This window comes from Rhinolophus sinicus, chromosome 17, assembly GCF_057876585.1.
Source record: "Rhinolophus sinicus isolate RSI-liver-muscle chromosome 17, RSI-T2T, whole genome shotgun sequence".
Classification (NCBI taxonomy): Eukaryota; Metazoa; Chordata; class Mammalia; order Chiroptera; family Rhinolophidae; genus Rhinolophus; species Rhinolophus sinicus.
Genome location: NC_142517.1, coordinates 152,988,415 through 153,049,362, shown reverse-complemented (window position 1 = coordinate 153,049,362; position 60,948 = coordinate 152,988,415). Strand labels below are relative to the sequence as shown.

At 35.3% G+C, this 60,948-nt stretch overlaps 1 protein-coding gene across 1 annotated transcript; it reads left to right on the top strand.

Annotated features, from left to right (window-relative positions):
* The first annotated feature begins 7,050 nt into the window (after window positions 1-7,050).
* Window positions 7,051-58,783, top strand: IFIH1 (interferon induced with helicase C domain 1). Its single transcript, XM_019727302.3, has 16 exons — window positions 7,051-7,929; window positions 14,071-14,239; window positions 18,868-19,014; window positions 31,329-31,433; window positions 36,717-36,937; window positions 43,610-43,820; window positions 44,837-45,054; window positions 46,540-46,656; window positions 48,375-48,498; window positions 49,027-49,302; window positions 49,677-49,936; window positions 52,547-52,696; window positions 54,201-54,362; window positions 57,563-57,753; window positions 58,271-58,364; window positions 58,473-58,783. The coding sequence occupies exons 1-16, from the start codon at window positions 7,477-7,479 to the stop codon at window positions 58,650-58,652; spliced, it is 3,078 nt and encodes a 1,025-aa protein (XP_019582861.2). The 5' UTR covers window positions 7,051-7,476; the 3' UTR covers window positions 58,653-58,783.
* The last annotated feature ends 2,165 nt before the right edge of the window (window positions 58,784-60,948 follow it).

Here is a 60,948-nt window from a genome sequence, read left to right as displayed (position 1 = left end):
TTGCTGCCACAGCAAGGAACCGAATGGCTGCTTTGGTACATCCCATTGGGGATGCTCTTCAGGGCAATGAGTGTGCTCAGATAGAAAAACAACTGGAAAACAAGTTTTCTAGCCTTGCCTCAGTCACCTTTATATTTTAATATCGAAATAAAATGGCTTGAGCTCCTGTGACAATGCCTAACTATTAGAAATGAGATTTTTAAATTGTTTTGAGAAGATAGCACTTTACTTTAGGGGAGGTGGGCACAACCCATTTCGAGACAATAAAATATATGAGAAATTCTGCTAGAGGACTCCTGCAACATTTCCCCCCCTCACTGCTGAGAAGAGGTAAATGGGAGAAAAGCTAAGCTCTCGCCCCCGACAATCAACTTTTAACTGACGTTGGAGGAAGAAATGATGTTTGGAGCTGTGGTAGCCATTTTGCAACCATGGGAGAAAAACCAAGAAAATTACAGGACACGTTCCAGAATTCTGACCTCAATGAATCACTGGCTCTCCATGGTAAGTGAGAAAAATCAGTCCCTCTGGCTGGGCCACATTTAGCCAGACATTCTTTGCCTTGCAGCTGAAAGCAGGCCTACTGTGAGGGCCCTTTCCATCCCACAGAGCATGGTAAGCTTGACACGGTTCCTAAGATGTTTGAGGATTCTCAGAGGGCTTATGCTCTCATTGTCTCCCCAGTTCTCAATCCATGCCCCCAGTTTCCCTTTCTACAGATACACTTTCTTTCTGAGCGGTTCTGCTTCTCCACATGGGACCACTGCCTCTCTTTTATTAGCCAAAGCATGACAACACAAGGCTGTTATACTGGCAGACTTTTATGAAAGATCTGTAACTAAGAAAGGTCAGTATAGCAAGTGCAACAACAGTAATAAACTTGCTATTCAATATTAGGCATTACTACCCAAATACCCTGGCCATCCCTGCCATGAGGAGTCTCTCACAGGTTCTTTCTTGGCTTGACTTGTTTACATGATCCCCCTACGGAGAACTCTTCCTTGAAGATCTCCTGCTCAGAGTTGAGACCATCTCAGTTCACTCTATGTTGAACAAATATTGAATGTGTGTATGCATGCACAAACATGGATATACACATATATTCACACAGTAAAATATTGATAGGAAATATACTTAAAATATTAAAACTGCCTATCTGGGTGATGGGATTATAAGTAACTCATAAATCTTCTTCAATATTAAATGATTTCCTCTCTGAAATTTCTACAGTGAACATAAACTATTTTTAAAATAAAAAATAAGTTTTATTCAAATATTTGATTTAAGAAAAAAAATCTTCTGGACAACGTGTCTGACAATAGGACAGGAAATATATTCAGGTTCCAAGTGTTAACTTAGTATACTGACATTTGTCATAAAGCAATAATACGTAATACCTGTAACTTGACATGTTCTAGGGCTTCTGAGATCTAAATGCTGAATTGGCCTTCTCTTTCTAGAGTTTTCTCTCCTTTTACGTACACGTCTTTCTCTTCCATTCTTATTAGTCTTGCTCTTCAAAGTCATCACAATCTCTAGCCTTTGGAAGGCTCTCTAGAGCTGTGGGCTTCCAGTACTTTGTTCTTGATTCCTAGAAGTAAAAATATTTGAACATGAACCTCAATAACTATATACCTATTTATTTAGAAAATATTTACATGTACAACTATTGTAACATCATATAATACAATAAAAATTAAAAAGACACCAGATGAAGACTAAAAAAGATTTTAAAATGTAATTTATATAATCTAGTGAATTAATAATAAAAATATTTTGTAATAGACAATGCTTTATTATTTTTTGGCAATTCAAACATTTAGTTCAATTTATCTCAATATTTGATTTCAATCACTCTTTCTACAGCACTCCTACTTTAAAACTTTGTCAGTTATAACATGAGCAGAGGTGAAATAAAAATATTTAACTAATTGTATGGGGTTGGTGTTAAGCAATTAGAACAGTTACCACTCAGTCAGAATGGACATAGGCTGAGACAGCTAACTCTAAAGTGTCACTCAGTTTAATTTCAACCACGATTTCAACAAAAAGACAATCACACTCTAATTGCATTTGACCTTGGTTGCTCTTAAGCATTCATTTTAAAATAAAATAAAAGAAGCACAGCCAGTCAATGCTTCTGAGGCAAAGGTACTGTTTTAACAAAAGCATGTGCATGTAACTGTTTTAGAAAGGACTTAAGCTATGGTGGAAGCATTTTGAAAAATGGATATTTGGAAAATTTTCCACTGACACCAGATTTTTTATTTTCTTTTTGCCAAAATTGTTTATGTAGAAAATGCTTTTCAATGGTCATATGTAAAACCAGAAATTTATAACTGAATTGGTGGAAGTAATTAAGAAATGAGTATCATGATCTAGTAAACTTAGCCAGAATTTCCTTTTCTATTTTGTACCTACTTATGTTTTTGAGATATAAAGCTATAACAGTATCCTTTTAATAAACTTTTCTGCTAAATCAGCATATTGACGTCTGTTTCTTGCAAAAGGAGATCCTGTGTAAAACCTCAGTTACATGGCTGGTTACTATATAGTGTTTATGTATACAACTAACTTATTTCCTCTCTAAAGTGTGCATTCTTTGAGAGCTAGCACCATCTCTTATTCATTGTTTGCTAAGAATGCTGGTAGATACTTATAGGGCAAATATAATACGCCAGGCCTGGTGCTAAGTGTTTTACTGTCCATCCTTCAAACAACCTTATGACGTGATACTGCTATCATTCTCATTTTACACCTGAGAAATCTGACATGGTTTCCCCAGGATCACACAGAATTGATAGGCAGTGCTGACATGTGAATCCGCCATCCTGAGCTCAGAGTCTCTGTGCTTAACCACAGCTCTAACTGCTAGGTTAGGGGGCATCTAACTTTCAATTACACAAAGTAGGCTCTTTATTGACACAATTAGAAAAGAAATTAAGAAACAACAATAATTCTAGAATGATTTCCTCACTAAACTAAGTTTATTGTCATTTTCTTTGGAAAAGGCATTACTGCAATGTGTGGCCATTAAATTGTAGTTCTGGTTTAACAAAGCAGTGGCAGCTATGATTATTACTACTTCTTAATTGTAGAAAACTCAGATGACAAGTTGGATAACAGTGGGAATCTGTTATCTAATATATCCCTGTCTTACTAGTTAAAGAAGAAAATGCTAAACGGTGGCTTTTGAAACTGATAGAGACTGAAATATTTCTTTTGGTTTAAAAAGACTAGGCAGGTCTAGAAAGAAGGCAAAGGGCAGCAAGATTTCCTAACTCAAAGGAGAAAGGAAACAGAAAGTTATGTTTAGAAAACAATGAGAAGGATGAAAATGAAAGCTATTAGGAGAAACTTAACAGAGGAAAATGTCTATTCAAACAAAAAGCAGAAAATAAACTAAATTACAAGGGAAAATATAGACAAAGAAAAAAGGATACATTTTAAGAGATGGTGGCTTGGCTTTTGTTTCCTCCACCTCCTTTCTCCAGAAGTGGTCATATCAAGAATATGGCAGATTCCTAAAAAGAGGTTTGTTTCTGTTTTCCCTCATTTATTCCCACCTATGCTTAGTCCTCATCACTGAACCTCATCCAGCCGTGATTTCCACATGAGAGTAAATATGAATTGTGGTTGATGGATATTATGTGATGGTAATTGTGAGGGTTAGGAAAGGGCATCTATTTGGAAAGTCAACCAGTAAAAGTATAATGTGCATTATTATCTGGATCTCACAATTCCTATTTAACATAGTTCTAAACTCCTCGCCAGAGCAGTGAGGCAAGAGAAAGGAGAGAGGTGAGAGAGGTGAGAGAGGAGAGAGAGAGAGAGAGAGAGAGAGAGAGAGAGAGAGAGAGAGAGAGAGAGAGAGAGAGAAAGGAATCAGCATTAGTAAGGGAGAAGTAAAGCGGTCTCTATTTGCAGATGACATGATTTTATATGTAGAAAATCATAAAGACTCCACACACACACACACACACACACACACACAAATGTTAGATCTAACCAACAATAAAGTTTCAGGATACAAAATCAACATACAAAAATCAGTAGTGTTTCTATACACTAACAGCCAATTACCTGAAAGTAAAATAAAGAAAATGATCCCTTTTACAATAGCATCAAAAATAATAAAATACTTAGGAATAGATCTTACCATTATTCTCATAGTATTTATCTTCACCTGGTAACTGTATTTTTCTAATTATTATTTATTATCTGTCTCCCCATTCACATTAGAATGTGAGCTGCATAAAAGTAGAAACTTTGTTCTAGTTTACTAACTGTACCTAGAGCAGTGCTGGTGACATAGTAGTTATTTAGTAAATATTTTTATTAGTTCCAGGTGTACCAAGCAAGGTAACAGTTAGACATTTACATCCCTCATAAAGTGATAACCACCACCCCTGCCTACTACCCCTCTAACATCCTATATAGCTGTTACAGTACCATTGACTATCTTCCCTGTGCTGTACTCCACATCCGGTGGCTATATATACATATACCAGTGGTGCCAAAAAAAAGGTGTAAAAAAGTGTATATACATGACTTGTATCCATCTTTTGTTATCGGTATATGTTGAATATTACAATTTTAGTACAGTTTTTTTCCTTTTCTAAACTGTGTATACTTTTTTTGGCTATATATATATATATATATATATATATATATATATATTTTTTTTTTTTTTTTTTTTTTTTTTTTTTTTTTAATTATAGTTGACAGTCAATATTATGTATTCTACTTCAGCTTCAGATGTATAGCATATTGGTCAGGCATCTACACAGTCCAGTTAATAAATATTTTTAAATGACTGAATGAATAAATGATCTGAATACAAATATGTAATCTTCTACTTTTGATACTCTCATCAGGGCAGCAATTTCGTGGTGTTAAGAAGATGACATTACTTTCCCATATTTAATCAGCAATCCCTTCTTATCCCCCAGTGTTTGAAAGTGAAGGACAAAAAGATGGGTACAGAATGTCTTTTGTTTGTTTGTTTGTTAGTCTTTGGTTTAACATACTGAATGATGCCTGCGGGCACATGGGGAAGGAAGGGGACTTTCTTGTAATAGCCCCAAAACATATTTTTGTAGAATCAATAACTAAAATCAATAATTTGACTACTTCTGTAGTAATATCTAACGTGACTATATTCTCCCTAGGTACAAGGTCAAATCCCAAAATTAAGTAAAGATATATTAATGCTTTATGAAGAAACAGAAAAGAACAGTATAAATCAGGCCCACCTGTAAGGCCAAGGTTTTAACTCATTTCAGCAGATTTCACTTTGCATTTTAGGTTAAGCCAGCTGCTAGATGCAAGGCAACTAAAACTACCATTCAAGTGGGAAATCATCAAGAGTCTACTGTTTGTACTGTAGTGGTTACTGTGTAAATATTTTCTTCCTTCAAGAAATTTACAGTCCTTTAAGGAAGAGAAAGGCTTAGCTATATCATATAGAGAATAAACTTGCTATCAAGTGCTCACTTGGATATTTTGTATACTTCTGGTAAACACAAAGACTGACTGTATTTCTTTTATACCATCCAAAGCACGGCCAGATTTCCTGGCCTCTCCAAAAATCATTGCATGTGTGTTGCTAACAAATTACTTTTCTTAAACATATCTTTTTGATAGCCTAAATGACCCCTCCATCCTCAGCATAATTCTGGACCATGAGGTTCTCCTTATGAAGCATATATACTACCATGCATAGTCACCCAGCGCTGCAGAATGCCTGAGCAGCAACATGAAGGACTCATGTTTATGTGGCTTCTGTACTAAAATGAAGCTGCCATTTTGCAGTGTGGGTGTCTTTTTTTCCTTCATGACATAGACAAATGTTGATGTTTACTACAAGTTGGTACATTAGTTGCTAATTAAGTTCCTAGCTGCTTCAGCCAAAACTCGCTGTATTGAATCCAAGAAAAGAATGGCAGCTATGTCAAAAATAAGTTGTTGGGGATTTTGTTTTGTTTTATTAAAGGAAAGTTGTATATTAAAAAATACGGGAAATTAACATGCTGGGAGATAGGAAACCTTCCATGTTGGCTTCCTCCTAAACCGAGTTGGTGGTTCAAGTCCCTCTGCATCTGTCACCAGGCTCTGGTCAAAGCCAAATCAATACTACAATCTACATAGGAGGCATAAAAGTTCACTGTTTATCATGACTCTTTTTCATAACCACCCAGATATTCCCCAAGGAAAGCTTTATTTCTTGGGGACCCACAGGAGGTCAGGTTTGCACCTAGAAAGGGTGCAGAGATGTCATGCAGCATCTCTGGTTCCGCTCCCCGCATAAGAACGCAGGATATGGTGAGGCCAAAAAGGAACACCAATGGAGCCACAGATAGGAGAGTCATACTACCATATTCTTGCTGGCGGCTGAGTTGGAGACACTGGAAGCAAGAGCCTCAATCTTCCATCCGCTTCTCTAACAACCAACCAACCCCTTGCTAACTGCAATCAGTGCTTGCTTCCTCAGCTATGGCGGTTATATCAGTGGCCAATGGCTAACTGGTTACAGCTGATGGCCATCTACTACCCAAGACAGCGCCTTTCCACGTGAGGCTGAGAGCCTGGAAACTGCATTCTGGGACTCTGTCCCCACAAGAGGTCACTTCATCCTGGGGTTGTGTAGTTACACCTCTATAGAAATGTCTCTTTAGTTTCATCTCTGCACCTGTCCCTTGCAATCTTACACCCTGGCGGTGCCAGGACCTGCCTGCATTCACCAGCCAAGGGGTGGTGGCATCTGTTTCTCTTCACCTCCCTGCGGGGAAGTCCTGAATTACTTGTTTTCACACTGTCCCCATTTTAGCTGACAAGAGTTGATGCAAAACAGCTGCGCAAAAGAAGTCTGATTTTTGAGGCAGAACTCTGCAAGGAGGACAACATGCCCGCAGGAGGCGCATTGCTGGAGCATCGGTGTCTTATTTGGCGGGGGAGAGATTTCGCTTTCCGTTTCTATTTCCCACTTGCCAGCACCGAGCACAGGGTGGCTGGCTCCTCCTCGCGGAAAGAGCCACGCCCCCGCCCGGCGGCTTACGTTTGGAAAGTCCTGAAGAGGAGAATCGAAACAGAAAACAGTCAGGAAAACTATAAAAACTGACTGGGGGAAAACTGGACTCAAAGTTCCCACCGGAGTGCGCAGCGGCGGCTCCTTGGTGCCAGCCCCGGAGAGCACTGCAGAGAGTCGCCTGGCCGCGCCGTCCGCAGGCGACTGCCTGCCTCGGAGTCCCTTGTCCGGAGCGCCCTGCCCACCTGCCCACCTGCCAGGGGCGATCGCACGGCTGAGTGAGCCGGCCTGGGGGTCCTGAAGGCAACCCCGTTGCTGTCAGGTACATCCCCGCAGACCCTACTACCCCCAAGGCAGCAGACAGGGGTATATGCATCGCACCTGGTCAGCAGAGAACAGCAACCTGACCATCTACTTGGGAGAACCTCTCCCTTTTCTGAGAAGGAAAGATGTCGAACGGGCATTCCTCAGACAAGAGTTTCCGATATCTCATCTCATGCTTTCGGGCCAGAGTGAAAATGTACATCCAGGTGGGGCCTGTGCTGGACTACCTGGACTTTCTGCCTGCAGATGAGAAGGAGAAGATTGAGAGAACAGCCTTCACCCACGGGGAAATCCACGGAGCTGACTTGCTCCTCAGCACCTTGGAGAAGGGGGTCTGGCCCCTGGGCTGGACGAGGGTATTTGTGGAGGCCCTCCAGCGAACGGGAAGCCCTTTAGCCGCCCGCTACATGAATCCTGAGCTCACAGACTTGCCCTCTCCATCCTTTGAGAACACGCATGATGAGTGTCTCCAACTGCTGAACCTTTTACAGCCCACCCTGGTGGACAAGCTTCTAGTTAGAGATGTCTTGGATAAATGTGTGGCGGTGGACCTGTTGACAGTTGAAGACCGAAATCGGGTAGGTGTCAGTTCAGATGGAACTTGGCTTTTAGTTAGATTTTTGCACCTAGGGCCTGGTCGCTCATTTGCCCCATTCCAAACGTTCTTTGATGTCTTTGAGTAAATCTGGTTCCCTCCTTCTTTGAGAAGATAATATAATATCTAGTCATCTAAAACATAATTTTGAAAATTTAAACACAAAAAAATCTATTTTTCTAATCCTTTCACCGCGTTAATTGATTTCGTGTTTTTTTCCAAAATGTGTCAAATCCACAAAAAACAAAAACGTTGATATTTTTACTATTTTATGCATTGAATAATAACAATTTGAGCTGCTTTGTATATAAATGACATTTTTATGTATAAAAATTTCAGGTATATTCATTTGGATATATCTGACCATCATGACAAAAGAGGAGTGGCAAACTGAAGTAAACTAAAGAGGAGTTAATTCTAGATAATAAATATATGCCAATAGATAACATTTATTGAACACTCACAATGTGCACTTAGTATCATTTGCAAAATGTATCAACAATTCATGCTGGAAATACTCCATTGAGGTGGTTAATGTCATTAACTCCATTTTACAGATGAGAAAACTGAGGCAGGTTGAATAACTTCCCCAGGGCCTCCTAGGAAGACAGTGGCAGAGATATGGAGTTAGGTCTAATGGTGTGCAATTTTATGTCTTACTTAATACACTTCCATAGAACAGGGACCAGCAAACAATGACCCATGGACTAAATCCAGCCTGCTGCTGGTTATTGCAGGCTCAAAAGCTAAAGAGAGTTTTTAGATTAAAAAAGTTTCAGTGTTCATAAAGTTTTATTGGAACACAGCCATGCTCATTCATTTACATATTAGGACTGCTTTTGTACTTCAAGAGTAGTTGGACAGATACTACACTGCCCACAAAACCTAAAATATTTATTATCTGGCCTTTAGAGAAAAAAATTGCCAATCGCCAACCTATATTATACATTATGCCATTTAATCTTGGTCTAAATAGGGAAATTACATATAACATGTTATTTTCTCTCAAGTTTTTCAACATTCTCTGCAAGTCAAAAGTTGGAGATAATTCATTGGAAGGTATGTCTACTAGTTGCAGATTTTCTTATTAGTGATCAAGTAGTGGATTTTTTAGGTGGCATTTTGACAGGGTGAATTTTACAGGTAACTTTGCACTTAATGTAATGTTTTATTGCTATTGTTTTTCAATGATTGGGGACATACTGTGAAGTATAAAAATGGTGACTTATTTGAATCTGACTTATTCCAGTTTGTAAGCCTAATATCTTAGCATGAAAGGCATGTAGGCAAATAAACCCATGACTAAAAGTCAAAGGCTTTGGCTAACATGCAAAGATTTTGACATTTTCTTTCTTTCGAATCGTTGGTATCCTCACTACAAATGATTCTAGATCTAGTTTTGTGTTCAGTGATCACCCAAAGAAACCTGTTTAATTTATTTGTTTATTCATTATTGGGTTTAAATTACAAAGTTTTGGGCCTTGAACTCATATCAACCTATGATGTGACTTAGTCTTTAGTGACTAAAGTTAATTCTCCTTTGTAGATTTGACAGCCATAGGCTTGTCCAAAGACCTGGGCATGCACCTGATTTTGATGGCTGGTTTTCCCAACAAGTAGATTACTTTACACTGTTGTCTGTAGCGTTTATGTAGTTTTGTGTATTGAGAACCAGCTAGAACGCATTATAGTAGTCCAGCTGGATATGACAAATGTGTACATCACTGTGGCAGAATCTTAATTTGGAAGACAGTATGCAGCCTTCAAGCCAGCTGGAGATGGAAGATGGCATTTCCAGCCACAGTAGCTGTTAGGAAGTCCAGAAGCAACAGAGTCCAGTAACACCACAAAGCTGTTTATGTTTGGTGGGTATGCTGTCCCGATTGCCAGCAAAACAGCACTTCTCCTTATTTACTCTAAATACTTCTGCCTATCAGCATCACTTTTGTCTTGCCTGGATTGAATTTCCGCCAGCTAGATTTTATCCAAGTTCTTGATTCTGGCAAGCTTGGAGGCAGCTAGCAGTAATGCAAAGGAGTTGACACACAGAATATTTCGAGTAAAGGGACATTTGTGTACTGGTAGCAGTTAAGGCCGGTGCAACCCAAAGTATCCCCCAGATTCATATTTCAAAGAAGGCTCTGAAAGATGGAAGAGCTATGTGTCTGAGGCTCTATAAAGAGGAATAGTGTCTGTGAGATTCTGGAATGATTTTCGTACCTAGACAGTACTGGTGATACATATCATTTTACATATATCATCAGTCTCAAAAATAAGCTATGACAAACAATGGAAAATATGCACTAGGTTTAGAAGAAACTATATTGATATGAATGTCATTGATGAATGTTTATCTTAAATGCCAAAGTGCAGTGCGAGAAGCATGGGAATTTGGAATGGGAAAACCTGAACTTAAGATCTTTGTTTCTTACTGTATCTGTTACTGTGGGCCAAGTTATTTAAGTTCCTTGATCTGAAGTTTACTCATAAGAATGAACATAATAATAATTTCTCCTCGCATAGTATTTTAGTGAACACGAAATTATGTTTATAAAAGCTTTATAAATAGTAAAGAGCTATTTGGATATGATGAGGAAGGATGATGATGAGTTTTATTATCATACATTTGATTATAGTTCCTTGTGAATTTAGTTTCAGGGATTTAGGTAAATCTTCCACGTTGAATTTGAGATCTGCTTCTTAAAGTCCCTAGATTAAACTGTGATTTGAAGGAGAAACAATCTTTTTTAAGCTCCCAGAACCTATCTAAAACTAGGTATAGAGTTGGTGCTTAATAAATGTTTATTAATTAACATTTAGGTGATTGGTTAAATTTATTTCCAAAGAGTTGTCTGGAATAAGAGATGCAAACACATGATATAATGAATTATGTTGTCAAGCATTGGGAAATGGATAGATGGATGGTGAACATAAGAGTTCAAAATTTGCTTTTTGGACACCAATAGTTAAAGAATGTCTAGTGTATGCTAGACACTGCTGTAAATACTGCTGCCTCAACAATAAGTACAAGATTCACTTTATGGACTCATAATATAATGATCCCTATGGTAGGGAGTGCCCCTCTACTGATTTGCTTCTGTTTTAGGATGTTTATTGGATATCTTGGCCCATTCATTGACGTAGACAGCCACGAACTCTGGAAAAGATGTGATCACATGCACATTTCCGTAGTCTTAACATCAATCTGAACAGTAGAAGAGAGGTGCCTGTTTCAGCCCTCGCCAGTTCAAAGCAAGGGCTGGAAGATGCCATACAACTTTTATTTGCATAGGAGAAACAGAAAGGCTATGACCAGTCCAGCTGGAAACCAAGCCCAATTATCTGTACATGAAATTGAATACCTGAGTCATTCTCTACCAGTTCATTGTAAAATATTACTAAATTAGGATAGATAAGAATTTTATTAGCCAGAAAAAATACTACTAGGAAACTAGTTATGTTAACATGACAATACATATTCATTTGGTAAGACATTAACTTTTCTGTTAATCAACTAGTTCTTTAAAATTCTTTGTTTTTAACATGAGTTTTAGTTCCTGATTTATTGGTACTGAGAGTTGAGTTCTGTTGTATTTAAAATAAAATCATTGTTTTATTTAAATAGCTGTCTAAGGTTGTTATGAGGGAGAGAAAGCATTTTTATTGAACCATACTATCATGTTGGCAAACCAGTGCTTGTTGGAAATATCATTCATTTCTCCACTGATTTCTGTTGGAAAGAAAAAAAAACCATAAATCAAAGAATTTAGAATATAAAACATTGAATTGTATTACCCACAAATTCATATTTATTTTATATTCCATAAATTAGCTAACAGTGTATCCATAGACCTTTGAAATTTCATATTCAGTGAACAGTTCAGTGCAGGAGGAACATGAGTGGGAATCGTATGTCCTGTTGCAGCCTCAAGTCTAAATACTTCCCGAGAATTTCAGTAGTTAAGTTTATGTATTGGAATTTAATATCTTCACTATGTTTCAGGAGAGCAGATTTAAGTAAAAAACAATTATGTGGTTGCTTCAAAGGGAATTGATGTAGTTTCTAGCACCCAAACTGGGAAAATTCCTTAAAAATTTCAGAATCTTGATGAAGCTGACAAAATTGCACAGGTAGTATATGTAGTTCCACATTCAAATAATAAAAATACTTATAGGAAATAATAACATAACAATCCTTACATACCTGAATTCGATAAGGACAAATCAAGCTCAACACATTTAATTTTACAGTCTAGTTAACTGATTAATAGGTGAGGAAAATTTAGTGGGTATAGTATGCTTGGGTTTTTAATAAGAGTTTTTATTATAGTGCCTCACTTGTTATTTTTAGACAAATTAGTTCTGATTAAATTAGCAGATAATAATAAGGATGTTACAAACACTAGACAAGACAAATAATCTTCCTTAGAAGATTAATGAAGTTAGAGAAAAGGTAGGAAATGAGCAAGAATTTGCTTAGAAAATGCTGTGGGGGAGATGGACTGAAATCACCTAAAATTTATTAAGTTCAAGTTGTCATTTTAACCCTTCTTGCCTGAACATGAATGTAAAATTAGACAAAAATTATTAGCAATACTTAGAGTATAGGAAAGTAGCACTGAAACCAATTACCAGGGATCAAGTTCTACCTTGGCCATTTACCAGCTTTGTGTCCTTGGGGAGGTACTTCTCTGTGCCTTGGATTTCTGATTGCAAAATGGGCTAATATTGGTACCTTCTTCAGGGTTGCTGGGTTAATATACGCAAAGCCTTTATAATAGTATTATTAACTATTAGCTAATAAAACTAAAATATCCTTTGGGTAGAAATCATGCTGTACACCTTTGTACTAAGTAGTTTTTGCTGGTGACATGTTTGTAAAGGTAGATGCTTTTCCTAGTCATCCATAAAAATAGTATAGCCACCACTGACTTTGTGCCAGACATTGTTGCAAAAATGCAAACAAAGTCCTGACTTTAAAAGCTTTGGCGTTTATTTATAGGGACTAGAAAACACATACATTTTGCAGGAAATAAAACAATCTAGCGGACATATATTTTGCAGGAAAAAAACCAATCTAGCGAAGCAATCCAAATTATACATGGAGAAGATGAGCAAATGTTGAAAAGGACCTTTGAAGTCAGTATTTTGTATCTGAGCTGCTGATTAGAATCATTAGATGCTTTTTAAGAAAACTTTCTAGGTTTCCAGCATAGACAAATCACAATGTTTGGGAGTAGATCCCAGACATCTGTATTCTTTAAAGCTCCCCAGGTGATTCTACTGTGCAGCAAGGAAGGAGAATGCCTGAAATGTCTTTTCAGTTGCCTCCTTTTAGACTCAGAGAGACTGACACCCAGAGAGGTAAAGTGGCTTGCCTGATGGCACAAGAAGCTGATAATGTCTTGTCTGGTTGTTTTTCTGGTCTAAATGTGGCCTGTATTAGTCTTTCCTCCAAATGTTTGTTGCTCTATGAAGAATTGGGGAGATGCAATGTGATAATTTAAACAATTGATCCGCATTTAGAAAGATTTGCCAGATTAATTTAAAAGGGAAATTAAATGAGGGCTAAAGATTGTAATTAATAGATATAGAAATAATTCTGCCCCTAACTTTAAAAAAGGAAGAGATATAGAAATAAAGTTGTCTCATAATATTAAATAAACACAAATTTAAGAAAAATATTAGAGTAATGATAAATATTTCAAATATTGCATATGCAAGAATATAAATCTGTGGTAGTAATTACTTTGTAATGTTAATAGTGAAGAAAGTTGAGTTGGATAAGAAATATTCCACTTCCCATTTACAGATTCCACGATTGAAAGGCAAAATCAGGCCCTAGGTATACGGAAAGAAATTGATGCAAATAGACATAATGTGGCTGGAGATTAAAGGCCCTTTCTTTTGTACCCCTTATTCAGAATGGATATGGCTGAGGTACTACAAGTGCACTGCTGTCTTTAGTGTTTGAAATAAGTCTTCATACTTATGCTTAATTGCTCAAGTTTTCTAAAGGCTAGTTCCTTTTTAAATTTATTCAGAAGATGTTAGATCTTCGTTTTTTTTTTTCTTTTATCTCTGATGTTAGATCTTCTTTAATGCTACTTTCCTCTTAAAACAGATTTCTGCTGCAGAAAATAATGGAAATGAAGCAGGTGTAAGAGAGCTACTGAGAAGGATCGTGCAGAAAGAAAACTGGTTTTCTACATTTGTGACTGTTCTGAGGCAAACGGAAAACAATGCACTTGCCCAAGAGTTAACAGGCACCAGTGCCTCTGAAAGCAATGCAGGTATTTCTAATTCTACGAAGGGAGAGTTTGTGCATTTTGCCTAGCTATGGAGAGCTTAAGGAAGCTTGTGAACACAATGCCAAACACTGAGACATTTAGAATCAAAATTTCAAAACTGAAAGGGTTTTAAGGGATCCTGTCTTTTATCCTGTTTACAAATGAGGAAACTTCTGCCTGGGAAAAGAGTAACTTACCGAAAACTGCAACATTCAGCAAACTGAATTTTGAGAAATTGGCAGCTGACTCTCAGTCCAACACTCTCTCCACTACCCATTTTATTTTGGAAGCAAGATGATTGCCTAAAATTTTTATCAAGACATTTTTAACACTGAACAGACACAATTAAAGTGGAAGAAAATATTTTAATGGTTATTATTATAACTCTGCTGCACAGTCTCCTGGAAATTTATATACATTTAAAGGAATTTAGTAAATATTTGATAAAAGGTCCATAATAGCCAAAATATTTCAATATCATTTCATGTGAGTATTTAAATTTATTCAGTTATAATAATAAAATAACATTTTCTAGCTGTTTCACATATATTATTTGTAAAGCTAATTTAAACTGCTATCTTATTTTTCTTTTTAGAGTACGTATCATATTTTTTTTCAAAAATATCATGTGTAAGACAAATTGAAAGTTAATTGGTAATAAATGATTAAAATTAATTAAAATCATTTCAAGCTTACATCACTATTATTCATTCAGTTACTCAACTAACATTGAATGAATGCTAAAGATGCACCAGACCCTGGTCTAGGTGCTGGGGATATCGTCTTAAAGGAAATATACAAAACCCTACCACACTTTCTAATGGAATAAAGCACACAGTAAACAATTTTCTAAGTTAAGTTATTCAAAATAAAAACAGATAGTTATTAAATTATTGATAGCATGTTATGTTTTATGTTACTTATAAAATAACTTTATTTTGCCCAGTAATTTGAAATACACACACACACACACAAACACACACACCAAATACACATATGTACACATATACTTGTAGAGAAAGAGAGAGAGAGAGAAAGAGAGAGAGAGAGAAAGAGGGAGAGAGAGAGAGAGAGGCAAATATTTTTACTGCGAGGTATAAGAAGCTCTAAAGATGTTTGGGCGGGGTCTTTCTTTTTCACCCCAAGACCAATTCTGTGCAGTGTCATATGTTCTAGACTGCCACAAAGTGAAATCTCAAGAGGCATTGCAGCTATCCCTTCTCTCCGGAATTATTTAAGCATTACATGTGTGTGTCTGTGTGTGTATGTGTGGTGCTTATTCAGTCAAATTTGGCCAATCCAACTTTCAAAATCTAGACAGGAATTCCACGATCTGTCTACAAGCATTCCAGGGTTTCTACTGTCATTGCTTCTATTTCCACAGCAAAGCTTTACTGTATCTAAAGTCCTCCTCAGTCAGAAGCATCTTTATTTTGCTTCAGTTCTCTGGAGGGGCCCCAGTGGTTGCATCAAGATTATGGTTTTGTGCAGTTATACATTGTAGCCCAGTCATTGTTTCCACAGCATAACTCTAAGGCCAGTTTGCTAAACCTGAAGGTACTTCCAGCTGCAGCTACATACAATGATGGGACCTTTAGATGTTTCCTACACACATCAAGGATGAGCTGGACCCCAGTCCAGACCACCCCTCTCATGAGGAGTTCCTTTACAAGACTTCCTGGGAACACTTGGATTTATAACAAGCATTCTAGGACATGAACTTCAAAAGGGAATCACTATAGAATTTTTTTGTTCCTTGGGAAATTTTGGTCTTAGTGTATCAAAGGGCAGCCTTTCAAATCACAAAAGACCTTCTTATAGCCCCATTCCCCAAATTAGAGGATACCTACCTTGTTTCCCTGAAAATAAGACCTAGCTAGACAATCAGCTCTAATGCATCTTTTGGAGCAAAAATTAATATAAGACCTGGTATATATTATATTATATTTATTATATTATATTATATTATATTATATTATATTATATTATATTATATTATATTATATTATATTATATTATATTATATTATAAAGACTTCATCTTATGTTATAGTAAAATAAGACCGGGTCTTATATTGATTTTTGCTCCAAAAGACGCATTAGAGCTTATTGTCCAGCTAGGTCTTATTTTGCGGGAAACACAGTGTCCATGTTACAGTTGTGTACAGTGGCGTAGTTATTTAGGAAAGGGTCTAGAAGATGTGCTTCAAAGTGACATCTAGATTCTCCTGCCATAGACAACATGTCCGGCAATATTTCTTGCTTTTAATTTCTATAGAAGGTGCCTTGTTAGAAGTTTAACATGATTTTTTCAAATTGTAATTCTTGAAACAATAGCAACCTATGGAGAGTATATATAGTAAATCTCATGTAATATCTGTGTTATAATACATCTCATTGTGTACACCTAGTATTTACATACCTTCTTTCCTTTCCTTATTATGTGCTATAGCTTTGTATTATGATTAGGTCTTTATGTGTCTGTTGCCGAGTGGCTTAGGGACTAGTTTGTCCAGATTCTCTCAGCCCACGCACATATCATGGCTGGCCAAGGCCAACCACTTTATAAAAGTGGGAAGGGCTTTGTGAAAAGAAAAATATTGGCACTAGTTCTCCATCTCCCCTTTCTCCCTCCCTGTCCTGTGGCAGGGTCCTCTCACAGCGGGGGTTTCTCCCTCTTTTGACCAAAGTGGGTGATGATGGATGTTGACTCAGTTATGTGGCTCTTACTAGGGCAAGGAGCAGAAGAGAACTGGATCTCTAAATGTCTTTTGAAAGTCGGATGGCAAATGCTAATCTCTCTCTGGGTCTCAGGATGCTTCTACTCCCCACACCCCACCCCTACCTGCAGTTAAGTTGCTCCTGAACAACTCATTCCAAATAAGTAGGGCTTACTTTTCATTTCCTCAGAAAATTCAACCAGAGGAGTCAGGGATTTAAATATCGTTTACTGAACTGTACATCTTATTATGGGAATCGAATCATTTTTCTGGCAGGCCTTGACCAGAAAGTTAGCTGTGATTATTCTTCTGGTAAGAGCTGCTATGGATTGTGTCACCCCAAAATCTATATGCTAAAGCTCTAAGCCCCAATGTGTCTGAATCTAGATATAGGATCTTGAGTAGATAATTAAGGTTAAATGAGGTCAGGAGTGCAGCCTTATCAGAAAAGGAAGAGATTCTCTCTCTCTCTCCCTCTCTGCCTCTCTCTCTCTCTCCCCCTCCGTTTTTCCCTCCCTGTACCATGAGGACACAGTGAGAATGTAGCCTTCCACAACCTAAGGAAAGAGCTCTTACCAGACATCAACCCTGCTGGCACATTGATCTTGGACTTCCAGTCCCCAGACTGTGAGGAAATAAAATTCTGTTGCTCAAGCCACTCAATCTCTGGCATTTTGTTACCGTGTCCCCACCTGACAGATATGGGAGCCTAGACTCAGGATCCTCATGCTTATTGAATCTTTGCTCCTTCACTTCCCTGGATGTGTGACTTTGGCCAGGTACTTGCCCTCTCTGTACCTCAGTTTACTTCTCTGTTAAATGGGGATAATAATAGTACTTATTTATACGGTTTATTTTGAGGATTAAATAATTTAACATATGTGAAATGCTTATATGGTAAGCACAAAACAAGTTGACCATTATGATTTGAAACTCCAACCATGTTTAATATGTAGCTGCAAACACTGTCAAGTTGTCTGGCTAAAGCAAACTCCAAAATCACAACAACTTTCTTCAGGAAATTCTTCATACACACGATACATTTTCCTCTTATTATATAAAATGGGCTAATCCAAAATGATACTTTAAATTTTTTTCTTTATGGCATGAGTCTTTTCTTATAGATTTTAGCTTCAGAAGAACAGAGATTCTTGCTTTACTTTGTAACCACATTGTCCCTTAAGAAAACACTCAATATGTTTGTTGAAGGAAGAAAGGCCAGACAGAAGAAATGGAGGAAAGAAGAAAGGAAGGATATAGAATATTTCATTGAATATTTAAAAAAAAACTCCAGAAATTCAGAATACATGAATTTATGCTGACATTAAAGCATATGTACATCTCGTGTAAAAACGCACAGCGCGGGAACAAAATGGCAACAGCACAAGCTAAAGAAAAACTACCACCAAATTTGCATTTTCATTAATTCAGCCTTAAATGTGACTTTGTATCACTGAATAAGTGGCTTACTTCCTAAAGGTAATGGTCAGATAGGAAATCATCGCACTTCTCTTGTGATTAGCATAATATTTATTATATTGTCTTTTTATAAAATTTAATCATTACAAAGAATTACTATGTCCATATTAAAAGTAAAAATACTGTGTCGGAACAAAAAAACACGTTCTAAGCCTTTCAAAATGTCAACGTATTGAAGTACTTTTGGGCAAATCTCTACTAGGGATTCCCCACTTGGCATTCAAAGTAACAATAACAGCTATTTACAGTTTGTGAAAGCTTCATTGCAATATAATTTACATTATATTTAGAATTTCAACGTATTGAAGTATATTCAGGTAAATCTCCATTAGGTGTCCCCATTTCATTTTCAAAATAACAATAATAGTTATGTATACTGTATAAAAACTTGCATTGCACTATTGTTTTAACGTCCTCATACTTTTATTCATAGAAACTGAGAATTTATCCCAAGAAGATGGTCCTGAAGTTAAAGAGCCACTTCCTTTAGCCACAGATCAGGCAAGTCCAGAGAAACAGGGCTTGGACATGGAGAATAATTCCCTGGAATCATCTTTTGTGGATTCTTCTATAGTTTCAGGTACTTGGAACACCTATATACTTTACATACACTACTACTTCCCAAAAAAACAGTTGGTACATGGGTGACATCAAGGTCTGTTAAGCAGGGGGAGAAAATTTGGGCTTTGGGGTTTTGTAAGCATTTGTATTAAAATAATACTTCTTTAGAAGAGATTACGTTTAAATAATTTCTCTTGGTGGCTAAAAATAATTTCAAAACTAATGCACTCTTAATAGGTTATGAATGTTAACACATTTGGTTCTAATTTTACTTTATAAGACATCTGTAGTCTTTGTAATTCAATAAATATCATAAGCATGCCCTACATTTCATGGCTTCCAAAGCACTTTCAAATACATTGCAGTCGTGCAGTGCATTAGGGACGTTTCAGTCGATGACAGACCTCTCATATGATGGTGGTCCCATAATATTATAAAGGAGCTGACAAATTCCTATCGCCTCGTGATACCATAGCTGTTGTAAGGTGGTAATGCAATGCATGACTCGTGTTTGTGGTGATACTGGTGTAAACAAAGGGCTGCCAGTCCTATAAAAGTATACTACATACAGTTATGGACAGTGCATACTATTTTATAATGATAATAAACAACTATACTATACTTTTTTATCATTATTTTAGAGTATATACTTGTACTTATAAAAAAAAAATGTTTACTGTAAAACAGTATGTTGTGTTACCTGGCAGCAGCCACATATATCTAGTGTTTACTGCATCTCTTGATTGCGTTATTTTCTCTTGTGCTTGATTTAATTTCATGTTGTTTTGTATAGTAACATGCTGTATAGGTTTGTAGCCTAGAAGCAATAGGCTGCACCACCTAGCCTAGGTGTGTGGTAGGCTACACCATCTAGGTTTGTGTAAGTGCGCTCTATGATGTCACACAACATAATCACCTAAGGACGCATTTCTCAGAATGTCTCCCAGTTGTTAAGTGGTGCACGATCAGCCATTAGCTTGTTTGTAATTGGCTCTGATAATTAAGTAAAGCCAGTACCTTTTCCCCTGTTTTACATACTGGGATGTCTGGATTGTAGAGACTAAGACCAAGGCAAAGCACTAAAAACCTTGTGGAAAGGAAGACCAACAGGTACTCAGCTAGTGTTGACTTGAATTGCAGTAACTACTTCACGTGAGGACGAGATACCACCATGTCCACTTTTTTTATATGAAACAGCCCTGGAGGAATCGAACTAATTTAATTATGTTTCTCTCCCTAATTTGCTTATAATATAATCCTCTCTCCTCCCCTCTTTTCCCGAAAGGGCCACATTCTATTTTCTCAAAAAATACTAAAGTTTGTGGTGTGCTGACAAATGCTTAACAAGTGGCTCTCTGGAAAAGAAAAAGGCACTGATTTGTAACATATACCAATCTCCCTGGTGTAAATGCTTCCACGAAGGCTGACATCAAGCCTCCAACACAATGTTGCTGGACACAAAGTTGGGAAGGGATGTACATTAGCACAACATTATAATCATTTTCACCATACAGGGGCAATGGACATAAATAACCTCAACTTCATAGATAATAAAATCTAGCAAAATGATCAGGAAATGATGGGTGTTAAATATCCATTACCTTTGTTTTAATATAATTTATGTAACTCTAAGTTTATGGAATTTCTTTTTTTTTTTAAATGTCTGTGCTTAACATATGGCTCGGAAAAGTCCTGAACATTTAACAATTGGCTCTTGAGCCAGTATAAGCTGATTCCAGCATACCACTGCAAAGCTTACTATTTTCTACTCAGAAAAATAATATGGCTGTATTGTAGCAATTTGAAAACATAGAAACATAAAGAAAAAGTCACCCATACTACTACAGTATATTACTCTCAACAATTGGGTGTGTATCCTTTCCGTCTCTTTACACACCTGGATGTCTAGACATTGTGACATTTCTCTTGTGTTTATTAGATGTTCTACAGAATGGTTTTTAAAGATTGAATAATAGTTCCATCCACTGGATGTATTGTAATTGATTAACCAATTGTTGAACATCTAGGATGTTTCCAAGTTTCTTCAACACGAATAATGCCACAATAACTCTGTATTTATGTCTCAGTTTAAGTCTTATAAACATATTACATAATTGGAATTTCTGGATCAAATGATTTCTATAATCTTAAGACACTTGATAAGTAACGTCAAGTTTCACTCCAAGAACTTGTACTAATTTACATGTCTTCCAAAAATATAGAGTGCCTATTGTCCTGAAGTGGTTTCTACAAGAGTGGGTAATATTTTCAAACTTTCCAACTGGGTATTTTATTATTTCAACTTGAATTTCTTGAATCCCATTGAAAAACATTTTTACTAGTTAATTCCTTTTCGTTGTTGTTTTTGTTAATTACCTATCTTTTTCTATTAAGTTATTTTTAATCTTGCTCACTTAATATGAACTATCTAAAACAATCCTTTATCTTGACTAGCACCAATATTTTTTATAGCTTGCCTGCTGTTTAGGTTTGTTTATGGCCTTTGTTTTTTCATGCAATGCTTCTGAGGCTTTAATGAATCAGTTGGAGGAGAGAGTCTTATTGAAATGCACTTTCTGATTCAGTGTGTCCTGGGTGGGGCCTGAGATTCTGCCTTTCTCACATGCTCCCAGGCAATGCTGCTCATGACGGTCCTGGACCTCAATTTAAGTAGCTAGTTTTAATTTGTAGAATAACAATGCTTTTAACTCTGAATTCTAGAAGAATTGATTTTTTTTTTTTTTAATTTGAGCAAATGCGCTTTCTTTCAGAAATCGTGATTCTATAGGAATGCCAAAATCCACTGTCTGACTGTGGGGTTTTCACCTTTTAATAGATTTCCTTGGTAGACTATGACATCTCTGTGGGTTACCGGTTATTTTCTAAATCCATACTGGAAAAAAACTGGACAGGATAGAGGCTGGAAATGGTCCTGCATCTCAAATAGGGGTTTTTCATCCAAGATTGCCAGACTAATGGATCTTATCAGACTGCATTTTATCTATCTATGGAGGATTCTGAGTCTCAAAGTGGACAACATTAAAAGCAAAACTTTTTAAAAAGTCTATTTTCTTACTATTTAATATAAAACTTAAAGCTGGATCTTGTGAAAAAAATCCGGATCTTAATGATGGCCTTAAGGAACAGAAAGTGTTGTTGTTTTTCCTCTTGGGGAGTTCCCTTCCTCCCTCTCTTCCCTTCACTTCTTTCAATTTAACAAATATTTATCATGTACCAGGCATGTAATTACAGTGGGAGGATAACAGCAATGGCTTCTGACCCCCTGGTGCTTTCAGCTGATGGGTATGTCAGCCAAAGAGTAGTCACGGCATAGCTGCATAGTAAGTGCTATGCACTAGTAATGCATTCAGTGCTACGAAGAAAAGTACAGACTGTTAAGATACATAAAAGTCTGAGAACATGTGAGAGTACAGTAAGCTCTGCAGTAATCTGAGGACTCCATTCCATACACAGACTTTGACAATCTTCTAGTCTGTAAGATACTTGCGATGTGAATTTGGGAGCAAATTAGTCCAATCCATTCTGGCTCTTTCCAGAGCAGTCACAAAGGGTAACTTATTTATGAAAATGTAGTGCCTTTGCGTTAGGGCATAGACGCTGCTGCTGATGTGAGTATACAGAACGAAAAAAATTGACTTGAATTATTTCCAATTTCAAATGAATACTTCTCTACTTTTTATTTCTAAGCCAGTTTCTAAAATATTTTTTCAGTGTATAGTTGTCTTGATGCCTACAAATGTCAATTATTTAAATTCTTAATGCAAAGATTCTTCATATATTGTTTTTTAGCCTCTTTTAGCCCATAATACACCTGGTGGGTGAGGCAGACTGCCATTAATAACTGTGACCCACCCTGAAACCTGTTTTAATCACATCTCTCCTTCATCCTAGTGGTGATATATCAGAATTCCCCAGTGGATAGTTCTGGAGGGTGATTTCATCATATCTCCACATCAGGGGGTTGGCATTTCTCCCTCCTTCCAACTGTTTCCCACTAAGAAAGTAGTTGATAGTTAAGATATACCAACAAGTTTTTTTTATTTTGTCTTTTTCTAAATTAAATAATTTCTGAAGGATACTTGAATAGTTCTCAGACTATTAATACTGTGTGTTATAATTCTGCTTTCTGAAGTCGCTGGTCATCTTATAACAAGAAAATATTGGAAAACTGCAGTGTTTCTCTTGACCACAATTCCCTAAAAAACATTAGAGGGACACAAAGCCCACATTCATCTTATTCTATTAAAAATATTTTAATTATAGAAAATACATAATTATCTGGATTATTTTAATTCTATAAGTTTATAGTAAAATTGGTTGTACAATCAATTTTAGTTGTCTGCTACTGCTGCTTTGTCACAGGTGAGTATTTTATATCGACATTTTTATTATATTATTGTAAGAATTAATGCTCTATAATAGAACAAAAGTAAAGTAAATGAGATTCAGAACTAAATTAAATTTATTTTGTTTGGAATCAACTTACTTTAATGCAGAGTTCCGCAGAAAAATCCCTCAAATTTACTATCCTATGTTGTATTTCCCTGTTGTCAAACTAGAAAATCGAAATACCTCATATTGGCCAGCAGAGGGCGCTTTTACATTTATGAAGAGAGAAATTTCACTGTTCCTGTATAATGTAACAGTGTAGTGTGTGCTGTGTATGAATATACAATGCGCATGACTATGAATGCATGTGTATATTTTGATTTATATATTCGTTCACGTGAAGATTTTAAAATTCCACCCCAGCTAATGAGCTTACCAACCTGCTTGTTTTCAGACTTTAATACCTTCTTTTTCATATTCTCCCATATGTTCTACTCCTTAGGTTTATCCGGTGACATTATGCTTTGGAATATATTGTGGATATATTTTGCATAGATCATGTTCTGTAGGAGGGGTTTAAAAATTGACCTTTATAAAACAGCCTCCTTCTCCCTGGCCCAATCTGTTATAGCACTTTTTTTGTTGTTGTTTTGTTTTGCCTTTTATAGACCAAAGTCCAATCTTAGATTTGGTCTATACTATTTTCTGTTAAAATGCCATAAAATTTATCCTTGCACTTGAGGACCAGAATAATGTTCTATAGCACTAACCTCTAGAAATTTAGAAATTTTTAGACTCTCTAGAAATAAATACCATATAGCACTTGAGATCTTGGTGGAACAGATAAATGATAGAAAGGGTACAATAATATTATGTCAAAATCACCTATACTATTACAGGATTGGTTTGAATTAAGATAGCTCTCTTTTACTGCTATATTTTTTTTTTCTAAATTTACTTACATTAATTATTGGGAACTAGAAGTTACACTGAGGTAATCCAAAAGGCAGATATGAACTTGAGCTGAGAGAGACAGAGATGCTGCTAATGCTGACATTGGTGTTTGTGAAAGATTAAGAAAGGTTACATTTTATTTGAAACCTACCATGAGCCATCTAGGTCAGTTATATGACTTACAATAGTTCTAGGAGGATTCACCCGTCATCTCTCAGGAATGAAGACAGATATTTTGACAGAAAGAACTCTCGCTTGTGTGCAGCTTATACATGCTGGATTTATTTTTCTAACATCCCTTTTATGGCTACAATCTTAAAGGTTTCCTTTTGTGGTCTTTCGCAAATTTTACCACAGAGGATGATTTTAAATTTAGTTTGATTGTTAGACCTCACCTTCCCTGTTTTGGTGTGTGAACGAGGACTAGAAGCTAGCTAGAGTCGTGGCGATAAGGAGCAGGCTGTTCAGGAATCACGCACTGAGGCATTCTCCTCGCCCTCACTGGTTATAATCCAGTGCACGAAAGCAAGTTATACCCCCAAAGTGAAGCAGTCATCTATCTATAGCAAAAGAGAAAGTATTACAGGATGAGGAGAGAATACTTGTGAGAAAAAGGAAAAGAGAGAAAGCTTACCAGTAGGGGAATATGAGACATTTCGTCTGAGGCTTCAAAGTCCTGTGTTCAATTTGTAAACAGAAGTGGCAGGAAGCATGTCAGGTTGCACACACATCATGAGCAAAAGCACAGATCTAGGCAAGTTCAAAATGTGTTTAGGGGGGAGGATGCGAATAATGGGGGAGGCAGGAAGTATGTGGGTAATCTCTGCACCTCCCACTCAATTTTGCTCTGAAAATCAAACTGCTATAAAAAATAAAGTCTACAAAAATCAATCCAGGTATGTAATGTGATATTTATTATCGAGGATAAACATATCAAAATCCAGCTGTAATAAACACAGCAAAATTCTATAAACATGTCTGTAGGAGAACAGGTGATTAGAGGGGAGCATTTATGGAGGAGGGTGGTGGCGGCTAAGACTTCGAAGATCGTTGAGAATTAATGGATTTCGCTAGGATTTTTACAAATGCTTTTCCTAATGCCAAAAGTACTCTTAAAAGTTTATCATTCAGCATTTGGACAATTACAAAATAGTAGCATGATGCACATGTTATCATCTCAAATGATGTTTGTAGGAAAGCCCTTGATTAGAGGAATGTATTCTTAGGGTGCGAGAACTGGCTCACACTGGCTTGCAGGAACTCAAGGTGCACGGCTTCCTAACTCCACACAGTGGCACCACACTGGTGGCTTGAAATCAGCCATGGTGGGAATATTTACATCATGGAGATGAGCACATACTTTTAAATTGTGGCTTTTTCCCCCCAAAGAGCTGAGTTTTGAACATTTACCAGGATTCTCTAAAATGTATCTCTCAACGTACTTTCCTCATGTCTGCTAAAGTCCACTTGATTTCTACAGCTCTTCCCGAAGGGTGCTTACCAAAGAAGTTTCCAATTTATCTTCTTCTATCTTGCCACCCCTAAACCTTGTTACTGCCAAGACTGACTTCATGTGGGGTCTTCTGGCTTACCAGTCAAAACTGAGTCTGCTCTAGAAATTTTTGCCTCTATTACTGACTGACAGCAAATAAATCGGTCATTCTAGTGGGTATGGTTATCCCTACAGCCCTGTACTTTAATAACCATCTTTCTATTTGTGACCCAACTCTGAAGGCTAAAGAGCACAGAGATACAATTTAAGCCAACATCCTTACACGCAATTCAAATTTAATTCCGACTGAAACATTTCAGCAATATAAATTCTATAAACCGGAGCAAGGAGCTCCATGGACAGCCAGTTATGTGGGCCTGTGGTTCTAGGAGAGGTTTTTTTTTTTTCTCTCTCTCTCTCTTTGGGAAACTCATTTCCTAGAAGCTTGGATCCAGGAGAGAATATGCAAGGTGGGTGGAGGTGGCTTCTCTCCATTCTGTGGGAACACATGTTCCCTGGCACGGAGAGAAAAATCTGACAGACCAAAATGTGAGCGTGTGTGCGTGCGCACGCACACATCCATATACATGGAGCTGAAAATAAAAGTCATCTATTTCCTCTCAAAAGAAGGTTATTTCAAAAGAAAAGGAAATTGTATTATTAATAGTAAGAAAGCAGGTACCCTTAAGAAGCCCATGCCATGTTTGAGTGTGTGTCCTTATGCGCACATGTGTTGGAAGTTTTAAGGGTCGTCTTTAACATTCTAGGCTGTGGGGATTATGCAACTAGAGAGAAGGTAGGAATCACGAAAGAGGTAACTAAACTGTATCACGAAGTCAGAACTAGAATAAACTTATGGTAACCATGACAAATGAAATTAGACTATTTGCGGACCACATAAGCGCTGCCTCTCAGGAGAAGCAGTTCTGTGGGTGCCCTTCTTCCTCAATACATGCAGGGGCCCCTGGCCTGCTTTCTGCTGTACTACAAGGAAAATGTATGGCAGCCCGAGTCAAGGGGTAAAAAAGGAGAAACAGTCTGTGGGCTAAGAAATGGATCGAGGCTAAAGATAGGAGGGACACTACCTACAGGAATAGAAGTAAGAGCTCATTTGTGTCTTCCCTAATGAAGTTTAGCTCTTAGGTTGAAAAACAATGCACTGATCAACTAATTGTTATAATAGCATTTTCCAGCAGAGGGCATACTTTACATTGAAATAGATTTAAAAAGGCCTTTTCAACCAAGAGGTTTTCATTTTAATTTTTTTAACTTCAATGTTTTTGGTTTCTAAATGGTTTAAAAATATTTTAAAGTATTTAAGATCCGGAGGATGTTAAAAATGAAATTTCTCAGATTCTAATTAATATTTCTGCCTTAGTAAAATATTCAAGTTGTGATTGTAAAAATGAGGCAGTTTTTTTCCAAGGCTTATGGACTGGTCTTAGGTACTTACTATCATTGAAAGCAAAGCTGTTCTTTTTTGTGTTGTTTACAAAATTATTACAGAAAATCCTGTCTTTTAACGGGATGAGTATCATTTTCCTTCATTCCAATAGAGTTTGATATGAATAACTGCTTTTTTTTTTTTTTTAAAACAGAAATAACCAGCATTTTCTAATTTGTTTAATAGCTAGTTTTGATGTTTTCTCTGGAGGAAATAACACCTATATAAAAGTTAACTAAACATATTATTTAATAAAACTCTAATATTCAACGCCTCTTTAAGCAGCAACTTCATGAAAATTTACGATTTGTTTCTCCTCAAGTTTCTTTTCCTTGATCTAACAGAATCATTTTCATAATAAATGATAAAGTAGAAATTACTGTCTATATTAATTTTTTAAAAAAAGGTTAAATCACTTGTTAACAGTGGCTGAGCATAGACCTTGAGACCGATCTGTCTGACTCCTTAGCCCATGTTTCTTTCATGGCGAAACCCAGTCTCCAATTGACTCTGTTTCAGTTGATCTGTTTTAAAATTATAGACACATGACTTTATTCATTAGGACATAAGTTAAGATTGACATACTGTGAAAAGTATGAAGAGTGAAACAAGATATTCCTATATAATCAATTGCAGGAATTCTTGGCTTATAAACTCAATAGGTTAATTTAATATTGGCATCACAAAAGCACTTTCTTGATCTGGCATTTTGAGGTGTGTGTAACATGATTTTTAAAAATGAATGCAGGAAGAAAATCTCTGTGGAAAACATTCTCAATGTTATGGGAGATACAACATATTTTCTTTTATTATTAAAGTTGTTTCCTATAGTACTTCTATTTCTGTGAAATAAATATACATACATATGATATATATATAATTATATATATATATAATATATATATATAATGCATAAGAATTTGCTGCCTAGGAAACAAAATTATTTTTGTGTTGAGAAACTCAAGACTTATATATGCTTAAAATGACAAAGAAACAGACCTGTATATATTCACTTTCTTTTTTGTAATAATCTCTAGCAGAATTATTACAATTAATTTTGTCCAACAAGGATAGAGTGTTCCTTTTTTATTTGTGTACAGAAAAAAAAGTTTCAACATAATATGGATATTTAAATGTAAAGTACATGAAAGTCTGTGGATGAAATCAGAAATATTAGCAACATAAAACAATCTTGCAAACTTTTTTTTCTTGCAAAAATAAGTAGTTTCAACACTGATAGAAAATTTGAGATTATAATGAAAATGTGTAGATGCTTTAAACAAACAATTTTATTTCACTTAAACGTATAGACACAGGATTGTTTGCTTCTTTACAAAGCTTCGCACAGATCATCAGCCATGCATGGTGTTGGGTAAAAGGCACTGGGATACTGGAAATGGATTCAGAAAATAGGGACTCCCAGCTGTGTCCCATTCTGGCTGTGTGATCTGGATAATGATTTAACCACTCTGAGCTGTAGTTTCTCACCTATAAAATTGAGGTAATAATGGATATCTACCACATAGGATGTTGAGAGTTTAAAATGTAGTTTATATTACATTTGTGAAAGCACCAAGCTCAGGGTCTCCCTAACACATTACAGATTTATTTGTTAGAAATAATCCAAATAATGAACTTAATTAATAATACCCTACTTTTGGTAGCAACTTTCGGTAATATTCATTAATTATTTGTGTACATTGAATTAAATAGCTCCCCCAAATCGTATGTATGTTAGAACAAAGTGTGGGGAAAATCTTGACTTTACATATACATGAAGCCGGTTTAGTATTATGGTTTAAATACTAGTGATTAGAAAATAAAATGGAAATTAAATGTATTTGCCATTTGTATTACACTTAGTTGGAAACCTAGAGATATAGTGTTAGATTGTAGATAACATTTGTTAGTATTTCTCAGTATTTTTGATATTTTATTCAATTCTCAGTACCACATTTGCAACAAGAAATGAAAAGCATGTCAAAATTTACTTTTTTTTTTGCCTCAAAAATCTTGGTCTCTATTTCTACATCCGGAATTATCCTTGCAATGACATTTTCCTGATCTCATTTTACACCTTGCCTTTTTCTGACAAATCATATTCTCTTTTCATCAGTACATCTGCCCAAAACATTCTTCTACTTGACAGTTCTATCCCACACTCGCCTCTGAGCTTCTAACAAGGCATACCTCTGGGAATTGCAAAGTGCCATATTTAAAATCTCTCAGTGAGATGTATAGGTTTTCCCGTGTGATCATAAGGGATTCCTCAAATCTGAGTTTTAGAGCTAATCTACATCAACTGATAAGCACAGTATTTTCACATTAGTGTATTTATGTTGTGCTAATGTACTTAAACAGTGTGTGTGTCCATTGAGAATTTTTCTACAAATTTCTTATTAGCTTTCTTTTAACTTTTAAGAAAGATATCTTACATATTTGACTGTCATTGGCTATAATTCCATTTTTCCTAAGCTAAATAGGCTTATTCAGATTGAAAGGAAGATGTCATAGATAGATGTCATAAATCCATTTATATGACATTCTGGAAAAGACAAAAGTATAGGGACATATACCCAGTCAGTAGCTGCCAGGGGATAGCAGGAAGAAACTGACTACAAAGGGGTTTGAGGGGACTTTTGAGGCGATGGGAAAATCTTGATTGTGATGGTAGTGACAAAACTATATGTGTTTGTCAAACTCATAAACCTATAGACCTAAAAAGAGTCATTTTTACAATGTATAAATTACACTTCAATATACCTGACTTTAAAAATATAACTGGTTAAAGAAAGAGAAGATACCTGTAGTTTTAAGGAGTTGTACACTGTCTATTTCCAGAGAAGTCTTATTGATAACATACTATGTGTCTGTTTTTCACCCATTTCTATTTCCAGTCCTAAATGTGTGACACCCAGACTAGTTTTGAATAAAGGCTACTTTAATATAATTCATTTAGTGTGTTTGGCAGCTTTAGCATGAAATAATAGTTATCTAATAAGTATTATGAAATGTTATTAATTATAAGAAGAACATTATTAAGTGAAACTCTCACCCTAGTAATGCACCAACTACTTGAATTTTATTTCATTTTCCAATCACCAGCAATTAAGCTGAAGTGCTAAGAGCTTATCATACCTGATATTACTTAACAGTTATCAAATCCTGTGAGGTAAATTATGCTAGCCTCATTTTAAATAAGAGAAAGTTAGGGACAGAGCAACTGCAACAGTAATTTCACAGTTTTTTCCGATTCCAAAGCCAACATTTGTAACCATGTTTCATTTATTTTTACCAGTTAGTTTAGCAATAGTTCTGATGCTTGAGGACTGAATTGCATAAATCCTTGGAAATAAACTGTAAAGAAGGGGAGTCTTCCCCTGAGGGAAAGCGGTTTTCAAAAAGAATTGATACTGAGTACTAGAAACAGGAAATCAGGTAACAAGTACAGGTTGTGCCCTTGCCACTCACACTAATTGTAACTCTTTGATAGAAGCTTAGTTTAATTATAGTAAAGAAAACTATTTATTTCCAACCTCACATGAGCTTCTAGTACAACTGCAGTGGCAGGCTTTACAGATAGGCTTTCTGAGGAAATTCTTTTTCATATTTTAAAGTTACGTTTAATACCAAACTGCTATTTTCATAACTAATCAGCAAATCCAATACTTTATTACTTTTAAAAAAAAAGCATTATTCCTTACTATTTTATGTGAAAATCACTCCATGGTTTCTATATAATATTTCTCATTTAAAAGTCATTATCAAGCCTATATCTTCTTTTTTGGACAAAATTTACATGTTGGAATGACAAAAGTCATAAATCCTTACAACTTTGTATCAGCTCTCATCTTGGACGTATGGTACTTTAAGTAGGTATATGTATTTGATTCACCACTCGGCAGCTTCTTAGCCATAGTGGAGTTTTGAAATGTAGCTTGCCAGAAACGCTTACCTTTCATTCATAATTGTCTGGGTGTGCCTTCCCTACTTGCATTGAACTGTATGTACTGTGTGTTGTAGAGGTGTGCAGTTAAAATACGTTTATTCTCAGAAATATTTCTAAAATATTTTAAAATGTTTTCCTTTGCAGAATCAGACACAAGTTTGGCAGAAGGAAGTGTCAGCTGCTTAGATGAAAGTCTTGGACATAACAGCAACATGGGCAGTGATTCAGGCACCATGGGAAGTGATTCAGGTACTGCCTAACTGTTGTGTAAACCTTAAAAAGTGTGAAATAAGACGCCATATAGTGGAAAGCATGGGGGCTGTTCATACCCTCCCTAATGTATTTATGCAATTAAAGCAATTCTTTTCCACAGTTGAAGTTGTTTTGGAACTTTGCCATTCGCTTTCTTTCAAAGTACAACTTACAAAAGTATTAGACTCAAGCTCTCTAAATTTGATCCAGTTCATATCTTTTTGGTCTGACACATGCCATGTTCCATAGAATCATGTCGTCTATTTTATTTATAAGATCTGTTTCAATTCATTTGACTTTTAAATTCTGTATCCAATTTGGCATATTTATTCCCAAATTCTATTTTTTTTGTATTAAGATCCATTTTAAATAAAAAATTAATACTATCAATAAGATGAGTGTGACTCTGTAGGTAATTGCAGATAACAAGAGTCCCTCTTTAAATGAAGAATTAGAAATTACACATACCAGTATAGTTAAAGAGTTTCAATTTCTATAAATATATCTTGCATGAGATTAGAGTTTGCAAAATATTTTTGTCACTCAGTAAGAACCTTGCTAGGTGTTTTCCAAATTACTCTTCATATTAGTTGAATATCCCACCATAGAGTGCCTCTCCATACTTGAGCAATACATCCTGTTACCAAATCTCCTAACTTTTGTCAGTCTGATCGATTCCAAATCCCTTCTTTCTGTTCTTTGAATGTTCATTTCCATTATTACTGAGCTAAAATGTTAACAACATTTTTTAAGAATGGGTTATGGGTCCTTGAATGTCTGTTACACACTTTTCTATGCTTATCTGTATGTTTGAAATATTTCATAATTAAAATTAACAAACAAAAAAAATGTTTCGCAATGTGGCCAACTAAGAAGCAGTAGAAAATGCGCAAGAAACAAATTAGTCTTTATTTGTTCTGTGATTGAGTTGTAGAAAATACTTAGAAAATATTGTATACATCAGATGATTCTGCATTCTTAGAAGAACTGTAGGAATTTAGATCTGCAATAGGACTAATGGGTCAAAATCATTTACATAAAGATGTTCATCTGCCCTAAAAGCCTTTCAAATTAGTGAATCACCTTCTTTATTTAAATGTCTTTTCTCTCAGTAACACTCCTGAATCCCTTAGAACAAGTTGGTTTGAGGAAACCGAATTCACCAAATGTCAGTCATAACTTTAATTAAAAAGCATTAATTCATTTTCTGTTCAATTCAATTAGTGTTCAGTTTATCAAATTCTTTCCATGTGCTTATTTCTGTGGATTATATTTATTTTTTCTATGCTTGTTATACAATTGTTTAATTTAACTATTAACATTTTTATGTTGCATTTTTGATGCTGGAACTCAAAATATACTCTAGCTAATATTTAACATTTTTATGGGTTGCTTTAAGCTTCTGGACCTCATCCTAAGTTTTGTTTGTCTACGTAAGGGCTTTTCAACAATATTCATTCATTCAGTAATTATTTAATGGCTGTCCTTTATGTGCAGGGCATTTTGTCTAGTTAGCAAATGTAGCTATTTACTGATTTTCAGTCCTCAATGTGGCATGAAAGACATGATAAATCTAAAAGCAACCTACTTTTAAAAAGCAAATACATTTTCAAAGGCAAATACATTTGAAGGCAAACACGTTTTTCATGGTAACCCACTAACTTTCTAGATGGGGTCAGTGCCTAGGAAAAAGAATTGCTTTGCATAGTGGGTAGTAGAATTCTGAAATAATAAAATTAGTCCTGTCCCTTATGTGCATGATATAGGATGAAGTAGAAATCAATTCAGAAAAAGGTTTAGATGAATTATGAATTGTTAAACACGTATTGGATCCCCAAAAAACATTACAATGTTTTGGATTATATTTTAACCTTTGAGGTTGCCATCAAAGGCACATTATTACATGCCTTTTGTCCACCTTCAAAGGTTACATAATGGGCCATAAGGATAATGGACATGACCCAATACCATAACATTATGTTCCTTTGTGGAAGTATTACATTCTAGTAGAAGATAATCAGAGATACTTTTCAAGTTTAAATTATTCTAATTGTACTATGGAAAGCTTTTTTGTTTTTCTTTTTCTCATTTTTCAAAGCGATATACAGCTTCTCACAAAGTAGCAATTTTTTGGCAGTACACATTGGTCTGATATGTGGAAAGTGTTTCCTTACTATTTTGAGGTAATACCTATTAATATTTGTCCAGCTGGAATGGCGTATTTTTTTTCTTTTTTTTTGGTTATATACTATAGGTAAAGGAATACTTTTTCAATTTCAAACACATGCAGTGACAGACCTTTTCTCTCCAAGAATAACTCAGCTGTCAAAATCAATGTGAGAATGAAATTTGCCACATGGTGTAGTTCCAATAGAATTTTATTATTTAAGCCCTATTTGATTTCTTTTTTTTTTTGACCATTTATATTGTATAGTATAATTTTAAGGTCTTCAATCAATACTTGTAGAGAAAAGGCACAATGTTATTCAAAGCCCGTACATATTTTAAATACCATTTTCATTATTGCATTTAATTGATTTTGCTTTTCAAGGAGAGCCAAAAAGAAAGAAACAACAAACATAAAACAAAACCCAAACATTTTTTCTGTGTTTTTTTTTTATAAAGGAAATTGGCTCCTGGCTCATTGATACCAGTCCAGTTCTCTCCTTCTGGTGACAGAGAAGAGAAAATTCTCTTTTCATTGCTTATGTGGATAAATTCTTCCATCCCTGTGTCAGAGGATGTGATAAGGCAAGAATCAGGCTGAATATTTAGCACTCATCCAGCTCTTTTGCTTTGGATGCTATTCTCACAATGAATCCAACTCTAATTTTTTCCATATTCACTCTGTGCTTCTCTTTTAAACTTGAGGACATCCATCTAGTTCCTAGACTTGACTCAAAAATGTGGAAGAGTATTGAGCTTTCCATTGAATAGCCAGATATTTTTAGTGGCAGCAGGATAATGCCTTAGACTCTAAATTTCTTGAGGCTTTGGACTGTATTCTTGAGAATGTATGGTTATAATAGGCACCCAATAAATAGTTACTGCAGAATGAATTAGTGGTACATGGCTAGTTAAGTACGTAGCAGTAAAATGTCATGACTTTGATTCTACAATTAAATTTGAACATGATAGCCCTTTCAACATTCTAAGTCTTCTCAAGTGATACTGATGTTTGACTCATTTGTCTTAGTTTTAGATTCCTGGGAAAAAGACTTTGAAAATTTCTCTGAGTTTCTCCTTTGAATTTCTGTTACCCAAGGATATAATAATAAACATGAAAAACAAAAGTGAAAAATCATGATATTTTAAAAGTACATGTAGCTATTATGAGGAAAGCAGAACTTTATTCTTTTTTAATCTATGCAAAAATGTACCCAGAGTGAAATTAAATAGTTTGCTAATTCTTTTAAACAAACTTCTTAGATTAACTACCAATTTAAAAGTAAAAGTAAATATCTTGATTTTGGTGTTAATTATAATTTAAAATACATATTCCTTTGCAAGCATTGTGACTTTTTTTGGAAAAGTTGTGTTACAAAGGCTTGAAATATAGGTGGAATATTAGGATTTTGACCATCTATGAAAGCCACTTAACAGAGAAGTAATGATATTCTTAAATAAATTTGAACCTTCCATGAATATAATAGAAGATGAATTGTTATAATTGCTGTGGAGTTCAAAACAAGCACGGAAAGAAAACTTGTAGATGTGTATTTTTAAATGCTGGTGATCTTGAATGAGTTTTTCCTGAAAATCATATTAAATGAATCAGCAGATGATCTAATGATGACTTAAATGTATTGCATCTGTGTTTACTCATCCATTCAGAAGGCAAATTTCCTGCCAGGTGAGTAGATGACTCTTACTAAGTGGTATTTGGTGTGAATTTTCCTACCTGTTCAGATCATGCTATCACAAGTTAAAAACCAGTTAAATAGAATCATCCCTTTGCTGAAACGGAATCATCAGCAACTTTTTTTTTAAGTTAATGGGATTATGTTAGTATAGCTTTATTGCGATCGTTGATAAGAGAAAGAACACTTACTTCATGTGTAATGAAATACTGATAAGTGCTGTCATTTCATTTTTTTCTTATGATTACATAAGCATGAGATAGGCTTTTAAATTGATATAATATTTATTTTAATGCATTCCACATCAGTTATACATTTTTAGACCTTTCCTCCTCTGGCTAATATACATAATATGGTCACTTCTAAACAAAATATATTTAAACCGAGATATGTTGTAATGATTTTATTATTCTAATGTTCATTAAATTAATGTATGTTAGTACTTACTTTATCAGTATTTTAAATTTAGAAATCTAGGTTAATTGGAAATATTTTTAATATATTGTGCTTTGAGTTTCAGGAAAATATGAATGCATGGGGACATTCATATAAGGAAGTGATGAAGACCATAATTCAAAACCAAATTGGCAAAATTAGTCATAATTGAGTTTAAAACAACAAAGTTGTTTTTCATCTTTTAATGAAAACCTACAAATTAAAGGCTAGTATTGGAGGAGTTTTTCCCTTTGTCCATAAATATTGCTTCTGTTTAATCTGGTTGGCTCAAATGCCAAGAATGAATTTTTTTGTTTTTTGGGACCATTTTAAGATATTTTAGTTAAATAAGATAGATAGATAGATAGATAGATAGATAGATAGATAGATAGATAGATAGATAGATAGATATGCTTTTGGTATTTGGCTCTCAGACAAAGTTTTTCAAATGAAGGGAAGTAGCATCAGCCTTATCTTCTTTGCAATAAAAAATAAAAGAGGATACAGAATAAGGAGGACTGAAGGTTCCTACTTACCCAGTTCCTCTTGATTTGTAGGTGGAAAAGCTAAGAGAAACACGTAGGTCATAATGGCTCAACAAAGAAATGGAAAGTCTGATGCATTAAGAACCATAACTGCCAATCCTGCACCACAGCCCTTTCTGTAATTTCCACTTGGCATTGCCCATTCTGTAAAAAGACACCCCCCCCATTGTCCCCTTCCAGTTTTCCATTCTGTTAATTTACTCCCTAAGTACCCCCACCCCCAGGCCACTTCCAGGATAAAGTGCCTGAGCTGTATCCTGCAAATACAAACAGAAAGCTGACACCCTTTTGGTGTAGAAAATAGAAAATGGATTGGTTTGGGCCATACATTGGAAAAGGAATTTCAGCCACAGAGGCCTATGTTCAGGCCTTCATTATTTTGTTGCCCATTCTTTATTTATCTTTTTCCCCTTATGTTTCTTCCTTTTAACTTCCTTTAGATGAAGAGAATGTGGCAAAAAGTGCATCCCCTGAGCCAGAACTGCATCTCAGGCCTTACCAAATGGAAGTTGCCCAACCAGCCTTGGAGGGAAAGAATATCATTATATGCCTCCCTACAGGAAGCGGGAAAACCAGAGTGGCTGTTTACATCACCAAGGATCACTTAGACAAGAGGAAAAACGCAGCTGAACCAGGAAAAGTCATAGTCCTTGTCAATAAGGTATTCAAATGGCACATAATATAACACTGTCTATTTTCATTTTGTTCTTTTGAAGCATGTGTATAGTGACATTTGTAACAAGGGATCACACAGATTTAGTTTAATTAGAAAAATGTCAAAGTAAGTATTTTATTTTAAGTCGTGTTTTTCCAGTTGTATAAAATATCAAAGTTATTAGCCTTTAAAGTAGAATTTTTCTATAAAACCAGAACATTTAATGAAATGTAACTGATGTATAAAGAGTATATTTACCCAGATATTCTTTAAGGTTGACTGGTACTAATTTATCATTGCATCTAAACATAAATGACCTCAAAATATCACAGGAATCTAGGATCAGATATTGTCTTTAGAGGCTCTTTAACTGTTAGTCAAAAGTGACAAGTGCTCTTTGTCTAGAAGATATATAATTTTGTTTGGAGATAAAGAGGAAAATTAAGTAAATATTTGGTTGATTTATAGCAAGTTAAATGGATAAATAATTTTCAAAGGTTTTATATATATAATAGATATTATTAAATGCAACAGGTTTTCTTTAATAATTCATATCTTGGGGCATTTGAAGGCAGACTTCGTAAACAGGTGTAAGTTTCCCTCATTTTAAACAAAATCTAGTGATTTGAGTTTTATTCAGATAAACGAGAGTTTATTAATTTATAAATTTGTAAATTGAGGATATTAATATTTACCATTTTATGGAGTAAAAATTGAGTATACTTTTCTATGACCAGAAACAGTCTTTTTTCCTATTACTTATGGTAACTAGATTCCCAGTTATTTCTTGACAGAAAATATAATAATAGACTATACAAGCTTCCTGTATTTTTGGGATTTCTATTATGATAAAAGGTTTAGTTGCAACCTACTTTTCAGTACTAAAAAAACATACACAGAATCCATGATCTGAATGATTTCCTTCATGTAGTTCCAACTGACTTTTTAACGTATAAGCTAAGCCTAACGACCTCTCCTTTCTATTCGTATGGCCATTATTAGAAGTTTTATTTCTTTCGTGGTCATGATACATTAAATTTTTTGTCCATAGTTTTTCATATATTCCCTTTATTAAGGATATTATCTTTTGGAATATAATAAATTTAGGTGTGAATATTGTTTCTACCTACCAGTAGTTTGACTTTAGACAAATTTCCTCATCTATAAAATGAATAAAATAATAGTACCCGGTACAGTTGTTCAGAAGTTTAAATTAGATAACCTATCTAAATCCTATTAATGACTCAGTGGCTATTAGTTCTTTCTGCCCTCCTTCGTTCTCACCTTCATAACTAATGAAATGGAATTCCTTAAACAGTGAGCAGAGTCTTAAGTGTCAGGTCCAGAAAAAAGAACAAAGTTAACTGCATTCAAAAGCACTTAAACGGATGTTCTTAATCCCCCTTGGACATTCTCCCATTTCCTTAAATTCCTTCTCATCGTCTACCCTCCCAATAAGCCTTTTTCCCTACTTATCAGTCTCTCTATTACACCACCTCCTCCAAAGTGTGTAGCCTCAAAACATAGGAGTTATTTTTGATTCATCTGCTTCCTTTACTTCCCTTATCAGGTCTATTAGAGTTGAAAGAGGCCTTCAAGATAGGCTTTTATCCATTGCCAAGTAGTTCTCTCATCTCTGCTGAGTAACTTTGAATATCAAGGAGGTTCCCCTCCTAACAACACAGATCAATCCATTCTTTGAAAAACTGACACTGTTGTTCAAACTGACATTTAGAAAGCCTTACATGTATTCATCAAATCTGTTTCTGTGAATCCACACTCATTGGTTAGAAGTCTTTCCTCTGTGATGATACAGAGCCAGTTAAGTTGTAATTCTCTTGTCTTATTACAGTCCTTCACATAGAGAAGACAGCAAGTGTCATATAGCTCCTAAGTTATTTTTTTGTTCCCTGGGATGAATATCCCGTGTGTTTTTTTTAAATCTGTTCTTCATATAACATAGTTTCCAGTCTTTTCATCATCCTGAGTGCTAGTAGTTTTCCAGACATTTATCTCAGACCCTCTTAAAACAGCGTCCAGAGTAGGAGAAAATACTATAGGTAGAGTCTTATCAGGGCAGAGTTTAGGAGCGATGTGACACAGCCCATGACTGGGTTTGCCTTTCTCACCAGTGCTGTCACCCACATTCTCATCTGGAGCCTGCTGTAACCTAGAAAGCCGAAATTCCTTTTCATTTGAAAATCTGTTAAACCTCTCAAGTTATTTTTGTGCAGTTAATTTTTGAGCCTAAATACAATTACTTATGTTTATTTCTTCATATCATTCATGTTAATTGATTATTTCAGTTTTCATATGCATCTAATGCACCTTCCTTTTTATAATAACTTGTCTTCTCAGTGCTATATTCTAGTCACGAATCTTTCATCCCATTAGATCTGGGTGATTCTTATGAACCCAAATGTGAAGCCATGTTTAAATGTTAAATTATCTTCATTAATTACTCATATTGATTGCATTGTTGTGTAGACATTTAAGGACACGAGTCTTATTCCTGATCTGTTTTCCTATTGCTTTTCCCTAAGAATTACTAGAAGTCCCTTCTCTGGTTCTTCCACTTGTGTCAATTTTTTTTTTTTACTTTACTATCCCATTTCTTTGAATTTTAAAGTAATTCCAACTTTAATTCTTTTTGATTGAGTCAGGAAATCTCTGGCCCAGTAAGCGAATATAACCTGCATTCTGTATTTGGCCCAACAGCGAGATAATTATAACCCTTTCTCTAAAAGGGAAAAATTCTGTTCCCTAATATCATTTACTTTCATTTCCCTTTCTCCATCCTTTCCAAAGTTATCGCCTTCAAATGCAGAGAAAAATGAAAATACCACCTGTGTTCCCAGACTTTCTATTTCCTATCTAGGGATTCAACATCATGAGAAATAAAGCCCAGGTTCCTTCAGATGCTATGATGCAGTCCCATATGATTCAGCAGAAGTGGGTAGCAGTTGGGTTTGATTAGTCTTGGCAGACACTCTATCATATCTCAAGAAAAGGCTCCAGGAGGACCACACACCTCCCAATTAGCCATGTCAGACTTGCATCTGGCTTTCTCTGTGTCCTTCAGCAGGAAGTCAATACCACCCAGAGTAAATGTCAGGATTTCCAATACCTGCTACCTCCTATGACAGCTTCTTTTGTTTGTAGATGAGAAGATGCTGCTTCTTTGGTAGGTCTTGACTCACCCTTTATGGGCAGAACCTCAGGTCCCTATGTCACTCCATGGTATAAAGACTCTTAAATCTTTCAGTAACATGAGAGTATTTAAAGACAAATGAAATGCAACACCTGTCCTCAAGGATTCTACAGTCTAGGAAATGAGAAATGTGTATTAATGATATAATAGTACTATGTTGCACATTACATTATCTCATTAATACCACACAGCTACTCTTTGAAGCAACAGTAATTCTCTCTATTTTACCCATCAGAAAACTGAGGCTCTGAGGCTTTAATTAGCCTGTCAAGGATGATCCAGCCAATAATCAGAAAACTGAGACTTGAACCCTTTTCTCCTAAAGTCAACTGGTCTCTTTCCACCATACTTACTGCTAGAATAAAAGGATGGATGAAATATCAGGAAAGTTTTCTGAATACTGGCAATATGTCAGCCTCTATTTCATTTAATTTTCACAACAACCCTACCACAGGTTAACATTATCCTAGCTTTATTAATGTAGCGAGTGAGATGATTGAGATGATTAAGTGACTTGTCCAAGGTCACACAATAAGCAAGTACCTGAAGTAATTGTTTTCAGAGCTCACTTTCTTTCCTCTGGATCACGCCGTATCTTTCCACAACATTAATTTCCATTATTTTCTTCAGAATACTTCCTTCTCAGATTATCACCTCTGTCTTGTGTAAGTGGAATGACAAAGAATACAGCTGACCTGAATCCTTGAAGAACACAGAACACAGGGTTGAACTGTGTAGGTCCACTTATACACAAATTAAATATGTCAGTTATCAACGGAATGTGTCAATTGACTGCTTGTGTTATCAGTAAGGCTTCTAGTCAACAGAAAGCTATTAGTAGTTAAGTTTTAGCAGAGTCAAAACGTATATGTGGATTTTTGACTGTGCAGGGGTTCAGAGTCACTAACCCCATTTTGTTCAAGAGTCTACTGTAGTTCTAGAATAATGAATCAGAAATGACTTTGTGGAAACAGAGACGACTTTGTGCTTCTCAAATTTTAAAGACTTAAATTTCATAGGAAGCTTCATAGAAGTGCACCTTTCTGGACTGTCCCCAGGGATGATCCCTAGTTTTAGTAGTTCTGGGGTGGAGCACAGGAGTTTGTATTTTCCAAATCTCTCAAGTGATTTTGTGGCAGGTAGACCAGAGACTTCACTTTGAAAACTGAAAAGAAACACTAACTCAACATTTCTCTTCCTACCCTTTCTACTCTCTGTTATCTTCTTACACTTCTTGATTTTAAGTCCACTTTGCTTGAACTTTATCCACTTGAATTAATTCGTGGATTCCATTTTATCCTGCCCCCCTTCACATTCACTCCTAGAAACTTTCATCATTTCTACTAAATAATAATACAAAGCAGTGTACTTCATATACTGTTCTCCTCAATCAGGGGGATAAGCCGGCCCTTATTTTGCATCTACTCATAAGTGGGCTCACCGCAAGTAAACAAATGAATATTACGTGCTTTGCAGACCAGTGGAAAGATAACCATTGATTACGTTATCTGGTAATTACATTATAAAAATATAATGAAATATATAATGAAAAATATAATGAAATATAATGAATACAATATAAAAAAATATATTCTTTGATGCTTGTCCTTGAAATTCTTTCTGCCAAGTCTATATGCCATAGTCTATAGCCTTGGGCTTCCAAGGATAACCTTGGATAACCTTCAAGATGGCCTGATTATTCCATTCCCCTAATCCAAGAGATATTCTGAATAACTGGTAATGTGTAGTATTGAGATATCAACTCATCCACTTTCAGCAGACACTACAACATATAGAGTCAGTTGATATATATGTGTGTGTATATATATTATATATATATATATATATATATATATATATAAACTGACTCTGTATGTTGCAGTATCTGCTGAAAGTATACACACACACACACACACACACACACACACACATATCGGGGGTGCCAAAAAAATGTATACAAGTGAACACTTTGGTCAACGTTGCTCAAACAGTAGTTCGCCGTAATCAGAAGTGTCTGGGCACAGATGGTAACCACTTTAGTACCTCTTGTAATTGCAGAAGTCAAACATGACTTGTATTCATCTTTTGTTATCAGTATATATTGAGTATTACAATTTTAATACAATGTTTTCCTTTCTTAAAAATGTATATACTTTTTTGTCATATATATATATATATATACTTTTTTGTCATATATATATATATATATATATATATATATATATATATATTGCTATCATGCAACAAAACTTTCTTTAATATTATGAATAGGTTTAGCTATTACTGAAACTAGTAATTTCTAAGTTTAGTTGAAGCAAATGGCTAGAGTACAGAGTAACACCATCACTGGGCACTGTGAAATCAGGCCTGAAGAATTTAATGGCCAGCCCTCAGACAGAACACCAGGTGTAAGGTTGACTCTTTCTGAAAGTTGTAGTCTTAAAGAGTGAGGCCATCTTCCAGCTGCTTGCCATCAAAGATGAGCCTGTCCTGGCCAGGTGGGGAGTGCCCTGTTTATCCTGGATCTTGGCCCCCACGTTATCCGTGGTATCACTGGGTTCCACCTCCAGGATAATGGTCTTGCAGGTCAGGATCTTCACAAAGATTTGCATTTTGACCTGGTAGTGAATGTGAAGATACTGTGAATTGCCAATCAGATCCAGTCACCTCAACACATGCCCAATAGACAATGCCAGTCGCCTCTGAAAGATTTTCACCTCTTTTGTGAAACCTCTTTGTTGCTTTGTTTTTTCCCAGCCACCAAAGCTGTGTCAACAGTCCATTCCTTCACCTCACTAATGTCTTACCTTCTCACTTTTGACTCCCTGCTCCCTCCGTTCCTTTAGGCCTCCGGCCTGATCCCCAAACAAACAAGAATAAATTAACCATAAATGTGGCACAACTCCTACTGGTCCTATGAACTCTTATCCTAAATTTAAAACACTCTGCTTGGTGTTGACAGCTCTTTATAGCCTGGTCCTGTTATACAAATTCAAAATTAATTACTTATCCAGGCTTAGCTTCATTTATCTCTTCACTGACCCACAGGTTACAAGATTAAAATTTCTTCTAAACCCTTCTTTTGAGCAATCAGTTGCTTCTTCCTCTTTGCTGTCACTTTGTATGTTTCCATGGGAGAATTATTATATGGTGTTGTAATAATTTCCTTTGTTTAGTCTTAAATTACGTGCTCAATTATACTGAGTTCCTAAAAATCATCAAGCATATCTTAAAAATCTTTGTGTCCCAGTTACAATGTGTACCTAATAGGCATTCAATAAATTCTTATTTACAGATGGATGAAAGAATGGAATGACGGCTAGGTTGTTCTGCATAATTAACTGATAATGTAAACACCTCTGTTAACATTTGATACATAGTAGGCCTTTGATTAATTTGATCAATACTTCTTTTGTTTTGACAATGCTCTCTCTCTCTCCCTCTTTTTAATTCTGGCATTTTTAAAGGTACCGTTAGTTGAACAGCTCTTCCGCAAAGAGTTTCTACCATTTTTGAAGAAATGGTATTGTGTTATTGGACTAAGTGGTGACACCCAATTGAAAATATCATTTCCAGAAGTTGTCAAATCACATGATGTTGTTATCAGTACAGCTCAAATCCTTGAAAATTCCCTTTTAAACTCAGAAAAAGGAGAAGATGCTGGTGTCCAGTTGTCAGGTTGGTTGAAGTGTTTATTTTTGAAAACAAAAAAAGTAGTATTAATATCAATGATAGCAATGGAGCCTGTATTAATGAAATAATTTTAAAATATTTATTTAAAAATATTAATTTTGATTTTTATTTTCTTTTATTGCTTAAGTTTTCATTAAAACTCTTATTTCTTTGGGGGAAAAAACAAAAAATTTGAAAAGTTTTTAATTAGATCACTATTCTGCATAAGAATATCATTATTACATCAAACAATCCCTGGACTTTTCACTTACTTCTTAATTCTAGGTACTGACAAGATTTTATATGCTAGTGTATCCTGTTACACCTGCCTTCTTCACAGAACAAAAATGTAATCCTTTCTATTTTGTAGGAAATGGGAATAGAAAGTAGGGAAAAGGAAGAGAAATAAGTACAAATAATCATAACAATTAAACGCAATGTTAAAACAAGACAAAAATTATACCTCTCTAAATACTATAGTTTTCATTTGATGTAATGAAAGTAAAATTCATCCACTTAAAACTAAACATTTTATTAAAGAACGAAAGTGTACTCCTGAGAGTTATGGGGAATAAGCCTGGGTTTGAATTCCATTCCACAACACATTTTAGAGCTATAAACTTTTCAAAACAAATTTATTAAATGGGGATAATATCTAATAGGGATATTTCATGAACTTTTGTATGAACAGCTGACAAGGACAGTTGCATTTTCCTCTTACAAAGTACAAAGAGGGCTGGGCCAGTATTTGGCTCAAGGAAAGACATACCCATAGCAACTCAGTATACTAGGTTAAAGGTACCTGTTTTTTTTTAGCTGCACCTTGCTGGTATGGACAAATGAACCATTTGAATTTTCTTTTTTTTTTTTTTCTTAATGAGAGTTTATTGGGGTGGCAATTGTTAGTAAAGTTACATAGGTTTCAGATGTACAATTCTGTGACATCATCTGTATGTCACATTGTGTGTTCACCACCCAGAGTCAGTTTTCCTCCCATCACCATATATTTGATCCTTTTTAAGATTTTTCCCTCATCATCATTGATGAATGCCATCACACTAATAAAGAAGCAGTCTATAATAACATCATGAGGCGTTATTTGAAACAAAAGTTGAAAAACAAAAGGCTCGAAAAAGAACACAAACCAGTGATTCCCCTACCTCAGATACTGGGACTAACAGCTTCACCAGGTGTTGGAGGAGCCAACAAGCAAGCCAAAGCTGAAGAACACATTTTAAAAGTAAGTCGTTGATTTTATGTATAACCAAAAATACCCAAAGCTAAAAAAAAAAAAATGCCAGTGCTTCTTGGGCTTTTAAGGAAGGTCAAGTTCAAGTGCCATAGAGTACATAAAAGAAGGCATTCCATGATCACCAGTTAAGTGAAATCTATTTTCTTTAGTTAAAGTAAATATATTCAATCATCTACAAAACAGTAATATGCCTTAATAAATTAGGACACCCTACAAAATCTTTACAACATTGTTGATTATATTCCCCAAATAGGATGTCAGATGGGCACTTGTCTTAGGGAGACCACTTCATGGACGGTGTAGATGCCTGACCACTGCACTGTACACCTGAAGCTGAAGCTGAATAATAATGAATGTCAACTACAATTTAATATATAGATAAGGATTGGGAGTACAGCATAGGGAGTAGAGTCAATGGAATTGTAACAGCTATATATGATGTCAGAGGGGTAGTAGATTGGGGAAGTAGGGTTATCACTTTGTGATATCTAACTATTACATTGTTTTGTACACCTGAAACTAATAAAAATAAAAATAAATAGTTATGACAGAACAAATCACAAAAATTATGAAGAGCTGATATAATTTATGAAAAGTTGGGGCAAATTAAATACCTTTTATTTAATATTTACTCCTATTGCTAACTTAATGACCTATTTGAAATAGAAATATGTATAAAAGTATGAAAGTTTCTAATTTTTATACTTCATGAATTTTAAAACTGCATATTTTATACTGCATCTTTTTTGTTCAGTATAATTCTCAGGTTCTGGGAAATTCAAATTAAATGGGAAAATAGGGATATGAGAATCTTTAAGTAAAAATGTATTACTTGTTAACTGTCCCCAAATGGTAACAACACATAAAGTACTGTTGTTAATGTCAAGTATTAAATGAATTCAGAGTAACCCAAGAAATGCATCAAGGCAATTGCATTTGTGCTTTTAAGTCCTTTACTTTAAGTTGAATTCAATCAAAATCATGTAGAGTAGACAGACAGAAGTATAATTATTAGTTCCAAGATACAATTTATTACTGGGATTAAGGACAAATTCCAATCTAGATCCAGGCCCATGAGCTTTGGCTTCTCCTAGCCTCACACTGTCTTCTTTTATGTGAAGGAAAGAGTGGTAATATGATCCATGGATGTCAAAATGAACTTTAAAATGCCTCATTTAATATGGTTTTCTCATAACCATTCTCTGCTGATCTGCAAGTTGCTATACTATTTCTATGTCAGCTTTTCCAGGATATAGAATTCAAGACAGGAATTATGTACCAATTTGATTTAGAATCTCATTTTCACTCCATCAAGACAAATGTTATTGGTTACTGGATCAACAGGAAAGCAATACTAAAATACTATATTTAGCAAGTAATGCTACTTATTTCTTACATGAAAAAAAGTCCACACTGAATCAATTGAAATGTAATACTAATTATTTAAATATTTTTAAAATGTCTCTTTTCCAGATATGTGCCAATCTTGATGCATCTACTATTCAAACTGTGAAAGAAAACATTGGTCAACTCAAAGATCAAATAAAGGAGCCATGCAAAAAGTTTGCAATTGCAGATGACACCAGAAAAGTATGTGCTTAAAATATTATGTTTATTTGATTGAAAGATGAAAAGATTATTTTATATTGGCCATCTAAACAATGTTATTTTAAATTTTTAGCAAATGAGTTGTAGTTTTATACTTTTTTATTGATAGTAGGCCACAAAACACTGCTGTGAAGTCTCTCTCCCATCCTTCTGTTTTCCAGTTTATGGTAAGAGTACCTCAGTAACTGACTGCATGAGAGCCATGGCAGGTGAGGGTAGGGAAGGTTGCATAGCTAAACTAGAGGAATTATACCGTAGTTTGTTTTATCCTTTTTCACTTTCGTGGTGAATTCCAGGATTAGATTTCTAACATTCCACAGAGCCATTCTGTTGCTATCAGATTACAGTTGTCAATGATAATGAGAATTCTACCTAATTTGTATATTTACTTTCTTAGGAAAACACTGACACAGTGAGAAAGAAATGAAATACTTTAATAGTACTATCGAGATGGATATTTTCAGATAATAAATAACAACTGATAGTTTAAACATTATGACCAGTACATTATGTCAATACTTTCTTTTGTAAAATTTATAAAGCATGATAAGCCTCAGCTGTATGTACTGATAATAAATGTAATCATTGAAAATCTACCTTATACGTATGTTAGGATTAAATAATATGAAATATAGATAATATTGTGTTTGAAATGTAGTAAGCACTAAACCAATGTTAGTGACCAACCTCCATGAGATTGTGTTTTTTTAAATTCTGGAAGGGTACTGTCTACTCCAGCTAAACTAGCATAATTGACATACTTTATTTTTCTTCAATTTTTGTTACTTATTCAGTTTTACTTGATAAGTTTAAATGCACGTTTCTACTTATAATCATAAATAAATCAAATTTTTAAGGATATTTTATTTATTTATTTATTTATTTATTTATTTATTTATTTATTTATTTTATAGGAGAGAGGGCTGGGATTAAGTCACTGGGTATGATTTAGGCTATTTTAAAAAAAGAATCTGCCATCTTACTCTTGAAATTAACTTTTAGCATACTTGTTATTGAAGTGTAACACACATGGAAAAGTAAAAATTAATAAGTATACAATTACTGAATTTTTATATACTGAATACCTGTATAACCCAAATCCAGATCAAGACACAAAACATTGCCAACACCCCAAGAATAAATATTTGCCCCTCTAGTCACCATACTCCAAGGACAAAAATTATCCTGACTTCTAACACAAAAGATAGGTTTTGACTGATTTTGAACTTTATATGAATGAAATCGCGTATTATGCATTCTTCTGTCTCTGGCTTTTTCAAAATTCTCTTAGCTTTTTATTTTGGTATAATGCTGAAACCAGTTTGTCAAAAAGGAATGTTTCTTAAATTAGATTGTAGGCTTTCTAAATAAGTGTAACATTACTTTGATATTTTTTAAATTTATTCTTAGCATTCAAGATTTATGTCATTTATTAATATTTCTGTTGTAAAATTTTTAAATTGGAAATTCCAGAAGTGGTACATGGTGTTTGTGTGGCTGTGTCTTAAGGGTAGAGACTCTTAAAAGAAAAAATGATAAAAAATAAATGTACAAAGAGGTAATGAGAGATTAACTTATTACTTTGCCTAGACAAAGATTCTGAATCAAATTTATTATAACATAAAAATTATTTTCAAAAGGATAATGTTATTCCTTTAACAATATAAACATGTAAGAATAAGTGTATAACTTATTTTTAGGATCCATTTAAAGACAAACTTCTGGAAATAATGACAAAGATTCAAACTTTTTGCCTAATGAGTCCAATGCATGATTTTGGAACTCAACCCTATGAACAATGGGCCATTCAAATGGAAAAAAAAGGTAATTTGGCTTTTGACCTGACACAGTCTATCCCATGTGTATGCCAAGATTTCAGATGACTATATTGCATAGTCCCAAGCAAAGTGAAAACAAATGGAAAGTCGAAGTAAGACAAGAATCAGCATGTTCCAATTCTTTACCTAAGGAAAGAGGTACCAATTAATCCATTTTCTCTTTCTCTCCAGAGTCTTTCACTTATTGTATATTTAAAATATTAAAATAAGTATTAACATCTCTGTCTCCAAACACACACTCAACTAATATGTGTTTCATGCCATTCCTCTGACTCAGCATGGATCGGGCATATGTTCTTGCTGATGCAGAACTCAAGCCCTAACTAAGTCAGGGAGTTGGAGAACTTGGCCCTTTTTAGAGCTATGGCACATTTTGAGTCTTAACTTGCCCATTTTAAAAACAAGGTGAAGCCTATTGTAGAATCAGTATTACAAACATATCCAAGTCCACAGCACAATATAAAGGAGGCGTGTTCAATCATTATTTCACTCTATATAATGTATTCTTCCATAGCTGCCAGAGAAGGAAATCGCAAAGACCGTCTTTGTGCAGAACATTTAAGGAAGTACAATGAGGCCCTACAAATTAATGACACAATCCGAATGATTGATGCATATAATCACCTTGAAACTTTCTATAATGATGAAAAAGAAAAGAAGTTTGCAATCCTAGATGATGATAGCGATGACAGTGGTGATGACGGTGGTAATGGTGATAAAGATGAGGATGATGGAAAGAAACCTATGAAACTGGATGGGACAGATAGATTTCTCATCACTTTATTTTTTGGTAAGAATCAGTGTGACATTTATTGTGTAGTCTCATGCATTTACCTCTTTCGCATGAACCCCTGCTTCTTAAGAGTTCTCCAAAAGGTCCTTTAAAATAATTTTTCATTTTGAAAGAATAAACTTCACTAATACTGGGGCTATTTCTAATTGATGTGACCAGAGTAGCCATGAATTGTATGATCATAATCAATCATTTGGTCGTGTGTGTTTTTTGTCAAGATGACTGCAATGAATTTATTTATTAAACTAGCCTGATCATTTGGCATAAGGAAAGATTAACTGTAGTGAAACTACATCTCAGTGCATTATTACATCAAATCTTCCACTGTAATTATTCACAGTTTACTCATTTAAACTAATTATGTCTTAAAGATAACAGGAAAATGTTGAAAAAGCTGGCTGAAAACCCAAAACATGAAAATGAAAAGCTGATCAAATTAAGAAACACAATAATGGAACAATATACAAGAACAGCGGAATCGGCAAGAGGAATAATTTTCACGAAAACACGACAGAGTGCATATGCTCTTTGCCAGTGGATTACTGACAATGAAAAATTTGCAGAAGTAGGAGTCAAAGCCCACCATCTGATTGGAGCTGGACACAGCAGTGAGTTCAAGCCCATGACTCAGGTATAAACATCTTTTGGGAGTTTTTTTCTTATACTGCTATTACTCTTCACAAATCATATAGTCATTTTTTCATCAATTCTCTCACCACCCCACAAATGATCTTACAGAATGAAGTACTTGTCCTTGAAGCAAAATGTGAGTTTAATAGCAATCTAATCTGTGGTACTTGATAGGCCAGGCATTGTCCTAGCAGTCATTTTTTCCCCCCACATACTTGAAGGAACTTTCTAAAATGAGTTTCCTTTGCAAAATGATTGACATTTAAACTTAGTAACAAAATGGAAAAATGGTTGCAATATAATTATCAAATGAAAAAATCCAATTTCCACAAAAATGTGTGCATTACAATTAGAATTATGTAATATATGTTTGCATAGCATGAGATCTGTAGGGGAATTCAGAAAAATGAAGACACTTTATATGTTAGAGATTTGAGATTGTGAGAGATTTTCTTTACCTTTTTAGGATTCTTTGTTTAGTTTTTATTTCATTATACTACTTATCATGTGTACAGTAGAAAACACTTGGGAGAGAAGAAAGGCACTTTCAGACATTACAAGCGTGGGTGAGACATTGTGGCTTGTTAGAGTAAAATGTTCTTCTGAAGTCATGTTGATCCTGAATAGGGTTTCCGGGCGGGAATTCCTGCCCATTCTCAGGATTTTTTTTTACTTTCCCATACCCGAATCCTGAGAAAAGTTGGTCGAGAAATTGGAAAAATTAGCTCCTTGAACCCAGGTGATTGGTAATATTGGCTATCACTTTGTGGAAATGATTCATCGTGGAGAACAGAAAACAGTTTGTATCCCGGGATTCGGGAATGGGAAAGCCGAAAAAAAAATCCGAGAATGGGCGGTAATTCCCTCCTGGAAACCCTAACTGAGTCTTACTGGACACAGGGATGCTTCAGTTCTGTTATGGTCACCATCATTTGGTTCAATGGAGCAAATTAAATCTGTTTTAGTATTTGCTGAAAGGAAATAGTTCTCGAAATTGTCCACTCTCTCAAAATACTCTCTACATGTACTCTCGTTAAAGTTGCCTCTCAAATTGATGCCAGTTCTCTGTTTTTACATGGTGTTTCATGGGTAAGGAGTTGGCTTCCTCCTTTGTGATGAAAGCTAGTTTACTTAATGTGTTCCCTTTGTGTCCTAGCTTCTAGGAAGCTCACAGGAAAAACTGAAGTTTAATCTCTGTGTTAATCCTTGCAAGTAATACATACATATTTTTTCACTCGTGTTCCTGTTTTTAAGTTTCTATTATATTAGCTTTAGTGTTATGACTTTGACTGTATGTGGCCTCAGTTCCTCTTTGGAAAAAAGGTGGGGTACAAATTTCAAGATACTTTTTGTTCCTCATCCATTTCAGACTTTGGGGCTGCATGCCACAATATAGAACACACCCCTTCCTTATTTCCTGTATCCTCACTTTATAATCTGAGTTGGACTGACTGGGAGAGGAGTTAGGCATCTAAGTAGTTGGTATGATTTAAGGGTCTGACACTGTGTCTGAAATTCTCGTGATTAAAGTTAGTCCTTTGAATTAAGGCACACATTTCTTCCGTTAAAATCCAAGGACGTGTAAGTTTTCATCAGTGGAGATGAGCACAAGAGGGAGAAATTATCAGAGGACACTGGAGAGGGGGCTTACTGTAGGATTCTCCAGCAGTTAGGAGTCAAATAAAGGCAGATACTGGCTCTGAGAAGAAAGGAAGTGGATGGGAGAACACACTGTCAATCTGACGTGTTTATTTTTGTTTAATGTATGGGGACAAAAGACAGTGTGAATGTACATCAAAAGCCAACTGGACCAACGGCTTTGATGAGAGTGGTTATGGAAATAAAACTATACTCCGTTTGTACTCACCCATTCCTCTGATGCAACGGCCAGAGAGCATATTTAATTTCCCATATTAACTTTCAGAATTTCGAGGTTTTTTTCATTTAAATATAGTTGTTTTAAATATGTTCTTAATAACTTTTTTATTTGTACTTATATCATCCCTTTGGACAGATAATATATTTATCTCTTTCAAAATTAATAAGGCACAGAGCCCACACTGTCCTCCAGTCTTCTAGCTCTCCTCCCTGCAAGCAGCCAGTGTTTCCAGTTTCTCACATGTCCTTCCAGGAATATTCCATACATTTCTTGCTTGAATGATTCTTAAAGTGACCAAATGTGTGCAGTGTGTATTTTCTCGGTGACTCAAAACTCAACAATTTTTAGACGTGTCAGTGCATCTTATTCTCTGAATAGTAAAGATTCTGAAGTTAATGTAGTGAAAAACAAAACCCATTCACGTTTCTCATCTTCTCCTTTCTTCCTCCCAAGTTGCCCATCAATTTATTTCCTTGACATAAATGATGATCTTTCCACGCCAGACTAGAGGATGGAAATATTTTTGTTATTGTGTGATAATCCCAGATTGGAAATCAAATGTCTCACCATCATGTCTTTGTTCAATGACAAAAACAGATGGCACCAAATCCGTGTATGATCTAATCCTTTGATTTACACTGACCAATTGCAGTTTGTTATTTCTTCTCCTAATTAGAAGATTTTAATGTGTTTAGCATCACAAAATTTAACGTATTAAAATGTTTTTTGCAGAATGAACAAAAAGAAGTCATTAGTAAATTTCGCACAGGAAAAATAAATCTGCTTATTGCTACCACAGTGGCAGAAGAAGGTCTGGATATTAAAGAATGTAATATCATTATTCGTTATGGTCTCGTCACTAATGAAATAGCCATGGTCCAGGTATATTCAAATACTTGAATATGTTGCTTTTTTTTAAATTTCGTGTCCTTATTTTAATTGTTTTATTTCAGTAAAATACCACCCATGGTTCTTAACATATAGCTGTTTTCCTACTAACAGAGAAATCATTTCACAATTATATAAATATTGAATTATCATGCTGCACACCTGAAACTAATATGTTATGTCTATTATATGTCAATTATAAATCAGTAAAAAACAGAGAAATCTTGAAGAGCTGTACACTACTGCCTTTTATAAAATTGTTGTTTAATTCATATGACAACCAAATACCTGTTGTATTTTTAAACAACTCTTATTATTTCTGTGTCCAAAGACTTTTTAGGAACATGACAATGACCCCATCTGTAAGAGTCAAAATAGGCCTCTTTTTTCCCGGGATGTCTGTGAGTCCCCAGGTGGACCAGGAATCTACAGAAGAGCATCCCACAAATATCTGACAAAGTAACACGCCAAACCTTAGGGTGGGAGCCCTGCTATTTCTGCATTTTCCTCCTTTATTCTTTGAACTTTTGTTATGTTTGTTTGAAATTGTTCATAATGATATGGTGGTGGGTGGGTGGTGGACAGACATACACAAAAAAGAAAAATATAGTGAATGTTGCAGTTTTCATTCAATTTTACTTTGTCTCTTACCTACACTATGTTAATAATATAATTGTTACCTTTTGTTGCACATGCGCAGGAGTTGTGCTGATTAATAGATATACTATTCTTCCTATAAAATTAACTAAAGAGTTTTTTTTTTAAATATTTTAAATTACATCCTTGAATGGAAGGCAAGTCATGGAGGACCAGGATAACCAGACTGTCACCAACTTAGGAAGTCATTGTATTTCAAGAGTTGATTTGTTAATCGTTTGTTACTCAAAAAGCATTTTTCATGAAGATATTATGGTTGATAGTTAATTTCCTGGGCCAGGCCACACAATTTTCTGTTATTCAAAATGTACCTAAATATCACTTTATAAAGAGAACTATAGGAATTTATCACCATGGTGAGCATGTTTTCATGGGAAAATGTGCTGAAAATCCAGTGTAGGATGCCCATAACAGAATTGCACCCTCCACAACCCTGGTATCAAGGTCAGAGATGCCCCTTCTCCCCATTTATTACTCCTACTATGTGGGGGTGGGGTCAGGAGCGTGGGGTTCCCATAGTCCAAATCACTGATGATGGTTCCCAGGGTTTGAGAGAGGGGCCCTGGGGAGCAAAAAGGCTAGACAGGATAGCATTGTGTTATTGAGGCTTTTGAGGGCTGGTGTGAGGGCCTGACCATCATCACTCAAGAACATGCATTAAAATGCATTTTGAGTTTCAAATGACTGATTTATAAAGAATAGATACTAACTAACTTTACTGAGAATAAAGAGATCATTTGAAGCCTGGGACATGGAGCAACAGATACCATTCCAGGACAAAAATGGGAGAGTTCACAGCAAGGGATAGCGCTTCATTTACATGATTTCTTTCTATTCTTAGGCCCGTGGTCGAGCCAGAGCAGATGAGAGCACCTACGTCCTGGTTGCCCACAGCGGCTCAGGAGTTGTTGAACGTGAGACAGTTAATGATTTCCGAGAGAAAATGATGTATAAAGCTATAAACCGTGTTCAAAATATGAATCCACAGGAGTATGCCCATAAGGTATTGTTTTTGGCTGTCTGAATTTAGTTTTCACTTTAAAATGGCTGCATGTGGTTGCCATTGATATCTTTGTGGCTGAGTCTGTCTCCAGACAGAAATTCTGCTGAAGTATACGTATGTTCCAGTTTCATGAGCTGTGCTTAGTCCAGATTCACATACAAAGACTCAAGAGTCATAGCAGGCAGAAATGATCAGGGAGCAATTCCAATGGAACCAACCATAAACTTTGATAATATAGTTTAAGCTGCCCTTGATCTGGAAAGACGAGTTCAACTCACCTATTCAACCCAATCTGGTAATTTTTGTTTGGTCTAATCTGTTGGTACAGGCACATTATTATTATTATTATTATTCCAGAAATATTTATGAAATGCGTCCTGTGTGAGAGGGAATGTTCTAGAAACAAAGAATATGATGGCAAACAAAACCGATAGACCTCTGCTGCGTGAAGCTTATATTCTAGTGTGTACACACTGAGATTTGAGGAAAAGAAACAAAAAACAGAAATGAAGCAAGAAAGATATCACATAGAGATAAGTGCTGGAGAATTAGAATAAGACGATGTAGAAAAAGTCACTAGAAGAGTAATCACTAGACTGGGTAGTTGGGAAGACCTCTTAGAGGGGGTGACACTAAGAATAAATCTGAATGGAAAGAAAATACATATTATGTCATCTAGCTGAATCTCAATTTACTAACAAAGTTATTTGAGTGATGAGAAAAATGCAATAAAGGAAGAAAGTATTTCTACAATATTCAGGAAATCCCCCATACCATTGAAGTAAAGACTGTAAGTACTATAATAGCAAACAATCCATTTAGAAGAAAATTCACACCCTTGCATATGGGTGTGAATGTTAGTTTCTTAACATTGGAATTGGCTGTACCCTAAATAGAGTTTCATGAAAGGGATGCTTTCAAATTGGTGTGTGTTTTGCTATAACCAACTCCAAGGTTTCCTGGCCAGGTTTCTACACAAACTTATTTTTTAAAACCCCATTTAAATATAAGGCAAACTAAACATTTTGTGGTGTCAAATCAAACGTTTGTGGCCAAATAATGACACTGGAAAGTTATTGCCTTACATTTAATGTTCTAAATGAGTGAAATCAAATAGGTGTTTTCAAAAATTGATGTTTCAAGACTAGTTGTATTGGGTAAACTCTTGAAAAATCGCTGGAGTTTGTGAGTTCATTTTTTCCAGATAATCTCTAGAATAAGACACAACCCTTTTGGGGGACCCAGAATGGACTACCTTTTCAGGTCTCCTTTGGCTGAGTGATATGCCCTCCTAAAATTACTCCGGGTGGATGAACTCAGAGCAAGGCTGGTAATGATGTGGGGCACATGCCACTCTGTTCAAAGCCTCCAGCAGACATTGCTACTAGGTCATAGCACTCCTTTCTTCTGATTTGAGAATCCTTCTCATTTACTCAATGTTCAGGTAACCACAAATACACGGTGAGAGCTGACATATAGGTGATCTTAAAATGAAGATCTTAAACTGTTTCCCTGGCATTAACTCAACAATTTTGCTACATTATTACATTTTATTTGGACTTAGACTAATGTAGCTGTGCCTTCTATCTATTTATAATAATTTCTTTTCATTTTTTTGTTCCTCTGTTTCATATGCTGTACAATTTTAAAGCCTATCTTTTAGTTTCTGGTGTCCTGATTACATATTCATGCTCTGACCTGGGTTTTATTTTTATTTTTCCTGTCACACTCATAGGTATGTCTTAATTATCCATATGTAGTATGTGATCCTAGGCCAAATCATCTTTTAATCAGTTCACTAAACCATAAATATCTTACAAGAACAACCTAATTAAACTGTTAGGGGAACGAACACTTCAATTTGTTGTATTGTTATAATTTACATAAGAAATTAGACTTTGTACATCTCCGATTAAACTATTTGATAGCTTGTCACTTTGCTTGCAAGGTTTTGTTCTCTTTTCAGTGCTGAATATGGCTGCCCCAAATCAAGGCCTAAAACAGAGAGGCAAGAGCCAAAGATGTGGGCCATTCAGCTTTTGTCAGCACTGATGATTTTCTTTTACTGAAAAATCCCCCAGGTCTTAAGGAAAACAATGGTTTCCTCCACGATATACCATAACTGTCATTTACAAGAGTTCCAGTTTGGAAGTAAATTATTCAAGAACCAGGTTTTTCTACTGTGAAGTTGGATAGGTGTGAGAACTGGCCAGTCCATAGTTCATGTTTTGTATCTTTCATGAACTAGTTTATTTCTGCTATGAAATAAGTTTTGCCTCTAGTCACAAAGCCTGAATACATGGAGTAAAGGCCTATTCTCTCACATAAAGAATGTGGGCAACCTAGATTCATATGATAGTTCCATGAAGTCATGAGGACCCCAGGCCTCTTCTCTCTCTCTTTCTGCTTTCTGCCCTTTCAGTATTTGGCTTCTACTCAGAAGGTCAATGACAGCTTTTAGAATTTCAGCTGTCACATGCCCATTCTAGGCAGGAAAGATGAAGAAGATGGAAAAAGCAAAAAGTACACATGCCAGCTATCTGATACATAAGGAACCTTTCTGGAAATACCACTTAACATCTTCTTAAGTTTCATTGACCACTGGCTTAGAAATATATAATCATTTAGCTGTCATATGTCTACCCAGAATAAAATTGTAGTTCTGTTCTTAGGAAGAATGCATACTGGATGGGAAACTCGTAGTTTCTGCCATAAACGTGAAGAGATTTCATTGAGGAGATTTGTTAAAATAACAAAAGGTCTGGAAATTATAACATATGAGGAAAAATGAAATAAACAGGGGCTTAGCATAGAAAAGAGAAGACTATGAATACTATAATAACAGTGTTTAGATCTTTAAAGAAATTCATATGGAAGTTAAGATTTATTTTATGAGACAGAATTAAAAGTAGCAGGGGGGTAATTAGAGGGGGCATTGTCTTGTTGACTATTGCTAAGGACTTTCTCACAATAGAACTTTCCTAATATAGAATGAGCTGTTATTTGAAGGTTCCACATTTCCATGAATATTGGAAGGTTTATGTACTAAATTCTTTGTGGCCCATTGCCTCATTATTTTTATTTCTAGACCATGGGCCAAAAGTATGTTTTCCTAACTATCTAACGTCTCTGAACTCAAGGAGATTTACTTAAGTGAAACTATGAAAAAAAAAACATTGAATATTCTTTTCTCGATGCAGATTTTGGAATTACAGATACAAAGTATAATGGAAAATAAAATGAAAATCAAGAGAACTAGTGCAAAGCATTACAAGGAAAACCCATCATTAATAAATTTCGTCTGCAAAAATTGTAGTGTGTTCGCCTGCTCTGGAGACCATATCCACGTAATTGAGAAGATGCACCATGTCAATATGACACCAGAATTCAAGTACGTCCAGGAAGACTCCATTTTAAGTTTCTTTATAAGAGCTGAAGCAGGTTATACTAAAGTGTTCTTCCAAAATAGTACAAATTAAATTTATTCTTTTTCAGAACTTCCCCTCTTTCAGCCCCCAAATATATCTCTATTTAAAATGTCTATTTTTCAAATATACTGCACTGAGGCAGGGAGGGAGAAGTATAAGACCCAAAACCATTTTGATCCAAGGCACATCAATTTGTGTATGCTCATATTTCTTCTTAAAGTTTTGAACAACTTAAATCCAGTTAAAGTAATCAACAAACTTGAAAGAAGTCACAAAACGCAACATGCCCTTTGAGGAGTGCCCATGAAAGGGACATCTGCCTGAAGATCTTCAGGGCCGGGGGGAGGGGGCAGAGAAGAAGGAGGTGTGGGATAATACATGCATGTGGATGAGCATCAAGTTCAACAACATACACCCAAGGGCTGTGTATTGGTTCTTTGCTAATTCTCAGGAATATTTCTTACTCCTTGATAATTTTAGGGAACTCTACGTTGTGAGAGAAAATAAAGCACTGCAAAAGAAGTTCGCAGACTATCAAACAAATGGTGAGATTATCTGCAAAACTTGTGCTCAAGTGAGTTTTGGATTTATTCTTACTTGGGTTTATTCTTACTTTGACCAAAAGGGATTCTAATTGAATGTGCATTTAATTTTTCCTCTCATTCTCTCTTTTGTTTTGCAGTCTTGGGGAACAATGATGGTGCACAAAGCCTTAGATTTTCCTTGTCTCAAAATAAAAAATTTTGTAGTGGTTTTCAAAAATAATTCAGCAAAGAAACAATATAAAAAGTGGGTAGAATTACCTATCACATTTCCTGATCTTGACTATTCACAGTATTGTTTCTGTAGTGACGAAGATTAACATTTGGTTCAAGATTCTTTTAAAATATTATCAACTTAACACTTAATATAATTTGATTGATGTTTTTATTATACTTATGAACTGATGTGAGAATAAAATAATTGCTTCTCTCTGAGATGAGTTGTATAGAGGATGACAGTATATCGTGCTTTCAATTATTCATTTTGTGTATGGATAGGGGTAAAGAAAATCTACCAATACCAACACTCATTAGTATGGAGCAGTAATGTGGAGTACTGTGGGGGAAAATGCTGGAGTATAAATGAGAATCTAAGGTACTAATTTCAGGCCTATCACCAATTTTCAGAATAAAATTAAGCAAATCAGTTCATCTTTCTGAATCAGTCTTTTTATTGGTGAAATGGTTATAATATTATCTGCCTTTGTTTTTATTAGTTTTCTATTGTTGCATAGCTAATTATCACAAACTTAATGGCTTAAAACAACATCCATTTATTATTGCACATATTGTGTAGCTCAGAGGTCTGGGCAGAGTCCTTTCTCAGGGTCTCAGAAGGTAACATCAAGGTGTCAGTCAGATGATTTTCTCATCTGGATACACTCAGGAAGAATCACTTCCAAGCTCTTTCAGGTTGTTGGCTCTTATTTCCTTGCAGTTGTAGATTGGGATTCCTGGTTTCTAGTTAACTGTCCACTGGGGATCACTGGGCTCCTAGGGCCGCCCTCACCACATGGCTCTTTCACAGCATAACTATTGCTTTTTCAAGGCCAGCAGGAGAATCCCTCTCTCTCAAGTCTGCTAAGATCGATGTCTTAATTGTAATCACAGGGGTGACTATCTCATCCTGTTCACAGGTCCTGCCCACACTCAACGTGAAGGGAGTTTTCAGAGCATATACAGCAGCAAGCAGAAATCTTGGAGGCCATCTTAGAATTCTGCCTCCCATACCACTTGCCCAGTTTTTGCAACTAAATGATACACACACACACACACACACACACACACACACACACACACACACAAAATGAAAGCACTTTGAAAAATACAAAGCACCATAAAAGGCAAGATATTATTAAAAAGCAGCATCAGATGGCTTAAGGCTTACTTCCTCAGCTTTCCTTCCATGAACATTACACCGTGTTAAAAAATTACCTAACAACAGGAATGGTGGCTAAGTCCAGACTAGCTATTAATACCTACAAGAGTACCTGTGTCAATGGAGATGTCCAGGGTTCATATAGGATTTAGCAAGGAGCAGATGCTGAATGTTGTTAGAGAATAAAGAAAAAATGTCTGCTTTTACTCCTGTCTAGCAGCAGGCAGAAGAGTAACCTCTTTGTGGGCATGACATTTTCAGTGTTTCTGAACTAAGTGTGACCATTTGGAGATAGATACAGGGTCCAGCACTTCAGAACATTCTCACAGTAGACAAAAAGCCTCTTTTGGCATGGAAGAGCCACATGATTGAGACAAAGCCACAACTGATCATTATAACCCCCACTCTCCAGTTTCACAGATGTTCTGGTCTATGGTAACAGTTACCCCCATGACTAAAGAGAAATAAAGTGCTGGAGGGAGCAAAAGAAAGTCTTCTATGGTTTTGATGAATTAATTAAATTCAATCTAACAGTCACTTTAAATTTTGGTAAGTCTAATCAAAGATAAATATTAGCTAATCAGGGCTCTTGGGAATGCAAGAAGACAAAAGAAGATTGTGGTATTCTTAAAATACTTTTTAAAACTCCAGCTGACTCCATGTAAAGTATTGCTGTCTTTTAAAACATTTGGAAACTATGCAAGAAACCAAATGCATAAAATAGCTAACTGTGCTACCGGAATACAGGTAGACTGTTTTTAAGGTGTCAACAAATAATCAGGTTTTTTCATCATGTTTTCCAGTAATTTTTTTTAGTAACGAAGTGCTACTTTTACTTCAAATTTTTAAAATACATGTTTCAAATAGTATAAAACTTAATATGTGACAGTACCTGAAAACTCAAACTGTGGTACATATATTTCATTCAAAAACAGTTGTAATAATTATTGGATTTAATTGATTGTTACTGAACATTTAGTACTCATAATATTTTAGGATCATTTACAGAATACGCTCATGACATGTATACATCAGCCTGAAGTTGGAATTCCTGAGTTTCAGTACCTACAAAACCTTTAGTTAATTGGGTAACCTCATTACATAGGGCCTGTGTTTCCTATCCTGGAAAATGAGAGATTGGATTAAATTATATCAAAGCCTTCTTACAACTCCAACATTTTATAGTCCCTACATCTGGCTCCCTGGCTGCTTTCATTTTCAGACCTTATCTAATACTT

Bases quoted from the DNA above. Each gene is read 5' to 3' on its own strand.
- IFIH1 (XM_019727302.3), top strand. From the start codon at position 7,477: ATGTCGAACGGGCATTCCTCAGACAAGAGTTTCCGATATCTCATCTCA. The intron at 48,499-49,026 runs GTAATTTGGCTT...ATTCTTCCATAG, and splicing joins CATTCAAATGGAAAAAAAAG to CTGCCAGAGAAGGAAATCGC. The intron at 57,754-58,270 runs GTACGTCCAGGA...TGATAATTTTAG, and splicing joins AATATGACACCAGAATTCAA to GGAACTCTACGTTGTGAGAG.